Genomic DNA, 72,089 nt, shown 5'->3' on the forward strand with positions numbered 1-72,089 from the left:
CCACTGCATATGCTGGGAACAGTTTTACCACAGGGGCTGCTGGAATGTTAAGTATATTATCATCTCTCATCTGGACTACTGTAACCTCCTCCACTTTGGTAATCAACTAACCCGACTCACTCCTCTACAATCTATTATGAACGCTGCAGCCAGACTAATCTATCCTTCCCACCACTCCTCTTCTGCTGCTTCTCTTTGTAGTTCCCTTCATTTGCTTCCATTTCACCTTAGAATCAATTTTAAGCTCCTGTGCTTTGCTTTCAAATCCCTCCACAGTTCTTGTCCCACTTACCTCCCTGACCTGATAGAAAAATCCCCCCCTAGCTGCTCTCTTCGCTCCTCCAATGACCTACTAATGACTTCCTCACTCATAACCTCACCACACGCANGGCTCCAAGACTTCTCTAGAGCTGCCCCGACTCTCTGGAATTGTCTTCCTCATCCTATTTGGCTTTCTCCTACTTTATGCTAATTTTTCCAACATTTTTTCCATTTCAAACATGCCTACCTACCTTCTTCTGTCTTTTGAAACCCACACTACTTCCCACTACTACATATCCCCCCTCTTATTGTGTGTTAACTCCCCCACCTCCTAGATTGTAAGCTTTTCGGGGCAGGGTTCTCTCCTCTTCCTGTGTCACTGTCTGTATCTGTCTGTCATTTGTAACCCCTATTTAATGTACAGCGCTGCGTAATATGTTGGCGCTATATAAATCCTGTTTATTATTAATAATAATAAAATGATAATAAAAATACATAGTATCTTGTTTTACAGGCTACAGTAACTTTACTGTTCGGGGTCACTTTAAGATATCCAAAAAACAATAGAATAAAAAAAGAACCAAAAATGAGTTGGATATTACAACATAGGATATTAGAACATTTACACAATAGGTACAATAGTTAGTTCAGGGTCGCTAAAAAAAAATCTAATACAACAAACAATAGAAATAAACAAGCACATTTTGAAGAGTCTGACCCTATACCCACAAAAAATATTAATGCACAAGGTAATCCAAAACACGTAAGCAAAAGGCCTGGAACAGTAAACAAAAGAATACAATGAAGAGTAGGACTAGATACAGAACCGTAAGGTACTCAGACAACAATAACAAAATAAAATAGGTAGGATATATATATATATATATGTTTCTCAAATTTATAGTACATCACTACACAAAAAAAAAGTTTAAATACAACTTGTTATATATGCAAAAAAAGCCCCCTATGATTTATACAGTCCTGACATTCCCCATTAGTGAGGTGGTTAATTGGAACATTTTCCCTTACATTGCTGGCCATTGCCATCCTTACAGATAGCCAAAAATGTAATTGCTATCTGGTAAACTGACCTGTTAGCCTATACAAATATCACTTCAATTTTTTGTATCTGGTTCCAGCTAAGAACAGAAAACTCTGGTTTGAAAAGCTGTTGGTTGACCATCATGGTATTAAGCTTCTGAATTAAAGATGGTCATGGACATGATATGACAGTCAATTTTAAAGAGTTGGCTTAAAATGCTCCTCAACAACAGCTAAGAGTCAAAATGAATGACTGGAGAGCTTAGAGAGCCTTGTATCTGGTGAGCACCAATGCCCTCAAAATTGTATTAAATACAGGGTTGCAGGACAACTTCCTGATCTTCTGGTGGGTCCTTGACCTCCATTGCCTTACATAAATGTGCCACCAGGAAGGATATTCTCATAGGCTCTCCTTGGGTGGGCCCAGATCCCCGAATCATCCCTATCCCCAGATAAGTACTGTGTACCATCTCAGGGGAAATCTACAGATCTATGGAGAGGCTGGCATATCCAATGGGAACTCCAAATTACCAAGAATTGGTTTACTTTAAACAGAAGCAACAGAGAAGTAACTTGCAGCTTTAGCTCAAAAAGTGGCCTCCCAATGGAAACCCATATCAGTACATGTTTTAAATTATTGCTCTTTGTTAGTAACCATTGGAAGCTACATTAAGGCTAACCAGGAACTTACCACTGTATAGGTCAATGGTAGTCAAAGAACAGCATTTCCCATTATATATTGTGCCATGCAAATAATAAATGCACATGCATGGGAAAGCATTGCACTTCGGCTGTTGTCTCCATAGCATAGCGTCAGCTGGGGAGTGACTTACCTTCCTGGGCTTCGCTACTGCCTGTGCCAGTTCAAGGTGAGTTGGCACATCAGGCCACATGCAAGGGTGGCTACACAAGGGCCTCAGGGGACCTGTCAAGCCAACGTAGCCACCCTAAAAATAGAAGAAGTGGATATAGTAGATGTCAGGCTGAAAACAGAAAGTAAAACATGATATATAGCAATAAAGAAGTATAATAGAGTTTAAAAATACTCTACCCTTCTGAGAATCTAACAGCATTTCACTCATTGCGTGTCTAGCAAATGGTGTAAAACACAGTAAAAGAATATATTTCACAACCTGATAACTATTTTCTCTTTACTCCACTTTGTAGGAACATTAAACCTATTCAACATCAAACAGCTCCTGATTTGCAGGGCTTAAAATTTTTAAATGGAGCTAATTACTAACAGATAATAAAAAAGCAATATTATAAATATAAATAAATGAATTACAAAGGGCATTTTGGTGTTACCAAATCAATTAGAAATTACAATTAAAAAATGGTTTATTTTGTGTTGACATTCTTTTATCTTCCAATAATAATGCAAGCATTGTTCCATTCATCCAATGAAAAGTGATATAAGGAGTAATTATGTATATAAAAATAATATTTTGTGTATCATATAATTTTTTTTTACAAATAAAAAGTCTCTGTCTGTTCAGCCTTTGCTGCATCTCGGTGGTGAAGATTTCTTGCAGCCACCTCTTTTCTCGATGCACTACAAGTATATTGCATGGCATTTTTCAGGGCACGTTACTTATTAGTGATAACAATGCACTTGTTAGTTTAATATTCATCAAAATGGTTAATTGTAATTTCCTGCAACATAGGAGCACAAATGGAGTAATATTAGCCTGTAACAGGACCGGTAGCAGGTATGATATGAATAAAAGCTGCAGATGTACAAATATTAAAAATGACTTTTAAAAATAAAATAACTTGCTAAAAAATTACATAAAAATGTATAAGTATATATAAAGAAGAATGTATACAAAACATAAAACTCTACAACTGTTACTGAATAAAGTAATGGGGGATTGTCCTGGATGGCGCAAAAGTCCAATGCAGATATCTGCTACCTCCAAAAAGTTCTTACTTTATATACCCTATAATATAATAATCTGAAAATGTATGATTAATACTTCTAATTTAAAAAAAAAAAAGTTTAAAAGACATCCCCAATTTAAATAACCAATGTTATGTATTGAAAATATATTAAAAAAAACATTGAATTTGAGTAATAGTCATTTGCCTTGATCATGTCTGCATGAATAAAATAAACGCTAAGTCTATGGGAAAGGAAATGTTACATTCCTTTAGTAAATCAACTTCATTAAATCATCAAGTCGGTTTAAGCCGTCATTAGTTTTAAAGAGAAAAAACAGTTGTTTCTTGGAAAACTCTGTTCCCTGAGCCAACTCGATGGGGTGATTGGGTTTATTGTAATAATGCTTTCTGACCATTTAATAAATTATATAAATTAGACTACTAAATAAGTGTTTTTTTGGTTTTTTTTATATACTTACTGATATCAGGTAATTATTGGAGGGAATATTCTAAAATATTTGATTTGAGGATGCTTGAATGGTTTTAATAATTGGCGTCATACAGTAAATCCCAAGGGAGATGAGTTTGCCTTTTATTATTGGTAATGTTTCTGTAATTTTTATTTATTTAGGATAATTGTATAAATAAAAAAAATAAAAATAAATGGACCCTTATAAAAAAAATGCTATATTAGAATAATGATTATATAGAGTCCAATAGAATGTATGTCATTGATTTTGGAGAATGTAAAAAACCAATGGAAAACCTCTTTTTATTTTTGGACATTGAACCCTTCTCCTCCCTATTTCTGCTCCAAATATCTTTATTTGTAATATTTTGTATTTTTATTTGTTTTTGCTATTTTAGGATCATGGTTATCTATAGAGTTTGGATGGAAGATAAAAGTTTTATATATAATAATATTATTGATTTATTTGCTCACCAAATATGTATTGTGCACATTAAAAAAAGAAAGATGATAAAAATTTAAAAATATTTTTAATGTAATGCATGACTTATAATTTTGTTTTCAAAAAGTTTCCAAGAAAGTAGAGAAAGCTTTAACTCTGGGAAAATTAAAAGCTCAAGCATTGGTAGATAATGTCGGTGAAGAGTTAAGTGAATCAGCTTAAAGAGTTAAGTCCAACAAACAGCAATGAAGACATCTTGTACCTCTCCAGTGAGTCACAGTCCCGTCATTGAAGACATTTTATCTTTATGACGGTTATTAATAGTTTGAACATCGTACACGGGATAATGTAAAGAAGCTGAGGACCAGCTTGCTGCAAATGAAAGGGTTAACATATATAAAATATTAGGCACAATTGTCTTTTTGGCCAGTCTACAAATCAGAAAATTTATATTTGTATGTATCATGCAAAAAAACTATTTTTTATATCAATTTTTTAAAAAATAGGCTTTGGGTAATTATCTTTAACCCTTCTTTATAATTAATCCCCATCTAACCTGAATACCAACACTCAGTTAATTCATACATGGTTGGAAATGCTTGCAATGGCTGCAAAAATAAAATATTGGGATTTAGTTTTTCATCAGTTTCCTGCACAGAGAGGGTTAATTTCATGCAAGATTCACCCATATTCAAAATTTACACATTGGATTAAGTTAAAGTGATGTGTTCATATAAATTGAAATCCAATGTGAAAATTATGTGAATTTTTGGTTAAATGTTGTCTTAAATCTTGGGTGAAAAACCTATAATTAGACCTAATAGTAAATTTTAGGCACTAATGAAATGACAAGAAGTGCTCAGGCAGTTCATGGACAATTTAAGGAAGAATCACAAAAACCATGTAAACCAAAATGTAGGTCAATCAACACAACAATGCAAAAAGCAATAGAAATGTGCAAAGTATATAGAGATCCATGTGAAATCATTATTTTAAATTTACTGGGGTGCAAGCATGTAAGAACTGATTTCTGTTTCAACCTTTTCGGTCTGGTGGACCACTAAATTTCCCAGCTCCAGACCACGCATGCATGGGGAGCCGGTTGTCACTCAAAGGAGAAGGAACTTCCCCTTTAGTGAGGTCATAATGTCAGAATCCTCCCCACTCCCCCATCACAGATCTGAGCCTGTCCAGGGACACAACCTGCCCACTTCCCTGAGCCTGGGATTTGTACGGGGTACATGGTCCGTGGCTCTGGCTGGTGCATCTTTCTCCTAATCCCACTCAGGGCTGTACCGGCCAGAGCCGCGGACCCCCAAACTTTTCTCGGATGGCGACCGTTGATCTAAATGATGCTTTCTAGCTTTAGGAGAAGTGTTAAAATGATGGAACCTTTGTTTTGTTTTCTCTGATCAGCGGCTTGCAGCATCCCCTGTTTCCCTGTAGCCGTGCAGCCTGAGATTTGTCTTCTCAGCATCCCCAGCACATATTCTGGGGCTGTGCACAGCTTTCCTTTGCCCTTTGCCTGTGATCCCGACTCTACTTTTGTCTTTTTCCATTTAGATACCTCATCTGGTGGACTGATTACTTGTGTATGACCTCTAGTTCTGTATTCTGGACTTGCCTTTGTTGGAATCCCCTCTACTGCATTATCTGTGGGCTCCCAGTCCTCTTTCAGTCCTTCTACAGACGCCATCCTTTGCACACAGAAGTCCTGGAGTCAACCGTGTGCTGGGACGGCGCAACTACCCTCCTGAGGCTAAACAGAGGTTTGCTATAGGTAAAGCGCTCAGCATTAGATTGGGGGACTGGCATCTGGTGAGCCCTGGTATAGGGACTTATAAAATGATGTGATGTGCAGATTTCATGGAAAAGTCAATATGTTGGACAAACTATTTCTCCCCCACTTCCTATGTGGCCACATGGTCAAGAAGTGACACATGCAAAACAAACACCTGGCAGAGATTCTATTCTTCATTTAGGGCTAAAAAAAAGGTTCACTTGGAATTTACTATAATAAAGTTAGAAGAGCTCTGCCTGTTTAGTTCCAATGCTTTGTTTACACCCTTGAGTGTTCTATACCCACTCATTAGAAAGCAGTCGTGTACCTCGGGTAGACAGAGGGGGTTGTGGTCTGTGCTGGCTCACAGTGAGCAATGCCCAGCCTGACTCAGACCCTTCTCCTTGGTATTTTCTACAGATAGCTGATGTCAAGTGTGCTGCATTCATACAAAGCTGGTACAGACTGGCAGTTCCAACCACATTTCTTTCTAAAAGAAACAAAAAAGGAAAAATTGTTTAATTTAGAATCAGTACATTTCGCATCATTTAAAAAAAAAAATACACTTATCTTTTAGTATATTTTATTTCCTTTTATACTGAATTGTTAGGCTTGAGCACGGATAAGGGAAAGTCCTTTCCAATGCTTCCTATACACTATGCAGTTTTTAGTTGGTAAATGTTAAAGCGATTAAAAATCAGAAATCTGCTTTTCCATAGAACCCTTTGACAGATCAAAAACTGATTTTTATTACTCTATTTTCACTGTTTCTCTTTTGTAGACACAATTTGTATCAATCCCTGATGTAATGTAATCCAAATTTGTTTTTACTGTTTCAACCCCTAATAAAAAAGACCATAAAAATAAAAATATTTAAAAAAATAGTTTGGTTGACTTTATTATATGGTTTAATATATGGTAGTACAGACAAATTCAATCAAGTGGATGGTACATTAAATACACAGAGTTGCATGTTGATTGTTATAATAAAAATACCTTTGACAAAAATCATGCTGAACCACCAATCACAATATTGTAACAAGTTTGCAGAACTTTCCAAATTCACTTAGCAAACATGCCCTTTCCCATATGACTGTAACTAGCTGCAATTGCAATTGAGACCGACTATGCCTACAAATCCATCAGATGTCTGAATATTAGTAACATGTTCCCTTCCCCTTCTTTATAGACCTTGTGATCAAAGGTATAGCATTGGTCAGATAACCTGCAGAATTTAGAGCATTCACGGAAGACTTTTTTGAGTATTTGAATTGAATATTTGACTCTCTATCGCTCCATAATTCTTTTATCGCTATGCTGGCAATACAGATCTATTTTGAGAACTTGTCATAAAATAAATATTTCTCAAATATTGAATACTCTAATAGTATTATTATTGGTTGATCGCAAAAGCTAAGCGAGTTGATCCTGGAGCCCTGCCTTACCCATCCCTCCTGCTTTATCAGCAGCCCTGCTGTACATCTATATATATATATCTATATTTTTTGGCCCCCAAAGAAATGCTAAATATGAATTGCAACTTGCCCGCTACTGCATTGAAATAGCACCGCTACTACAATTCCCGGCATCTCGAGTCTATAGACCAGCGGCCTCTCTGCCTATGCGTGGCCCCGCATTGGACTGTTTTATAATTGCAAATAATGCCGGGAATTGTAGTAGCACCATCACTCGCATCTATAGACCAGCAGCGTCTCTGCCTATGCGTGGCCCCACATTGGACTGTTTTATAATTGCAAATAATGCCGGGAATTGTAGTAGCACCATCACTCGCATCTATAGACCAGCTTCCAGCCACTCATAACATTAAGCCCCACATTGGACTGTTTTCTTGACGCAGTGAGTTGTAGTAAAGGTGCTTTTTCAGTTTCAAGTTTGGCCCGCAACTTTGTCTAAGTTTTTAATTTTGGCCCACTGTGTATTTAAGTTTGACACCCCTGGTCTATAGGCATGCTGGGGATGTCTTTCATCAGACAACACCAGGAACTTTGCGTCCTTCACTCCAGGACACTTTCCTATTTAGAAGGCTCGGTGTAACAGTGGGGAGTGGAGAGGGAGGCAGAGGGAGGGGGGAGGGCAGTCTGAGGTGAGCAGTGCTGGGCAGCCAAGTCAATTCAGGCTCGGGGTCAAGGTTCAATTATCGAAATACCTTTGTACGGATTAGCAGTTATTTTTCTTGTGCAGAACATCATTCTCCTATGACAGGTGAACTGTAGCTGTCATGTCACGATAGTCTTGTAGTGCAATGTCTGCAATGTCCTGCCATGCAATGTCTTATCAGTTACAGTCACTTCTGTGTCATGCTTGGTATATATATAAATAAATATATGTTGAGCATTTTTATTGTCGGTAAATCATTTTGACTTGGTCATTTTAAAAGTAGCTTGCAAGCCAAAAAAATGTGGGCACCCCTGACATAATACATCATAAGTGATGATAAGTAAACGTGAAACAAAAATAAAAAATAGAATATATATCTATATCTATCTATCTATCTATCTTACTATCTATCTATCTATCTATCTATCTATCTATCTGTCTCTCTCTCCCTCTCTCTCTCTCTCTCTCTCTATATATATATATATATATATATATATTGAATAGAATATACATTAAAAGCTCCAATTGTGAAATTAATTGACCAAAAGTAACTGGAACCACCTCCATGTGAATTTCCAATGCAAGCAAACATGTGCCTCCAACAAAAACTGGGACACCACTCACCCTGGTCCCTGTTATATGACCCCTAGGTAAGTCCAACATTCCAAAATGCTGCTTTAATCCATTAGCCTTTCAAATAAGATGAGAGCATTTCATCAGTCCAACTTGGTCAACACAGCTCATATCTCCAAGTGAATACAGAATGGATGATTGCAGATATAGAGATACAAATGCTGCTATATTTCTAAACACTATTGGAGCTTAGAATTAAAAATGTGTGTTAGAGATGCTATAAAGCACTATAAATATCCCTAATAATAATAAATTTCAAACTTGTGTGTCTCCATACTGTCCCTCATGGCTTGGAGTGACACCTCTCAATGTGATGACATACTATTAAAACTCCCCCCTACGCATTTCACCACCTTCATTAGAAGAATGTTTTAATTGAAGACTGGTACCTCTCAATATAGTGGAAAACAATATTGCATATGCATTTCATGAATAAACATACTATGTCTCTGTTGCTTTCAATGTTATGAAATCACCAAATGAAACTCTTATCTACACATCCCATGAACAAGCGGACTTCATCAAGGAAATGCTCTTAATGTGATGACATCACCAATTCAAACCCCTTCCTATTCATTTTATCAATGAGTGGCCTTTATCAGAAACATGCCTGAGTTGAAGTGTAGTAACTCTCAATGTGATTACAGCAGCGAATCAAACACCTCCCTACGCGTTTCATCAAGGAATAGACTTCATCAGAAGCATGCTTCAGTTGTACCTCTCAATTTGATGACCTCACCAGATTTAACTAATCCCCCCATGCATTTCACTGACAAATAGACTTTATCAGGATCATGCTCCTAATAAAGAGTCGCAACCCTTAATGTGATTATATAATTTAATGTAACCTGTCCGATGTATTTTGTCCATAAGCAGGCTTTATCCGAAGCATACCTCTGATAAAAAAAAACTACATCTTTCAACATAACGACTTCATCATGTATAAAGGGGGTTATATGGCTACATCATCCCATTGGAGCATCACCAAGATAGAAAATATCGTAATATGGATTCCTCAATGGGGTTACAGGCAGCAATAAAACCAGATGGATATTTTTTTTTCAAAAAGTATTTGAATATACAAGATAAACTTTTCTTAGTTGCTGCATTTTGGTCTGATATAAATAATCTTGATAGTGCTTTTGATATCTGTTATAATGCAAAAAATAATAATAATACCCAGAAAGCCAATGATCTGATAACGGTGCTTACTGCATAGAGAAGAGGACAGGAAAGAAGAGAAGGGAAAAATAGAAGAGGAAAGAAGAGAAAACAGAAGAAAAATGAACAGGAGAAGAGAGAAGAGAATGAGTAGAAAAGAGAAGAAGAGAAGAGTAAAGAAGAGAGAAGAAAGAGAGACAAGAAAATAAAATAATAAGAAGAAAAGAGTAAAACTGATAAGTAGTGAATAAGAGAAAAGAGAAGTCAAAAGAAGAGAGGAAAGGGGAAAAGAAAAAGAGTAGAAAAGATAAGAAGAAAAGAAAAGAGATTAGAAGAAGCTGATCTGCTGTCCTGTCCCGGGCTGGATCAACAGGTGAAAATAAATGAAAAAAGAAAATGGAAACTAATGCAGCCACCACATCTAATGACTGGTGAGATGAACTATAATATAAAATAATATTTATAAACATATATATATATTTGTTCTTGGGTTTATATATGCTTAAATATTCCCCATGCTATCCTAGATGAAATACTTTACTGGGACCCTCTACCTTAGGGGCCATTAAAATCTATGCTGCATGTTACTGACCATGGGTCAATAGGTCATACACCGGACATTTAAGCAGAACTAAACCTAAAACAATAAACAAATTGGGAGCAGGCAGTTTCTTTAAAGCAAAAGGGACAGGCTATGTCTCTTCTGCAATAAAACAAACTTACCCACATGTATGCCCAGGAGTTAAATCAATCTGGACCGGTTAATCAATATGGCTGAAGATCCAAAAAACCCAAAGAAGGTAAATTTTGATAAATAACAGCTAACAGCTTGATAAGAATTTATTATCGCATTAGAATCATCGTCTCTCTTTTATAATAATAAGAAAGAATAATTTTTTTTGCATACTGATACTTTGTATTAAAAATTATCTGGACCCTGACAGTATTATATAATATTTGCTGTCGGAAACAGCCACCTTTCAATAATGCCCAATGGTTTTGGATTAGCTAGGTGGAATGTATGCAGACTAACAATGTTAATGATGTTTTAAAAAGTTTATACAACTACATTGAATGAAAAGCCAGAATGCAGTGAATGCCATGTTTAGCACAAACCAAATAGAGTTTTTTAAATACTGTCAAGGTTGAGTTCTTTCTCAGATTTCAATAAAAAAAGAGAACTTTGGCATTTTATTAATTAATATATGTTTGTTCTGACCAAGGATTTCAGGTACATGTACCCAATGGCAAAGCACTCCTGCCAAGGCAAACTGAATTACACTTATGTATTTATGTATTTTTATACAATGGCTTTTTACTTTGAGTAACTTTTACTTTAGCTTTTCCAAAGTTTTAGTTCATGTTTTATTTTATTAAAAGTTCCCAATGCCAAAGGCAATTCAGAGACCGAAAGTTTGATCTCTAGGTGAAAAAGAATAGTCTTCCTTGGGAGCTGGTCTTGATGGAAAGGGTAGACGGTTTATTTTGGTAATCCTGCCATGAAGATCCTTGCTCAGGAAAAGTTTCTGGTACAGGATGACAGCCCATTGTTGGTTGTCACCTTGACCCATGCTCTTCTGGTGGGGTGCTACGGGCAATACCAATGCACAGAGGTTGAAAAGAAGGTTGAAATGGTATTTTTGCTAGGGTTAACCTCTAAACTATTTAAAATATATCCAAAAAAATATAAACTTTTGTCAATTTAGTATAAAAAAGGAGTTTTGTACAGTTTGTATGCCAAATAAACAAATTATATGGCCAAATGGTTTTATAATTAACTTTAATCATTGTGTGGTCAGAAAAGCTATTTTTCTGCACATTGGGGAAAAGTTGACCCTATGGTTGGTTGATTTATAGAAACAATTTAAATATTTTAAATATAGAATATAATGAATATTCATTTGTGTATATTACCACTTGCTAGGGATATTTAATTTAGCTTACATAATGTGGAAAAAAAATCCTTTTGCGAAAAAAAACAAACAATCATGCCTAAGTCAGCAGAGCTTTGCCCCAATCACTAAGCTAAGTGAAGAATCCTTTGAAAGAGAAAAATTGACAGTGCTTTGGTTGGTAGTGCAGCTTCTTGTTATATGTTTCTGCTATCTATCTATCTATCTTACTATGAGGGAAAGACACTTTAGAATTTTGCATAGAGCCAATTTCATCTTAGCTATTGCAACTTAGAATGATCTTTCATAGACTAACTTCCACTTTGATCTGACATTTATAAACACATCCCAAACTTTCCTTACAGTGAGTCTGATTTATTAAAGCTCTCCAAGGCTGGAGAGGATACACTTTCCTCAGTGAAGCTGGGTGATCCAGCAAACCTGAAATGGATTTCTTCAAAGTACTTTGCTAGATGCTAGGAAATGTTTTGAATTCTGGACTAGATCCATTCCAGGTTTGTTGGATCACCCAGCTTCACTGATGAAAGTGTATCCTCTCCAGCCTTGGAGAGCTTTAATAAATCAGGCTAAGTGAATCTATTTATAGTGAACATATTTCAGCTTTTTGAAACCTTTACAACAAAAGTTCTGTTGAAGATCAGATACCACAACAACTTATATTGCCTTATAGATGTCTACCCCAATGTATCCAAGAGAAAGTTAAGAAAAAAAACATAAAATGGAAGATGTTTCTTGTTTTATTTCTTAACTTGAAGTAGTCATACTTTGTAACAATTAATATTTTGTTGCATCAGTTTTATCAGATTTTGTTTTGTTCTGTATCACCTAGCTGGTCATTTTAGTAGCAAATTGTTACATTGTATCATAATACAAATGGTACATTGTATCAATAGTGAAACAAGCTGTCCATCAAAAAGGAGAAATAAGCAAAACATTATTATGCCATTTAAAAATAAATGACTGAAAAGTATAAAAAGTCCAGGGTCCTAAAAAAAAACAAAAAAAGGAAATCAGACATTCCCTCATGGGAATCTTCCATGTGTTTTAAAATGACAGTAACTGATTCCCACCAGGGAATGTTTGAAGGAAAGTCAGATTCCCTGTTTTATTATTAATATTATGTATAAATTAAAATAATGAACGCCAAAGACAATAAAGTAGAATTAGTTAAAAGAGATTTTAGTTTTATTTATTTATCAAACTTTTTTTAATTTAATTATTATTATTATTATTTTATACTAATTTTTTATAAATATATATAATATAATACATTAAAATAATATAATATATTATAGTACATATACATAAATAGTTGGGTCAATATAAACAGATAACTATAGCAGTGGGTCTATAATGATAACAGGTCCATAGGTCTATATAGGTCTGTCATATACTCATATATGTCATATCTGATATATTTGTTATATATATATATATATATATATATATATATATATATATTAATTAATTAAAGCATCTGTTGGGTCCTCCCAATGACATAAAATGTTACATAATATCTTCTTCATATTCATTTATCAAATATAACCCTCCTGTTGGATCTAAATAATAAATGAATTAATTGAATATTATTAAATAGAATATTATTTATTATAGTTCATATTATTATTTTGAATAATATAATAAATAAATAAATCCAAATGGAATATATGAATAGTTGTCAATATAAAATAAGTGATATTGAGGGAGGAAAAAAAAATATTTGGGCCCCATGCTTACTTTTACTAAACAAGTGCCGTCAAAATTAAATGACTCAACGCTGGCTCATAAGTCTGTTCTATTTATATCATTCCTATTTTTAGATATATTAAATCCATGTAGCGTAAGTTATTTTTAAATAGGCCTCAAGCTTATATCACGGGTTACACATGGGAACAAATTAAAAATCATTTTTGCAAAGAATAACCCAATCACGTACAAGGCAGCTTAAAAAATGTATTTGTTTTATTTTTAGGGTTTAGGTCGGCACAGCTTTATCTTATTCACTAAGCCAGGTGAATTCTTATTTTGCAAAGTGAATATGGTCCACTCCTTTAGTGAATCAACAAAAAAAGTTTCCCTGATAACATAAACTTGTTTTTTTTTTTAATCTCTGTGTGGAATCACAATTAGGGTGAATCTATACATATCTATACATATATGTATATACATACGTTATCTATATTTATTATCTATACATATACACACATCATAATACATAGTTGTTGATGAATTCTAACAATCCACTAAACTTTAACCTTTTCATGACCAAAGCTTATTGAAAGCTTATTGACCCATATGATGGGTATGCATGGGTTACCTTGATGGTAACCCTATGGACCAATTATAAAAAGGAGATCCGTCAGATAGCCAGATGAGCCGTTAATTACTAAAATATCTGAATTATTATGTTTGCCCCTTTTATGAATGATGGCCAGTTTTTGCATAATTTTATTTTTAATAGTGCCGGTGTGTTTAAAGTTGACCCCCATTTTTTTAGGACCCATGGAGATTTCCAACTTGTAATCAAGGAATAGTAGTCAGAGGTGTTTTATTAAATGAGTTCCTCTTTTCCTGCATTTATCATCTAGTAACATACACAGCCAATACCAATAGTCAATTAGCCGAGCATACTGCTTCCATATATGTCGGTCAGTCACTTCATTCAAGTATATAGAGTTTCTGATCACACTTTAGCATATTTACGGTATGGTACTTTTAAGTCCTGATCACCAGGGACCAAAAACACGATTTTAAACACAATGGGCCTGATTTACTAAACCTCTCCAAGACTGGAGAAAATAAACAATCATGGGTGAACCTGAGTGATCCAGCTTCTGTAACTAGCAGCTTGTTTGTGCATGAAGATATAACACTTCTGTTGGGCGAATACATAACTACAAAAGATTAAAATCAATAATATGATCTCTCTGTAGAGGGGGGTTTGTATGAAATGATAAACATGAATATTTTACAATTTACGTATAAAATAGTATTGTGAAAAATCTAACTTTGGCTACACCTATCTTTACCTTTTGTACCGTATATATGGCAATGCATTGTATATGTTTATGGATGACAATGCATTTCTATAATCAGTTCCAGCTGCTTTCATCATTTTGTCATGAATACAGTTCTCTAATGTGTGCACCTCTATGGAGACGTCTTTTAGCCCCCAGGTAGACTTGTTTGCAACTTGCTGCACAGGTACAGTATGTTCTGGTTGTAATAATTTAAAGATCTTTTTGGTTTGTCCTCATGGCAGGCCAGCAAGGCTGAGTGCTGGGGATGTATCTGTCTATCTGAATGCAAGAAGTGATTTCTTTTTACAATGTGTAACTCATATAGTTACATGATATATTGCTGATAAATCTAAAATGTCAGGATTAATGACATACTGCTCTTATACCAATGTATCAATCCAAACCAATCTATTGATCTATCTGTTCATCCATCACATATACTCCCTATGCTTCTTTTCTGTACCTTTTTATCATCTATCTACATCTACATAAAGTATAAAATATATACAAATTAATAGATAGATAGATAGATAGATAGATAGACAGATATATATTCATGTAGGTATTTCATGTACTCTTATAATTGTATTTGTACATTTGTATTTGACAAAATAATGAATTAGAATCAGTTGTTGTTCCCCCATTGTATATCATTATTTATATGGCATAATGTATGAGATACAATGTATATATTGTATCTCTTGATCTAGTGTATCCTTCTACTGTGTCTATATATTCAATCTATCTATGTAAATGTAAGCATTGATTTCATTGACTCACTATAGGTATATAAAATATTGGGGTATATAGTATATACAGTATTTATAATTATGAATTATCTATCTATCTATCTATCTATCTATTTATCTATCTATCTATCTATTTATCTATCTATCTATCTATTATTTATCTATCTATCTATCTATCTATCTATCTATCTATCTATTTATCTATTCATCTATCTATTCCCTATATATGTACCTATATTTATATATATATATAAGTATATATATGTGCTTCCATTCATGTATTATCCATCTCTCTATCCTCTTAATGTCTATGTATCCTCTGTATTTCCATGCATTCTATTATATCCACCTACCTATCTATCTATATACATATAAACATTGCTTTCTTTGAATTGCTATACATACTTTGCTGAAAAATCCAAATGACAAGATGAACCTTATACTTCCCTTATACTATGTTGTTGCCTATTGAATTGAAAACAATGACATTAATTTACTAAAATAATACGACCTGATCACCAGGCCCCTTGCAGGGAATAATTCATTTATTATAGTTAAAGATGAAGTTTTGTTGACTATGTAATATTATACAACCAAACAAACCCATTTTACATTTCCTGCACATCAGTTTGGTATGGGTTACAATTTGCATTTTCATTGCATTTACCAACTTAAGTGAAATGTCTCTTTTAGGGGATAATGTACTTTGCCGAGTGAACAGCTTATATTTCTTTTGTAAATCACCACAATGTGTTGGTGTTATCTGAAGCTGTGACACAGGTTTCATATTTGTAACATGTTAAACACTGATGTGATGATATAGACAAACTACATCTTTTTTTGCAAATCTGCTTATGAAGGAATGCAGACGTGATCCATAAATTAAGAAATCATATTATGTGAATATATAAGATGGGGGTATATAGTATATGCAATATTTATAGTTATGAATTAATATTATTCAGGGGCCAATGTGTTCAGCATTTGTTTAATAATGGGTTTTTGCATTATGCCATGTGCTGGGGCTCCAACACTCATTTTGCTCTGTTAGGTACTGAGTTATCTACCAATTTATCTGTACTTATATCTATATTAATTTTATATATATATCTCTTTATCCATCCATCCATCCATCCATCCATCCGTCCATCTATCCATCCATGTATTACCTTTATATCTCTCATCAGTATTCATCCATCTATTCATCCATTCACGTCCACCCATCCTCCGGATATCTACCTATCTATCTATCTATCTATCTATCTATCTATCTATCTATGTATCCATCTATGTATCCATCTGAGTATTCTCTATAAATCTATTTGTCTATTTATCACATTCATATATTACATTTCTATCCTACCCATCCATCCATTTATTTATCTCATATCCTATTCATTATCTATCTGTTTATCCTCTATACGGATATTTCTTTCCTTTTTCATTTTTTCTTCTTTTTTTTATTGATCAGTTTGCTTTTATTTTATTTATTATTAAGCAGTTTGTATTCATTTATCTGCCTATCCATTTTTTCAATGTTCCAATAGATCTCCTTGTGAATATTGGTAACTCACTGATAGAAAATAACATGTTGGCTCAATGACCACCAAGTGACTGAATAATCTCCGATACAGGTTAGGAATACAATGGCGATGCCATGGGCCTGATTTATTAAACTCTTCAAAAGATAGATTAGCATGAGTGAATCTGGGTGATCCAGCAAACCTAGAATGGATTTCGTAAAATCATTTCTAATTTGGCAAATGTTTTTAATCCAGGCTAAGGTTCATTCCAGGTTTGCTGAATCACCCAGGATTTCTTATGATTGGATTTCTCCAATCTAGTCAGTATTTCTAATTTCCAGGTATGATTTACTATACATTGGCTTGGTCAGTGAAGAGAAGCCAGTATGGCTAACAAGGACTTTTGGTAGTTTGCCTATAAACCTGAGTATTGGTGATACAGTTCAGACAATCCAGGACAATTCTGCAGCATGAGGCCACATGGTTCAGTCTATTGAAGATTCCTCATTCTCTCTTTTTCAGGAGAGAACGCAAAGAAGTCATAGGGGGAGGTAGAAAAAGAACTGGGCTTATAATTGTGTCCATGCAACCCTGAAAGTTATCCAGCTCTAATACACAGCTCAGCTCTGTCTGCTAGGGCAAGAGACTGCTTTTTCTGTGTTGTATTTAAGGATCACTTACAGGTCTTGCCCCTCCCTCACCTGTGATTGGATAGTGAAAGGAGAAGCAGCTGACTGATGAGCTCCTATGACTCTCTCCTCGGTCAGGACATTTTGTTATTGCCATACAGAACTGAGTTTGGATATATACATAATATACACACTGTATATAGCACAAGTGCTGGGTATATATTATTCTCACTGCATAATACTGCACCAAGAAATTTATTACGCTCACTGCATACAGCAGGGTATATATTACATGACCTGCATAGAGCACTGGACCTAGTTATGTATTAACCACAATGCACATATTGCTGCCCCGGGATAAATTATACTAACTGTACATAACACCGAATCTGGGTATACAAGCTGCATATAGCCCTGGATCTGGGTATATATTAAAATAATTGCATATGATGCTGCATCTGGGTATTTAATATACTCATTGCATGAAGCACTGGATCCAGATATGTATTAAACCCATCACATAAAGCACTAGATCTGGGGATATATTACATTCACTGAATATGGCAATAGAATTAGACACGTATCAAACCCACTGCATATAATAATACACATGGGTATATATTTTACTTACTGTATATAGAGCTGGACCCAGAAATATATTTTACATAGAGCACTGGGCCAAAGTATATATTATAGAAACTTCAAATAGCACTGAACTTCAACAAATAATATTTACCGGATATGTAACTTTACCTGGGTATATAATATACTCAATACATACAGCACTGGACCTGGGTATATAATATTAAATTGCATACTCCATATAGCACTGGATCTGGGTATTTATTATAGTAATTACACAAGACAGGGTCCAGTAGTACTTTATAATTACTGTACAGAGGACAGGACCTGGGTGTATATTCTTATCCTTTTATTTAGAACAAAACTCTGATATATATTTAATTAACTGTACAGAGAACAAGGCTGGGGCATATAATCTGCTCACGGTACTCAGGAACTGACCTGGATATTTAATCCACTCCCTGTACACAGGACAAGACCCGGGTATATACTTTGCTCACTGTATACAAGAATGACCCGGGTATCTATTCTAATCACTGTATACAAGAATGACCTGGGTATCTATTCAATTCACTGTATACAGGAAAGGATCTGGCTATAAATTGTTTTCACTGTACACAGAATCCTGTTATATATTCTGCTCATTGTACACAGGACAGGACCCAGGTATATATTCCAATACTTCTGTACCTGGGTATATAATCTACTTGCTGTACACAGGATCCAGGTATACATTCTGCTCCTTGTATGCAGGAACTCGGGTATTTACTGTACTCCCTGTACACAGACAGGACCTGGATATATATTCCACTGGATGTATGTAGGCCAGAACCTGGTATATATTCTGCTTACTGTTCACAGGACAGGACTCAGGTATATATACTACTCACTGTATACAGGAATAAATCCTGGTATATAGTCTGCCAGCTGTATACATTGAAGGGTCCGGGTATTCATACTGCTCCTTGTATACCGGAAAGGACATGGCATATATTCTGCACCCTATAAAAAGGAAAAGCTAGATACATATTCTACTCTTTGTATACGCGAAACGTCCCTGGTATATATTCTGCTCCTTGTATACAGAAAAGGAACTGGGTATATATTTTGCTTCTTGTATATAGGAAAAATTCCAGGTATTCTGTCTGCTTACAGTATACAGGAACAGATCCTGGTATATATTCTGCTCCTTGTATACAGGGAGGATCCTGGATCTATTTTCTGCTCTCTCTATACAGAAATAGATATATATTCTGCTCTTTGTATACAGGAATGGACCCGGGTATAAATTCTCCATATTATATTACAAAACGTTACATAACCAACGCTGGTAAAAAAACACAGATGATTATCAAGTATTAACTTATTGCAGTTAAGACAACTGTTGTCCAAGGATAAACAAAACATAAACCCCAAAGCAATTGTTGTTAATTTTGGTTTACAAGAGGTAAAAAAAATCCTTCTTGATGTTCCAAGGATCAATTATTTTGTATGATAATTCTCTGTTAGCCTTTACCAATCATTATTGCTGAGATTGGTCATCTAATGCTCGAGAGCTCTTCATTTTGTGACTTGCAACCCTCATTATAAGTGTTGGTTACAGTGTCGGATTTAGACTTTGTGAGATCCAGAGTTATAAAGCTTGGAGGCCCCTCGGTAAAAGTTACCCCCAAAGGTGTGCACCAAACAAGACCTTGGGTCACCACAAAATGAAACACGTATAAAGGCTTTTTAACTATTTAAAAACAAAGTACCAACAATATTATTATAGTAAAATACTTTTTTTAAATGAATGTATTGATCAGTTGACTGGGTTTATCTCTCTTAAAGATAACAGTACCGAATACACTGGGAATAATACTTTTATAAATAACTTTAAAAATTGGAGATAAATTAAGATATATAAAATGAATAATTAGGATCACATGTTGTTCTTAGACAAAAAGAATTTCAAATGTAGATATAAAATAGTAATTGAATTAAATTCTGTGAAGATTGTGGGGATCTAAGCTATGGCTTGTTTTGGTGATACCTAAATCAGGCTCTGGTTGGCTTTGACAGTCTGTCGGAAGCTAAGAGAGATCCAATCCAAAGTATTTTATAAAATTTGTTTCCATACTCCAATCATACCCTGCTGCAATTCTCACAATGCTACAATGAGACGTCTCAATCATTCTAAAGACTTTCAATAAAGTCTATTCTGTTCACATATATGTTACATAGAGGAAAAATTTTATAGGATGCACCTATAGAATATTCATACCTTATATACATACTGTATATAAATGTATGTCTGTTTGTATATATATAATTATATATATACATACTAATAAGTCTGCTGTATACAGTCCATAGATCAGGAAAGAGTTTTGCATACTTCACATACTGTACCCTGAACATATCATATACTCATCATGTAGAGGAAAGTCTAAGGCCAGCCATAAATTTCCCTGATAAGCCCAAAGTTGCCTCTGACTGAAATATTGGGGTCTCATCAATATCTAGATATGTGTGGTATGCAGCAGATACTTCCTATGCTTACTATAGAGACATATATGTAATATACTTACAGTATATTAGATTTCAATTTAGTTCAAGTAATATTTACATATATAGTAATTACTTTATAATATATAATAATATACAATAAGGGAAATAATTATTTTGTCAAATAAATTGTACAAATACAATTAATAGGAGTACGTGAGATAGATCGCTAGATCAATATCTATCTATCTATCTATCTATCTATCTATCTATCTATCTATCTATCTATATCTATATATATATAGTTATCTATCATAGATACGCTAGTCTTATACCTTAGCATATGTACATATATATATATATATGTGTGTGCGTATATACAGTATATAACACATAATATATAGTGCATATAAATATTAGATAGATAGATAGATAGATAGATAGATAGATAGATAGATATTGATCAAGCTATCTATCTCATGTACTCCTATTAATTGTATTTGTACATAGTATTTGACAAAATAATTAATTAGAATCACTTTTTGTTTCCCTCATTGTATAATATTAAATTTTACATAATGTTACTATATATATATATATATATATATATATATATATATATACCTTGAACTAAATTCAAATATAATGTACTGTAAGTATATTATATATATATGTCTTTATGGTAAGCATAGGAAGTATCTGTTGCATACCAAATCTTTTACAGATTGCAAGCTCTTCTGGGCAGGGTCCTCTCCTCCTCCTGTGTCATAGTTTGTATTTCTCCTGATTTTGCATCCCCTATTTAATGTACAGCGCTGTATATTATGTTGGCACTATATAAATACAATATATATAATAATAAAATATGCACCATGTACTCTGTACTGTATATCTGTATAAATATAGTACTGTATATATAGTTTATGTATCTTTCATGTGTCTATGCCTTAGGTCTTGATATGTCAAAGGCCTAGGGTAGATATGATGCGTGTACATGTTTATTCTTATACCTATTAATAGGTCTTGATTGAGAACGTACGGTAGGCTCCACAACACCCCATCACATGGTGATAAAGATTTTGTTGATGTGTCGTAGTTACTATGATGGCTATTTCTTGCTGCATTATTGTACATTTGCTGTGCTTTGGAGGGATCTAGCCACCAACATGGTCAGGGTTCTAATATTAAACCCTTTACTCAATAAATGTAACACTTCATTGTCAACAATAACACCCTATAACTGGACTGAAATACATTATGTCTGTATCTAGAATATTCTCTGTATAGGAAATGGTATTAATGTCATAGGCTCCATTCACAAAGCTAACATACCTGTATAAGGATACTTAGGTTCAAAAAAGTGACAGTTAGTGCCCAATGAGATTTGAAAATTACAGTCACATGATTAAAAAAGATACTTATACTTGTGTAGAGTATTTGAGAACAGAGCTGTATGTATTCATATACCTAGGTGTCACAACATTCTGCATAGTACATTCGGGATGCATGGTGATCACTGTATATGAAGGGCTGGATACCAAGTATATCCAAATGTAATTTGTATACATACTGTATATATGTAAAAAAAAACCCTATTACATATGACTTTATATAAAATAGACCTACATGTATGTATTATTTCTGTGCAAAGTACATACATTGAGATTGAAACTGTAACTATGTATATACCTGGGTATAGGGGATCTTCACATAGGAAACTGACTGTTCACTGGGCTTATTATGGGCTCTCCAAAAATCTGTTTTCTAAACTGTACTCGCACATGATTGGGCATTCGATTTTTTTTTGTTTTACAGCTCACTGCACATTATATAGCTACCATAAGTGTGTTGTGTGTTTCTACTCATGTATATTGCATTGGGGTGCTATTCACAATGAAGGGCACTGCAATGCATCTCAGTAGGACACATTAATATTATTATTATTGATTAAGAGTATTTATATAGCGCCAACATATTATGCAGTTCTGTACAATAAATAGGACACATGCGTTGAAATGGGGCACAGTACATATAATATGCACTGCACATATCATTAGACCTAAGTATATAGAGAATGCAATAGGGACATGAGTATATATCTATAAATATATATTATATTAACCTTTATCTATATTTCCAATTAACAAAAAGTCTTGTGTATGGTGCAGGGCCTGTCCTGTGCTATCACTGTACAAGGAAACATTGCTGGGTACATAGAATATGCTCCCAGGAGAAAAAATACGGTGTGATAATTGAACTATCCAGCAATTCGGTATATGGTGCCTTTTAAAAGGCAGGTATTCATTTTACATACTTACCACAAGTCAGGAGTTGGTTTCATACTAAGCACATGCTGCATATGATATACACAAGCACTGTGAACTATATACCTCATGCTGCATGATACAAAGGATAAGCTTTATTATTTTATTACCTATACACAGGACAGGGTTAATACACATACTGCATACACTGTACATGAGACAGGGCCTTGTATGTATTATGAACCCTGTACAGTATATAGAATATGACCATGTATTTCTGAGAATGCACAAGGCAGAGGACCCAGTGTCCATTACAAACACTGTGCTTTGCAGAAAGCAGGATTACAGCATGTACTATGCATACTGTATAAATACAGGAACATAGATATACATATTCATTAATTGGCTATATACTATCGTTCTTGCATTATATATCCTGTATCTTTATCAATTCTTTACTTTATACATAGAATGCTCCGGGATTGATTAGGAAACTTGGAAAAAAGACGTTTGGATCATATCTACAACTCTTGCCCAAAGCAACAAATTGTGTCCTCTCTTAAGGAGTTTGACTGCCGTGGGCAATAAATCAGATTATGGCCTTGTTTCTATAAATCAATCAGTATATATCAGGCCCAGGGTGAGCATTGTATGGGTAGAACTTCAACATTTTGGATACTCAACATATGACTTTAATTTTACCGGTTGGGTTATAGGCCATAACATTTTAAGGTCCTCAATACGGAAAGAACCCTCAAAGTTCCAATTCAAAACAGAATATATACGTCCCACTATGTTCTGCAAAGAAAAATCTCCTGTATAAGGATATTGCCAAAAGTAAAACTTTTTGAATAAATTAATGGTTATACTCGTACCTAGCTCTTTTGAAGGAAGATTAGTTATTATGTAATTCATGATACGGCACCCTAAAATGTTTTTGATTTATGCCTAACCACTGGCAACATTGCTTGCTTGCAGTAAACCATGGGGAGGATTTCACTGCATCATAGGAGGTGATCTGCAACATGCCGAGTGTTGGCCACGTACAGGAGCTAAAGGGTTCAACCGACGGCCTCTCTGCGCGTCATTAAAGTGATATATATATATTACCACTAAGACTAGGATTCTAAAATGTACATATCATAAGAAGAACAAGAAGCCCATTCAAGTGTATAGGGGTATTGGGCGTTGTATAGAAAGCTACCATCATATCCTCACCTTATCATGGCAAAAGCATCGTCTGCTTCTCCCAGTTATGTCATGCATGAAGAATAGCCTGAACATCAAGAGAACCTGAGAAAAGAAAAAATAAAAGATCAATAAGACACCTATATATAGAGATATTTACAGGATGTACAGGATAAATTTTTAAAAAGATATACTTTTTAATTTACATATTTGATGACCCTACACATTGAAAAATCACAATATACAATACCCATATCCTATATGGTACAATACAATCTTATACAATGAGGATTTATCAACGTCATATACAATAAAAAATTACCTTGTATTTGGAGATTTTTTTTATAAACAGACTGTAAATGGCATGAATAACCCCATGAAATAAGAACGAATATATAAATATATATATATATATTAGGGTTAGGAATTTATTGTGAACATATTTGTATTATACAGATTGTTAGATTTGGTCAATATATTACAGGGTTTTAATCAGCCACACAACCTAATAATAATAATAGAGTAATTCATGTGCTTCAGTAATTTAGGAGACGGGTTGCCAAATCAGCTGACTGTATATAATAAGAAAGATGCTACGTAGCAAGAAAATACCAAAATAACAATTGGGATGACCTGGTACAGTAGGAACCCACCATATACATTAGGAATCACATAACAGGATAGAAATGTACTATATACCAATGGTTTGACCTTAGACAGAGAAAACCAACCAATTTTATATACAAGAAGGGCCCTAAATGATGAAAATTCACTTTTTACAATACAAGTAACTTTATAGGATTGGAAAATATAATATATATATATAGAGAGAGAGAGAGATAGAAAGTGAGAGAGGGAGAAAGAGAAAGGGAGAGAAGGAGAGAGAGAGAGAGAGAAAGAAAGACCAGGTAGATAGATAGATAGATAGATAGATAGATAGATAGATAGATAGATAGATAGTACCAGGCCAATGACTGTTGGAGCCCCAAAATAGAACACAACGCAGACGATCATTATTAAACAAAGGTTGAACACCTTGACCACTAAATATTATTAATTCATAATTATAAATACTGTATATACTATATACCCCAATATTTTATATACCTATAGTGAGTCAATGAAATCAATGCTTACATTTACATAGATAGAAATAATATATAGACACAGTAGAAGGATAACTAGATCAAGAGATACAATATACACTATATATATATATATATATATATATATAAATATAGTGTATATTGTATCTCTTGACCTAGTGTATCCTTCTACTGTGTCTATATATTAATTCTATCTATATCTATCTATATAGGGAATAGGGATAGGGAAACCTCAAGTGTATATCTATCATAGATACCCTAGTCTTATACCTAAGCATATGTACATATATATATATATATATATGTGTGCGTGTATACAGTATATAACACATAATATATAGTGCATATAAATATTAGATAGATAGACAGACAGACAGACAGACAGATAGATAGATAGATAGATAGATAGATAGATAGATAGATAGATAGATAGATAGGGGGTTAATATCTACAGCTCCCAGGCATAACTAATTACTGACTAGTTACTGTAGAACTACAAGATACATTGTATCTTTGCTCATAATTCAGAATGAGAAAACCTTTAATGTCTTGCACTTACAAAAGTTAACTATTTACCATAAAAATACCCTCTTAACATACCTAAGCCTACCTATAACAAGACCATGTCATTCTTATATTTTACCCCCATCTTTAGGTCCTTCAAACTGCTCTAAAATGGTCTGAAAATGATATACACATTCATATTACAACCAGAAGGCTGTGACATCATGAAGATACTTTTCTCCCCTTTTACTTTGGTCCTTGACTTGACTTCATCAACTTCTAGTCCTTAATGACATGCTAAGATAGTCAGTACCCCATACACAGGCATCATTGTGGTCCTAAGCCACAGTTTACAAGGGGAAACCCCATAATTTCTGCAACAAATGTTTAATATTCATTGCAAAACAGACTGGTCCTGAGAGGGGGAAATTTTAGACATAGATCGATTTGTAGTTAAATTTCATTGATGCATTGAGATCATACAGAAAAACTAAATGGGGAAGGCAGGGAAATATAACTATGTGGTCATACTTTTATATCACTGTCCTGTCTATAATATACATCTATATCTATTTTTCATATATATATATATATATATATATATATATATATATATATATTGCTAATAAATCTCCAATGTCTAAACATAGAACAGTGAGCCTCTCCCATAGTACGTGGTGTATGGATGTATCTCCCTCACAGCACTAAATCCTTAACTCCAACCATACCCATAAAACACAATCTACTCAGATCGTTAAATTTAGAGTTAAACTCTTCTGAAAAGCTCATCATTTGCTTTACATTTATTTACATTATTGTTTTTTTTTTTTTTAATTTTGCTAAATCTGCAAGGTAATAATTGCAGGCTTTACATTTTCCCAAATACTGCAAGGATAGGGAATCCCCTGAAATTTGAAGGCATGGATCTCCAAAAATCCCACCTGAACCCTTAGGTAATGCTAAGAAACGAGGGATTTTTTTAGCCTTCTGCCTGGCATTGTGTCAGGCCATGGATGAAGAAGGATTCTTAACTAGAACTCGTGGATAAACCTTTTTGGGCGAGGTTTCATGAAGACCATCAACAGAGGTGGATTGGGTGGGATAGGTTTGGCTATAGGACCAGAGATGGCCGTGATTCAATAGGATTCTACTCTATAATTAAAAACTACAATTCTGCATTCGGGTTTCTATTGCTTTAAAGCTTTAGCAAAGAAGAGGATCATAAACTATCCGAAAGTCAGCTAGTAGAAGCTACAGGGCTTGTAGAACCTCAACAATCGAAGAAAGAGCTCCAGATATTAGACTTTGCCCAATCACTCTCTATGACTTCAAATAAAACAAAAACTGTTCTGAAATGAAGAAGATCTCCTTATTACTATTAAAAATCAAATCAGATAGAGGACAAGGATGGAAGTTAGAAGATCTCTCGGATCTTCTGAACCTTTATTCAATGAAAGTCATTTACTGCTAAGCAATACTTGGCTCTAAAAAAAAAAAAAAAGTAGAGACGTGCTTTAGCTTTTGCTTATTATTTTACTGCACTTGATTATGTTCGTTTTATTCTGCATTTTGGTACTATTTACCCCCCAATGGCACTTTTGTGTTTGGAGAACCGTTAACTCTTTGACATTGTGCCTCTGCAGAATCATTGTGCTGGATTTTGCGAACTGGAAGCCAACAAGCTTTGTCAATGGGCTCCTCAGCCTTCCCATGCCTTGTGATTTACTGATCGGAACCCCAAATCAACCCAACTTGAGACTTTTTATCTGTTTGTCAAATGAAATGATACGATGCATGCCATTATGTCTCTTTCATGCATTTGCACAATTTGAGGTCTGGGTTTCTTTCTAAGGGGCGATGTTGGTATTGGTTTAGACATTTAAATTCTATCAAATACAAAAATTTGGAAGGGTTATAATTTAGGGAGGTAACATTTATCCTTAAACTAGGGCTTCATGTTTAAAAAAATGTATAGAATCTACAGAAGTGTCAATGATATGTATGTGCACGTCTAGCCTGGACAATAAAACTTTAATCCCAGGACTGATCACCCCTTGAAATATTAATCCTGTTGGTCAGGTTAGTCTATTGGTCCCCCAATAAATCGATTTATCTGACGTGTGTGTGTGTATAGCTCAGGGATTCCCGGGGCCCCTGGCTTTTATTCATGTCTAGTGGAGTCATTTTTGGCTTTGCAATTGCTGTTGGAGGATTTCCCCTAACTAGCTGTGTCCTGTCTGTGGCCCCCAGCTGCCCCATTGGTGATTTCCCCCGTGCCATGGCAGCAAATTGCAATAGAAGGCAGCCGCCTGCTCTCCATGCATTCTCCGTGCTCGCTGTGTGAATGAACATCGAGACTCGGAGCTTCCATCCGCCTTGTGCGAAGCTCGGAGAGGCAGAAAATAGCAGCAACTTTCTACTGAACTTTTATACGGTGTGCAGGGGGCGCGGCACACATGGGGGTCCTAGCCCCCACCCACCACTACTCAATGAACCCCCCCCCCAAAAAAAAAGTTATCAAAAGTCCTGCAAAGTTAGCCAAGGGTGCTGAAATAGTGGGGTGCTTTGAGACATTATTTGCTTCTTAGGGCACACTCGTGGGTGTATCTTTAGGGGTGTTGTATGCTGACGTTGTGTTCTCTGTAGACTTCTTTATTTTTAACACTATTAAGAAAAGTAAAAGTTGACCGGTGGGGAGTTTTGAGGGAGGGCGGACACATATACTGTGAACCTTGAGAGCACACATATACTGTAAGCCTTGAGAGATTTGGGGTGCTCCAAAAAAATTATGATGAAGAGGGTGATCCCATAAAGAAGAAGAGGGGTGATCTCTTAAAGAAGGAGAAGAAGGGGTGACCCCTTAAAGAGGAAGAAGGGGGTGATCCCTTAAAGAAGATGATGATGATGAAGAAGAGGGGTGATCCATTAAATAAGATGATGGAGAAGAGGGGTGTTCCTTTAAAGAAGATGATGGAGAAGAGGGGTGTTCCCTTAAAGAACAAAAAATAGGGGTAATCCCTTAAAGAAGATGAAGAAGGGGTGATTTCTTAAAGAAGATAATGAAGAAGAAGGAGTGATCCCTTGAAGAAGAAGGAGTGATCCCTTAAAGAAGATGATGAAGGGGATTGAGCACCCGGAGAGGCTTGTGAAGAAGGGGAGCGAGAAGCTGGAGAGGGAACACTTCTCTGGTCTCTTCGCTGCCGACGGCGAATGTGCCCTCCGCGAATGCTTTTTGGGGTAAGGGCTTCCCGGCTAGGTATTCACATACAGCAAGCCCAGACCGCAAAAAGATTCGAGAAGGACCTGATCCAGATTCCAGCAGCTCCGGAGCCTCGGTTAGCAGATTCTTGCTTTGCCCCCCGGTTGGCCGGGCACTTCAGCACCCCATTCCGCGGACAGCTCCCCGCTCTCCCCATTGCACGGAGCGCAGAGCGAGCAGAGCCGAGCGGAGGAGCTGCGTAAAGAGGAAACTCTCCCCCTGAGCACTAAATAAATACAAAGCAGCCGGGCTGCCCATTGGTCGCCACTAAAATCGTCATCCACCAATCAGGAGCCGCCTCACATCTCATTTTCTTTTCGAAAGGGGTAGAGAGAAACATTTCCATTTTCCAATTATTCATCAAATCCTCCACAACACAAGCTGGAGTGAAAGAGAGGGAGGGGACCCCCATCATTGTGAAAGACGACCCCTTTATAGACAGGGGTGTCCAAGCTATTTTTGCATGTCTTGTCTATAAATAGATCTCTGGTCATAGCTTAGGTGTCTTTTTTTTGCATTTGAAAAGGCGACCATTGTCACGATTTGAAGTGATTGCGGTGTCCTCACTTGAAGCCCTCTCTTATTGAATGGAATTACCTTGCCAAGTTCAACACGTGTGTATGTCAACTACATGGAATCCCCAGTGTAGGGAACGATTAGAAGTGAAAATCCCACCACCAGCCCCTCCTTTCATCCCCTCTATAGACTTTAACTCCTTCCCAGGATAGCTGGTGCTCAATGCAAAGGGCTTTGGGTTGTGCATGAACATCTGGCCATCCATGTAACCCAACATTGCCCTATAGAAATTTACATTTACCAATCCTAAAATGATCAGTGATGATATTTTAGGGATCATGCAACCTTTATTGTTAATGCAGCAAGCATGGTGTTCCTTTATGTGTGTGGACATCTTCATAGTTGGCTGACCATCCATGTAACCCAACATTGCCCCATGGAAAGTTACATCTACCCATCCTAAAATGATCAGTGATGATATTTTAAGGATTATGCACCCTTCACTGTTATTGCAGCAAGCATGATGTCCCTTTATGTGTGTGAACATCTCCATAGTTGGCTGACCATCCATGTAACCCAACATTGCCCCTCTGAAGTTCAGTCTATAATCATATTCAAGGAGCATGTCATCTAAGGATTCTGCACCACTCAACTCGTTTCCAGGATAGCTGGAGCTCGTTTTAATGCAGCAAGCATGGTGTCTCCATGTTCTTTGTGGTGTATGTGGGTATCTCCATAGTCTCCATGTAACCCAACATTGCCCTTCTAAAATTAGGTCTACACATCCCATAATCATAATCATGGAAGTATGTCATCTAAAGATCCTGCACCAACCAATTCATTTTTAGGATAGCTGGTGCTCATTTTTTTGGTGTCTCTATATTCTTTGCGGTGTATGTTGACATCTCCATAATCTCCAAATACCCCAATATTGACCTTCTAAAAATAGGTCTACCCATCACATAATCAAGAACTATGTCATCTAAGGTTAATAATGTTCTGACCTCCTTCAAAAAAAAAGTTGTCTGTCTATTCATCTAACTCTACACTGGACCTGTCTACCCATCCCATTATTATAGTCAGCAATGACATTATTAGCTTCTATATAATATGGAGCAAGTTTGAGATGGCACAGCAAACTTTTCATCTACTTATCACTATCTAGGTCTATGATAAACATTCACAAGACTTAAAGACAAGTGAAGCTCCTACTTACTTCTTAGGTCTCATGGGCTCCTCACATCTGGACATGTTCCTCTCCTTAGACGCCATAAAACAAAAATATTGTCAAATAAAAAAGAAAAGAATCCACATTTTCCCCATGTTCCAGGTATGTATATAAGTTACAGGGGGGTCATCTTCTACAATCCTTAACCCCCAACTTGTTGATGGTGATGGAACAAGAGAGTTGGTAGAATCTCTTCTTATTTGGGTGCCCCTGGATCTCCTTTCATTTGGGTTTTCTATTATATCCCGGTCCGGATTCCCCCCCTTTCCCTGGATCACATCTTATTGGGTCTTGAGTGGTACCTTGATCCAGGACCCCCCCAATACCACCCCACCCCAACACTTGCTGCTTCTCATTGGGTATCTAGCAAGTCACGATTCCAGCTCACTCTGGGTGAACTGTGACTGGAGCAGTGACGCAGGCGCCTCTCATTACTCACTTATACAGTCACGACTTGGAAATCCGTGCTGTTACCACCAAAATTACTGCTGCCACCGTTCAATTATTTAATAGGATCCCGGGCAGGCGAGCTCGTGTCTTTCTGTGTGTCTGGCACCTGCTGGCACTCTTGGCTGCCTTTTAACCCCTTTGCCTGCTGGATAAAGCGCTCAGATGAGTGCCACCACTTGCAGACCTTCTGCTGCCAAGGAAAAAAGGAAAGGGTGGTGGATGGGCTTTAAATCAACTTGCTGGGGTTATTAATGCAAAAAAAAAAGGAAACCTCCGCCTATTAATGTGTGTGTTCTGCAAGAGAGTACAGCCCCCCAATTCGCCTCCCCTGATTTTTTTTGCAGTATTTCAGTACACGTGTTGATGCTGTTTTTTAAAAGTGCTTGTAAATACGACCACGCAGCCTGGAATCTCAGCAATGACATCAGTGGGTGTTCAGCTTGCTAAAAATTCTCATCATCGACCATACGTTATGTGGCTGTCTGCTCTGCCTGTGCCCACTTCTGCCTGTGCCAGTTAGATGCCTGCACACTGCAAACCTGCCCTGCCTTCCAGCACCCCTTCAAGGTGATCTGATGATGATGATGAGATGCCATTAACCCTCTGGCAGCTCCATTGTTGAGCAGCACCCATTGCAATGCCATCTTGGGATTCTGCAGCTGAGGGTTAACCTCACCAGCTGCCTATTCATCTGAAGAGAAGTCCCAGGGAAATGCAGTCCAGGTTTGTACGATTCTATGTGTGTTTCTATCTAATCTATTGTAGATTCAGGGTCTGGCCATTCAAGCAAGCATTATTCGGTTCCTAGTTGCTGCTTGACCAATTTAATGAGCTTCTATATTCATCTGCCACCAACTCATCTGGAGAGGGGATGAGTAAGAAAAGCTACAAGGAAAACACACACACACCATCTTCAGGGAGCAGAGACTTAAATGGGGAAGAAAAGAGGTGGGAGGAGAAGCAGTCTAAATAAAGAAACCTACAGACTCACCAGCATCAGGCATAAGCCATTCAAATACAGGGCGGGAAGATGGAACTTGTGCAAGGGGGACACAGCAGTCTGCCAGCTTCTGTATGGCTTGGACATACCTGACTCCAGCCTAGTTTCCAGGCTTGTATTTTGGAAGGGAAACACAAACCCCCCCATAGCACCAGCAAGCTCCATAGTACCTGATGGATAGGGGGATTTCAGCAGCACAGATACTGGACAGCTCCCAAGCCAGCCAGCTCCAGGTTTGCGTTACTGTTTATTGAAGATTAGCTTGTATATTTGGGTATCCCTGATTGAGTAATGAAAGCAACTCAAAGCACCAGCAAGCTTCTAAGTTCATAATGGAAAGGGTGGATTCAGCATTACAGATACAGGACAGCTCCCAAGCCAGATTTGCGTAAAGCTATTTAAAAAATATTATTTTAGATAATTTTGTATAATTGGGCATCCCTAATCCCAGCCTAGTGCTTAGTCTTGAGTACTGTAAGCCCCAAAAGCACTAGCAAGCTTCATAGTTTCTAATGCAAAAGGTGGTTTCAGCATTACATATACAGGACAGCTCCCAAGCCAGCTCCAGGTTTGCGCAAAGCTTTTTTTTTTTTAAAAAAATACTGTTTACTGTATTTTAGATCATTTTGTATAATTGGGTTACCCTAATCCCAGCATAGTGCCTAGTCTTGGATTTAGAAGAGGACTGAAAGCCCCCAAAGCACCAGCAAGCTTCATAGTTCCTAATGCAAAGGATGGTTTCAGCATTACAGATACAGCACAGCTCCCAAGCCAGGTTTGCGTAAAGCTTTTTACAAAATACTGTTTACTGTATTTTAGAATATTTTGTATAATTAGGCTTCCCTTTATTTGGGTTTCCCCAATCCTAGCCTAGTACCTGGTCTTTGATTTAGAAGGAGATAGTAAACCCCCAAAGCACCAGCAAGCTTCATAGTTCCTAATGGAAAGCCTGGTTTCAGCACTGGACAGCTCCCATGCCAGCTCCAGGTTTGCTTTCCGCTGGGAAAAAAAAGTGAAGCTTTGTCAGGAAGAGCGTTATATTATATATGATTGACTCCTATGCTGGGCTTGTCCGATTCTAGTTTTGGATTTGGGAGGGAGATACATGAGCCTCAAAGCACCAAAAAGGCTCCGCATCTCATGATGGATAAGGGAGGGGGGTATTTCAGCACCACTAATGCCAGTCAGCCAGCTCCAGGTTTGCTTTCTGCTTAAAAAACTCAGATATGTAAAAAAAAAAAAATATATATATATATATATATATATATATATATATTTAAATATCTATTCTAAGTGTATCTGAGACTGGCTGTGCACTTGGCTGAGTTTGAAGCTGGAATGGGTTCAGCAGCTCCCAAGCATTCAGCTTGACAAAGTAAAGCTTCTCTACCAGAACCCCAACAAGATTCAGGAACTGGGATATAAGGAGACTCCACAGCGCTGGCAGGCAAAGAGAGAAAATGAGAGAGAAATAGGGAGAGCTGCAGCCTGTATTGATTCAGAGATTTAATGCTGGGAGATCCCCAGCTAGAATTCCCTCTTACACATGCATCCACAATCTAACCTTGTTGCCTTGCATAGCATAATAGGCATAGAAGAAAAAAAAATAATCCACAGCACCACCCAGCTAAAAATATCAAAATGCAGCAAAGAAAACAAAAGCATCGTTTACCCAGCAAAAGCCATTCCATTACTTACCGTGTCTGGAAAATCTGTGTATAGAGAGAAAGAAAGAGACAGAGAAAACAGAGAGAGAGGAAAAAAAAAAGAAAAAAAAGGTAAAAATGCAACCATTAATGTTATGATGAAGTATAAGATGAAATAAAGCCTGATGGCAAGGGCTCTCTCGTTCCTGTGCTGTCTTTTTATATACCAGTGAAAACCCAGTCTATTTCTGGCGTACAATCAAGACCGTGCTGCTATTTTTAGCCTGGAAAAAAAAATCCACACACACACAAACACACACACACACACACTGGGATACACAAAGGTAATTCAATGGAACGCTGCGTCCTAGCCACACAATTGGGGCTCCCTCCATGCACCATTTTTTTTTTTGCAGCTGAAATATTATCCCTAGAATGAAATAACATATACAGCCCAGTCCTACCTCTAAGTCTCTCCTTCTTCTGCCTGTTGCAGCCCAGAGGATTGTTGGGTGTAAAGTGTGTGTGTGTGTGTTTTTGTAATGTGTTTATTTATCAGGATTAACCCATCCTTGGATATGTAAGCGTTGGATAGATAGGAGCCTTGTCCTGACATTCCCTCTCTGCAACGTGCATGGAAAAAAAAGGGATTTTCTGCTATTTTTTTTTAACCTTCTCATTTTTTTTTTCTCTTCTCTATTATAAGCAGAGAGGATCTATAATTGGAGACTGGTTTCTGTGGGTGAGTTGAGGTATTTTGGGAGGGATGTCCCAGTAATCCACTATACAATGGATGAAGGGTGTGTGTGTATGTATGGGGCTGGGGGTGGTTAGAAGGGTGGGGGGGGTAACTAGATCACACTGCAGCCTGCTTGCATCCAACCTGCTTATCTCTGGCAGCTGCGTCAGTGCTGAGCTGCTAACGTCACACACAGAGAGTCCCCTCTTCAGAGGATCTGCTGCCAGGGAGAAGGCTGAGCACAAAATGGCTTTAAAAAAAAAATCTAGGCTTTAATGGAGAGCAAGAGCCCAGGGCTAGTGCAATGTGGCAAATGCTGATGCCCATTAAATAGCCTGCATGGCTTTTGTGCTTCAGATGTGCAAGGAAAACAAGTCTCCAGGGGTGACACAAATAACAGAATCTATAGCTTGTCTTCCTCATGTGCCCACGCACTCCATTCTGCCTCCCACTGAATCAGCCCAGATTCCCAGACACTGAACACAGCCCCTTCCCTAAACACAAATAAACAATCTCTGCTCCAAAATTAGACCCCTGCAGGGGGGAGCTGGCAAGGGGGCAATTGGTCACATGCATACTGCCAATTTTTTTTGCAAATTACCAATGAGTTCCTGCTCAAAATGAATCAGGATTAAGATCTCAATCTATATCATATGTAACCTAGAATGCACATGTGTCTTGATTTGCGCATGCTTCTTCCAAACCCCGATAACCATGGCAGACTTTAGGATTTGCACCTCTCAAAACAAGTCAGCAATGACAGCCTGCCAATATGGAACCCAGTGTAACTAAACCTGGATGCATTTTGCTATCCATTAATTTTGATTGCATGATCACAAGTATCTATCATATGTATAACCATGGCAGACTTTAGGATTTGCACCTCTAAAAACAAGTCAGCAATGTCAACCTGCATATATGGAACCCAGTGTAACTAAACCAGAATGCATTTTGCTATTCATTAATTTTGATTGCCTGATCACATGTATCACCAAATGCATTAAGACATTTTTTCCAAGAGGCTGCACCATTTTTTTACATGGGACATCCCTCCCAAAAATAGGACCCCTGCAGGGGAGAGCTGGCAAGGGGGCAAAGTGTCACATGCCTCCCCCCATTTTTTTGCAAATTAGCAATGAGTTCCTTCCCAAAATGAATGTACCAGCAGATCTAGGAGTTACTTGTTTTTCCTAAAGGAGCATCTATATCCTTTACAACCTAGAATGCACGTGTCTTGTCGTGATTTGCGCCTGCTTTTTCCACACCAGGATAACCATGGCAGACTTTAGGATTTGCACCTCTAAAAACAAGTCAGCAATCACAGCCTGCATATATGGAACCCAGTGTAACCAAACCTGAATGCATTTTGTTCTTCATTAATTTTGTTTGCATGGACACATGTATCACCAAATGCATTGGGACAGAGGCTGTACAATTTTTTAACAAGGCTTAAAACACTGCACCAATGGTTTGGATCGGTTGTGGTGCATAGGCTGGGAACATTGGAAATAAAAAATTAAAGGCATTGCAATGCTCTGCACCTTTTAACGTTAACATACATTCACCACAACACATATGTGTGTGAATTGTTATTTTCACACAGGAGAAACAGTGAGGTCAAGAGGATATAACAAATTAAGTTTTACTTATTATACATTCTTTATACTCTATAACCTTTTGTTGTTACACAATAAAGAACAATATATCAGTTTATTTTTATACAGCGGTGACACAGCTTATTTTTTGACTCATACGTATTGTGTCCACTGGAAACCAACTCCACCAAATGGGCAGTTTGACAATCAATCATTCTCACCATATAAAGACCAATAAAAATGCCCTGATAAAAAATTATCAACCAAATTTAATGACGTCATTGGTATTCTTTGTGGTGTTCAGCAGTTGCTTCTGATTGGAGGATCATTTGAACAGATCAAGACAATCATCAAGTAGTTTATCCTTTCATGAATTACCAGAATTAGGGTTTCTAGTGTTGAACATATTGTTCTTGAACTTCCAGGTTCTGCTGTGGCCATACCAAGGGGGTCTGATTGTCCCTCAGGTTTCCATGATGAGAAAATGAAATGAGAACTATGATGGAGCCATCCAACAAGCAACAGAATCCACCAAACCGAATCCACCAAATCAAGTAAACCTTGATCTGAAAGCAAGGATATAAGAAATATTTTCACTCCTCTATACTCACCTTGCCTCATTTGTACAATGGCTATCCTATGGTGCACCATTGATTTAATGAGAACTCCACCCAAACAAGAATAGTGAGGAAGCTTTGTGAATACGAAGGAGACCTGAGTTCCTATTCTCTATATATGCACGGCCCAACCAGTTCTCCTGTTCTTTAAATTCAGTTTAAAGTTATGCAAACCCTGATGGATGGAATTGTATGGATTACAGATTTCTATAATACTGACACCAGACCTGCCTTTCAATTTGGAATTGATATTGATCAGGATTGCTTTATTTACCTTATTAGAAAGAAAAAGACATATACAATAATAAGAAACAAAAGCAACTGTTATTCAAGGTTTTACATGCCACGTCTTCTTAATTTCCCTTAATGTGAGTTTCATACAAACCAGATCCCATTGGTTACATAATCCTGTGCAAGTTTCAATGTGTTTTGGTGATGGTGCAGCAAGTTTGGGGAAAAGTAATATGGAAACCAGTTAACACATCAGTCTATGATTTTACAGGCTCAGCTTCAAAAGGAGGAGGATATCAGCAAACATGGTTATCCAGCCTGAAAAGTCATGGCAAGGACATCCCAGTGAGAGGTGTCACGGCCTCTGACAGCTTTTTATTGCTGTGTCCCCACAGAGGAGTCTCTCCCTTTACTTCCCGCAATGTATCAAAAGAACAGGAAGTGAGGGGAAATCTGATTTGCAGCTGCTAAAGCCATCGGGTCATTATGACAGTGTGGTAATACAGAAGGGGTTAATAATATTGGTCCAAGTTTTTAATAAACCTAAATGATAACATATATTTGCAGTGTCAAAATTCTCGTTATCCTAGGTGGAGAATGTTGCAAACATTTGATCCCATTATAACACAATCCTAAACCATCATTTCATTATGTTTAAAACATTTTGAATATAAAGCATACTCCTATAAATGCAAAGTATTGGTAGACCTTTGAAATGCATGGCATCTTCCATACTCACAGTTTATCATATTTGCACAAAATGAGCCATGTTTGTATATTTATTCATAATATGTATCAGCATATGAATATGTATATGGACACCTCAATCATTCTATGTACTGGCAGAAGCAGGTTCACTTTAATTCTGCAAACATCTAATTCATTGATAACATTCATTTAAATCATTGCTGCCCCTTTACACGTCTCCACTGGGCAGTTCAGTTTTCTAGCTAGTTATAACCAATGATAATTTGTGGGATTTATAACCCATCACACCCATAATGCTCAGTTGACCCAATGCAAGTTGTCCACAATAATAGATGAGAAAAGTATCTATGATCTACACAGACTGGGTGCAAATACTGCTATACAATACAAATACAGGCTGTGATGGTATTGAGATGGTCCTGAATGGCCAGTAAGAAAAACAGAATACCTGAAATACAGATATGTGAGTTATTGTACCTCTGGGAAGAATGCAAGGTTGCTTAGTCAGCCATGTGATCCAGGCACCCCTACCACACTGTATGCATTGGTTGATGACTTGACATTTCTACATAGGCACCATTGCTTGGTCACCACCCAGCATCCAGCCTGCTGACTGGACAATGGCATCATTGTATGGATTAGTCCATCACTCTAGCCATCCTGTTGTCATATTTTGCCATTAAGCTCAATGAATAAAAGTCTACACACATAGAAGTATTTCCCCCTTCAAATCCATGCTATAAAGGAAGATGATATGAAGAATCCGCTATTATGTGCATTTTTCTCGGATCGGTGCAGTAAATTAGGACACAATTTTTGTAGGAACGTCCTGCAATACAGACCAGTCACCGCTGCTCTCTTTCCTTGTGCAGGGTGTCTGGTCTTGTCTCCGCCCCCTCATATAGTTCTCTGCAAGCAGCCTGTAGTGGGTGTGGTTTCTGGTCCCTCCCACAGCTCTCCTCTTTGTAGAGGCTATATACAGCACAGTGATGATGTCACTGCTAAAAAGTAACATTTGGCTCTACAAAGACCTACTGCACACCAAAGAGATTGGCATCCTTTGTGGCTATTGAGAAATATATTTAATAAAGGTTTTGGTACTTAGAGCCCAATTTTATTCATTTCTTACCTCCAAAGTCTTTGTTACGTCCTCATTTTGTTGTACTCATCATTAGGTGCATATAGGTGTCAGGGCATTTACATACAAACCACAGTGCAGACTTATAAAACCCATAAATACATCTGAATCTGAAAGTTCTGTAGACCTATACACATCTGCAGGCTCCAGAAATAAGTTATGGTAATGTCCCAAATTATAATATGCATTAAAAAGTAAAAAATAAAAAATCTTATTACTGAACAAGATCTACAATACACAGATATCATGATATGGTATATGGTATATGGTATATATATATATGTAATGTATCATGGGTGCATTTTGCATTATCAACATCTACAGGACAGTTAATAGTTCAATAATCCGCAGGAAAGAATGGTCAAGAGTATCTGTTGGAAATAAAGCTCAAGCAAAGCTGAAATATGAGGCTTCAGAGGTCTGGAACCTGGCTGGAGGACGTCCAGCTTTGGTCCTTTCCTCCCTAGCCTGACTGTCCCTGACTTGCCCATTTCCTTCATTAGATTTCTGTTCTATTATTCATCACATATGGGCATTACAACAACTTCATATATTCAGGAAGCTTTGTACAGCACCACACAGGCCTATCATTCAAAATCTGCCTGCAATGCAGCCATCTATTAATGAATTAACTTATAGATTGTAAGCTCTTCTGGGCAGAGTCCTCTTCACCTCCTGTGTCATATTTTGTATGTCTGTCATTTGCAACCCCTATTTAATGAGTAATATGTTGGCGCTATATAAATACAATTTGTTATTAATATAATAATATAATATTAATAATAAAACCAAGATCAAATATGTCATACAAAACAGGAAAAGTTTCATTAGCATGTTCATAAGGGGAGGTAGGAACCAAGGGGGGCAAAATATTACCAGATTAACTTCAACTTCAATTTTAATAACTAAAAATATTTTATACTCATATAAATAATAAAACAAAGTCTATATGATATTTGATACAATGAAGCCTGTGTGTCAATAATATGATTCACTGTTTTCTTTCCCAGGATTGCCTTGTAAACTTCCTGCAGTTTTTAATAAAATTCCCGGTTTCCGGATTTTGTTTGCAATGTTTTTTTTTCCAGTAAGCATTTCGATTATTAATTACATTTATCTAGGTGGCTATTTGTTCACAAAAACAGAGCAACAAAGTCTAATGAAAACACAGATAACACAACCTCACAACATTGGGTGTAAATGGGATTACAAGGTTCTATCTACTCGAATGTTATATTCACCTATTGCTGGAGTATGGGCAAGGGGTGCCACTCACTTTCTCCATATACCTTAGAGAAGTTCCAGCTGCTGGATCTACTATCCAAATATTCTAAATATTAGCAATGATGGAGCAAGAGGCCTTCAATTAATTAGATCTTTAGGGGTAATGTACAGCTTTGTGCAATATATTGGTGTTTTATGAATACAGTTAAATATTATTATTATTATTAATAATGAAAATATTAACAATAGGGTCTATTTACTATTCTTATTTTTTATTATTGTTATTCTTTTTTATTAATATTAAACTGTATTTATTAAACACCAACATATCAGTGCTGTGCTTTAAATTGGGGTTGCAAATGACAAACCCAAAAGAATGTATAAGTTTTCACCAACATCTTCACAAAATATTCAGATTTTTCAAATTGGATTCAATTAGAAAATGAGCAAACCAACTAATACTTATTTTATCACTTTTTATATTGAATTCTACGTGGCTAAAGAAAGGAGTTTGGTGAATACATTTTTCAATAGACCCCCTTAAATGATTTGCTACCATAGTGTCCCAAAACAAAAAAAAAATCATTTGAATTCTGGATCCCGAAACTGTTTACAGCAAACGTTAACATGGGAGAAGCCTTGAATTAAATTTCAGGTCTTCAGGGAACTCTTTCTATAATTATTATATGCACAGCTCACAGTATATTAGTGTGGTGGTCAGTGGGATAAATGCCTCTTACATTGCTGGCTAGTGGGAAGAATGTGACCCGTACAGATAGCCAAAAAGATCATTGGGGTCACTTACACTGACCTGAGATTTGTTATTTGTCCAAGGAACCTCTAGCAACCTTTGGAGATATACCTTCTAGAAACTCCAACCACATACATCCAAGCTTACCTGCCACCTACAGTTGCAGGTATGTTACCGTGATCTGTTTGATGGTTTTTGCTATCCCAAAACTGATTGAAATTGCTACAGAAATTGTATGACGAGCAATGCTGTGAAGGATATTGGCACTTTGTGAATATCCAGCATTGACTGTCAATCTAAGCAATATAACACAAGCAGAAACATGTTTTGATGAATGAATGGGAAATATGGTCTTGTTGTCACTGAAGAGGTAAACTAATGTATTTCCTGGTCTAAGCATACACAGAACATTAGGAGATCTGCATTAGCTGTTGATTCAGAAAGGACCAGGATCAATGAACCAATCCAGGGCTGCCCAACTCCAATCCTCGAGTGCTAAGATTTGTAGTATTTCTCCACCAGACAGAAGTCAGATTAGTATAGAGTGGTTTACAATGTTGTTATGAAAATAATGGCCTCTATGTGGACAGAAATTAGACATCTCCGACCTGTGTGTTGGTGCTAAAACAATAAGGAACTTCTTATGTTGTCAGAAGGACAATGGGACTTTCCTGGGTACTAGAATGATTTAAGAGTTATATGACACTGTAAGTACTAGAACCAAATAAATGATCTTGGGTGTTAACACTTATTAGGAGTTGTGTATGGTTCTAAAAAGGACTAAGACCATCACCATCCTAGGGGGTAACACAAATTAGGAGTGGTCTATGGCAATAGAGAAAGTAAGATCAAGGGCAAATTAGGAGCTGCCTATGTTTCTAGAAGATCAAGGACCATTGGCACCATTCTGGGGGATAATACAAAGTAGCAGACATCCATGTTTCCGGATCAACTAGGACTCACGGCAACATCCTAGGTGCTCTCACAGATTAGAAGCTGTTTCTAGAAGAACCAGGAGCAATGGCACCATCCTAACAAATTTGGAGTTGCCGTTGGTTCTGGGTCCTGGGATGATCCTGAGTAATAATGTAAATTAGAAGGTATTTATGTTTCTAAACAACTAGGACCAATTGCACCATTGTGATAACACTAATTAGGAACTGCCAAAGTGCTGGAAGAACAAAGACCAATAAAACCATCCTGGGTAATAAACCAACGTAGGAGCTATCTGGTCATGTCTCTAGAAGACAAAGACAAATTAAGAGCTGTCTATGGTCCCAGGAAGACTTGAACACAAGGCACCATGTTGGATAATAACACATATTAAGACCTGTCTATGGTCCTGGATGGACTGGTCCCAAAGGTACCATATTGGGTGCTAAAACAAACAAGGCTGTCCATGGTGCTGAAAAAACTAAGACCAATAAAACCATATTTAGTAATAAAACAAATGAGAAGCTATCTGCCATGTTTCTAGAAGAACCAGGACCCATGGCACCATCCTAGGTGCTAATTAGGAGTCTAGAAGGACTAGGACACAAGGAACCATCTTGGATGGAAACACAAATTAGGAACTGTCTATGGTTCTGAAACAATTAGACCCAAAAGTACTATTTTGGGAACAAATTAAGAGCTGTCCATAGTGCTGAAATAACTAATACCAACAAAACCATCCTGGGCAATAAAACAAGTTAGGAAATATTTATGGTGGTGGTGGTTGGGAGTGAGACCAATGGAACCATGTTTGCATTTAAACAAATTAAACTTAATTAATTAATCTTCCTATGGCTCTGAAATACTAGGTTTTCTTCTGAAATCACTATACACATTTAAAGAAATGCAAAACTCCTAGATTGTATGCTCTTCTGGGCAGGGTCCCCTCCTCCTGTGTCACTGTCTGTATCTGTCTGTCATTTTCAACCCCTTTTTAATGTACAGCGCTGCATAATATGTTGGCGCTATATAAATCCTGTTTATCATTATTAATAATAATATTAATAATAATAACTGACAACAATGTAAATCACATAACACTAACCTACAACAAGATAAAGACTCCCAGATTGGTCTTTGTTTTAATGAGGAACCACAGAAGTCTGTATTGATCATTGCTTTTATTGGCTAAAATACTTTTCACCACTTTTTATTGTTTTTTCTTTTTCCCTTTTTTATGAAGTGTTTTCGTGACAATGATTTGTTTTCCCATCTACAGCAGTAAAATTACTGGATTCTAATACAATTTGCACCAACACAGTGAAGCAGTAAAAAAAAAAAGCACTGTATGGGATATATTTATAAAACAGGGAATCTTACATTCCCTCAAACATTCCCTGATGGGAATCAGTTACTCCCAATAAAACACATGAATCTGGAAGATTCCCACCAAGAAATGTTTGTGGAAATGTCAGATTCCCTACTTTATAAATAGAGCTCTATATGTTTTTAAGATTACCAAACAAATATTAAAGAACAAAATCTATCTAAATATTAGTTACACGAAAATGCAAGAACCCCTAAATTGTTTCTTAATATTCCTAGGGGATCCTGTATTTTAGGCGTCCAGAGCACCTAAACCATTGAAAAAATCATTTTTATTCTTTACCCTAATAGCTTATATTGTTACTTTGTTATTTTGTATTTTTTATTATATTGTTGGTTGTATTTTTTCAATTAAGTTAATTAACGTTATATTTGTTTCCAGTCAATAGAAAGCATATCAAAGTTTTTTGACCAGCTTATGGCTACCTTATGATTGATTTGTTATATTATTATTATTATATATATAATGCTATTTCATGGCTTTGTAACAATGTTTTATTCTTTATTTTAAATGACAGGAAAACTATTATTGTTTGTAGATAGATTTTATACATTTTATTTATGTTTTTTTCCCTATATATAAATACTGTTTCTTTTTTTAAATAACAACTAAAAAGATTGTAAGGATTTCTAGGCAGGGTCCTCTTCCCCTCCTGTGTGAATGTTTGTATTTGTCTGTTACTTTATACCCCTATTTATTGTACAGTGATGCTTAATAAGTTGTTTTTTTTTAGAAATACATTTTATAAAAAATATTAAATATAAGGAGAATACAATGGAGCACAGCAGAAAATGTTTGTTTGCAGTGGTCTGTCTGCTGTTAGGAAGCTATATAGGCAGCGGGGCAGAAATCAAAAGAAAATCCCAGATTTACCTGCTGAACCTATACAGGATTTTCAGGAAAGCAGTCAGCATTAGCCAAGTGAGCAATAAAATATATGTGTAATTCTAGCTGCTTGATGAAAACATATAATATAATATAATAATATAATATACTATAATATAATATGATAGCAACCTGACTTTAAAAATTAAATTTTTGCTGCAAATCCTGATTTGTTATTTTTTATATATAAATTATTAAACTCTGAGATCATCTCCAACAAACTTATTATTAAATTACTTGAGTGTGTCCCCGCTATGTAGGCGCACCTCTCGAATTGACTGTCAGTGATGGAAGACACCATTGTTGTCACCGGAACAGGGGGTAAGATTCAATATTTCAATGGGGATACTTGTTCCTGGTGACAACTGTATAACACGGGAATTGTCTTCAATTTGTGGGATTTCCCTTCACTTCCTGTAGTGTCATCATGGCAGAAAGTGAAGGGTTAATCTCTGCATTCGGACATAAATGACAAAAAGCCTTTCCTAATCTATGCAATATAGTTTTATAATTAGCTTGGAACTAGAATGAAAAAATACAAGTAAGGCTTACAATATTATATAGCTAAAACTATATCACAATGTATATTAGAAGCTGCAACAAGTCACAAATAGCCGGCCTCTTTTTCTGATTGGAGGATATCTAGCATCATCCAACCCTCTGCCTCTTTTATTGATTGGATTTCACTTCTTCCAACCATGAAGGCTCAGAATCACATGTGGGTGTGACTTACGGTTTTCTGCATGCAAATGAGGCCTTCCTAGGAATGCCGCTCCACCACATTGACATCCACCAATCAAAGCATCATGCTATTTGCGTAACTCCTCCCAAGACCCAGCCCACTTCTAGCATCAGGCCTGAATGAAGTACTGAGGAATGCTGTGACATTTTCAGATATCTATTTACAACACCCTGCTGGCCCCTAAATGCATAAAATTCATTTGTTTTTGTGAATTATTATTATTTTGGGTTTTTTTTTGCTTATTTTATTCTTTGTCTGCTTTTTATTTTTTTATTTTTTTATTTTACCAAAATGTTTTGATTTGTTATGATTTTATCAGTCATGTTTTATCAGCCTGTGGCATATACCGTAATATATGTTTTATTTGTATGTTTCTATAAAAAAGAAAAAGAATCACATTACGCCATCATTTCCCAACTTACAAGTGCATAAAGTTCACAGGGTCACCCCCCTCCTTCCTGGCTCTTCTCTTTGCACCTTTTTGGCACAACAATAGATCCAATATAATTGAGAGGAGCTTCCTTTATTCTCAGAGACCATTGCTCCTAAAACAAAACTGTCAGTTTTGCTCATCACAATATGGAAATTGTAATTGCACATATGTATGTTCTCTATTCTATATGCAAGCTCAGCTTCCTGGTGACTAATACTACATTGCTTCTTCAATAGTACCCCAACCAATCCATTTAAAGCTGAACTCTGGGTAAATTATTGTGCAGATCTTCTATTAATGTTGTATTGGTACCTATGTACTGGAGCACAAGCAGCCACTAAAGTGAGCATGTACATATCAGTAAAAGTAATGTCATAATAAAAATATGGGACAGCAAGCATGTCGATATGTAAAGGCTGAAATATAATTACTTCCAGGATACTATCAAAATAGTTTGTGTAATCTTTAATTTAGGTTCTTTTTAAGGAATAATAAAGCAATTCATTACGTGAAAATTGAATAAATATCTTAGTTTGGAAGGCATTGTTTTTTATTCTTGTATTTGATATAAAAGTTTATTTATTCCCATTGCACAGGCAATAAATATCTAAAGCTAGATTTTTTAGAATAAGATAGCAGGGAATTGTGGATAAGTACAAAGTACTCTGGTCCTATAGAAATAGAATCCTAGGTTTGAGTCATTTCATCAGCTTATATTTACTTTATGCTTCCCCAATGCATAGAAAGTAGTAGAGGTCATGTGACTCTCACCTCTCCACCCCCTGTCCTTGTGTGCCCTCTCGTTGCCCCCCTGTGATATGTGTAGGGGCAATGGGAGAGTTCCCAGCTACCAGAGGGTTACACGGAGCATCTTCTTTTTTGATCTTGATGGATAAATAGAACTGTAGGGTGGGGGGAGAGGAGAATTTAAACTGCTGGTGGAGCCACCACGAAAATGAGCATATTGCTTTGTTCTGCATCAGCAAAGGACAGGTTCTCTTTAAAATAAGCCAGCGTTGGTTTGAGACAATGTCAGGACCCCCATTATAAACCAAGACCAGACTCGTACTATGACAGATAACGCCCACCCCATCCTATTCTGATGTCACTTCTGGAGTTCCCATGATGGTCCCCACTTCCTTATATGGGAAGTATGGGGACAACCCCTTCTGAACCCACCAATACAAACTGTGCTGCTTGAGCAACCTTCAACCAATCAAGAGCACTGTCACATGGGGACACATAAAACAGTAGACTTTGAATTGGCTTGAATATCATAGAGGGGGCTCCATGTGAGGAAAAGCCATGCACTATAGGCATAGGATGATGTTGGGGAAACAAAGGTGCCACACCAAAAGACTGAGAAGTCAACATGTTTGGGGGTCTTTAATGTTCCTGTTTTATCATGACTCCTAAATTTGTCTCTTTTGGACTTTTATGATCAAATAAACACCCCAGGTCTTCAAAATATTTGGTGGGGAACGCTGGTTCTCACCTTGACTTAGAAAGCCACCTAACCCAAGTCATTGAACTCAACAATGGTGACCAATTTTCATGCCGAGGAACCAATCAACTTTGGATCCAACTTTCCTAACCCTTAATTTTCCACCCATACCGGTATGACCTGACACTCGATGGTGGCTGATATCCAGGAGCCTAAGAGGGGCTTCTGTAGGGTTATGGTGTAGCTGAACCCAAACTCTAGGCTCTACCACTGATATGAATGAAGGGGTGCCATTATTACGTAGGTGATGGGCTGTCTCATTGTCCGGGTAGTTTCGTTGTTTAAGGACATGGGCCGGTTTTCTTCAGTCTTGGTAAACTTTACCCAATTTTACCCTCATCATGGAGGATCCTTTGAAATAATTTTAGGTCTTAGAGAACCCCACCTAAAAATATTGATGTCTACAGCTCCACTGTAGAATGTGTTGCTGGTCAATGGAGATTGGAGACCAATTCACCATTGCTGGCTGAGTCCCAAGGAGAAGGGCTGGGCAAACTGGTCAATGGCCCACTTCTTCTCCATGGCCCCCAATTGACAGAATAGATGGGGTGCAGGGAGCTAGAATGCTGAGCACCTGGAGCCCTCCCACTTCTTTTTTACCTGGGCCATTTTGTCTAAAATTATGCCCCACTTCGGAGGATCCCTGTTTGAGAAAGGTCGGATTGGATGATCTTGTCTAAGAATTTTTTTTAAAAAACATTCCTTCTTTGAACATCTATTGTATGTGAACTGATGCCCCGAACATTGCACTTCACAGGCTTCGATTTCAGCTTTCAAATGATATACAAATATTGTTTCTCTACCCGACAGCCTTTAGGATTAATGAGCCAAGAAAGTCACATCACTCAGCTTAGTGAATAAAGAGGACCTGTTCTATCCTTGAACACTCAATCATATGCATGAGAATAAAACAAACAAATTTAGGTAAAGCAGTATAGTCATGGAGTAATGTATATATGGCACAGCAAGTGTGTGAAGGTGTAGGCCACAACACAAGATTATAACAAAATGTACAGTAATATTCTAAGATATATGTTTAGTAAAAATAAAATATAAGTGAACTATAATCTGAGCATTATTATATTTATATTAGGATTAGTCTAAAATTCCTAACATTACAACTATCAGTATCAATGTTTGTAAGCAGCAGTATCTCTGCAGAGGAAGTGTGTTGGACCTCTGCAGAGAAACCTCTGCTTCTACAGACAGAACAAGGGGCATTGATCTCATTGTTGAGACATCTGAAAGAGATTGTGCATGTGTGGGCCGTTTTAGGCCAACAAATATCCTTTGTGATGGTGAATGGGTGAAAAATGCCCCATTGGCGCATGTTTGTGCCCGGGCACCAAACACACACGGTGAGCCTGTATCAGTGCCATTGGGATACTGTAGTGAATTGCTGAACCATTGCAGCTTGGAGTACCTAATAAAGCAAGATCTTCACATATATATAGGAGCTTTATTTAGGGTTTTAAAAACCTAAAAAACCTAAATGCATGCTGGATATTGAAGAGGTATTATGGACTTGATACCCAAAGATGTAAACCTACATACCGGTGATGTGAGGTAAGAAAAGAGGACCTGTCATTTATGTATGGGATCCCCTATGAGCAGTCACCGCAGCACTAAATGAAGATTGGATGTCAGTACCTTCCCATCCCACCAAGGGTTAACTTGCTGTGCCTGTGATGTGTACAAGTGCGCCACCTACTGACCCTTCTGCAGAACAGCACTGAGGGAAATCCTGGCAGTTTTAATTGAAACGAATATGGTTCAATCCCCCAAAAGGCCTCCGGAGTGACTCCATCTTACCTGGATGGGGCTCGCAACAGACTAAGCTAGACACCTACAGAGAAAGAGAAGAGAAAGCAGAATATTGATTGGCGGCTCCGCTTGCCAAGGGTTTGCTGGATAATTATATATGTATGGCACATACAACTGTCCACCTATGTGGGAAGCCTCTGATTGCAGCAGCACTGGAGCCAACAGACCAGCAGCAATAGTGGTACTCCCATACTAGGCCTGTCCGTGTTACCCATAACAGCCAATCAGATTCTTTTAGCATTTTCAGCAAAGCTTAGAATATAAAATTCTGATTGGTCGCAAATGGACAAAACGAATGCCCAAAATTCTCACTGCAAAGCACACAAATTTTTAAGATATCTGTTCTTTTACAGAAGGGCAAGGGAGGCAACATGATTGCCACCATTGGCTATTTTTTAAGGGGCTATCATCTTCATCCAATTGAGTTGCTGAGTGGAAAAAAAGCATAAAACGGGTCAGTCCCACTTTACTGGCTGCATGCTTGTTCCAGGTCACTGGCTTATAAGAGAGAAGCAAGGATGGGGATGACAGCCCTGTAACATACACCATCAAAAATAAGTTGGCAACTGCAGCTTTTGTGCTTCTACTCCTCTGTATTACCGGCCCCCTGGTGCCAGATCTTTATCCATTCAGCTGTCAGTGTGCCATTATTCTGAGACCCCCAACATCAGTTTTAAATTGTGACCCAAAAGTGTCATTGATCTGGGGCCACAGATGTCTTTGAGAGATTTTTTTAAGTTGTCGTGGCATTACTTTGGAACCCACATGTGCCAAAATGGCATTGCACTGGGACCCCAATTGGCATTGTTCTTGAACACCAAGTGTTCCATTGGACCCCAAAAGTCATTGTGACATATTCTGGGGGCCACATTTTCTGTAATATTAAATTGGGACCCACATGTGGCATTGTTTTTTAGCCCATGTGTCACTGTCCTGGGTCCCCAAGTGTCTAAGTAAAATTGTTTTGGGGCCACAAGTCTGATTGTGACATTGATCCTAGACCCCAAGTGTAATTGTGACATTTTTCTGGGGCTCCAAGTGTCCTTGTGTTTTTGGTTTTGGACCCCAAGTGTGTTTGTGACTCCCCCTAGTGTTATAATGAAGTTGTCCTGAGGCCCCAAGTGTCATTGTGTTTTTATTCTGGAGGCCCAGATATCATTGTGACATTTTTCTGGGGCTCCAAGTGCCATTGTGTTATTGTTCTTAAACTCTAAATGTCTTTGTAATATTGACCCAGACCCCTACTGTAATGATGTTGTCCCCAGGTGTCATTGTGGTTTTATTCTGGGATCCCAAGTGTCATTGTGACATTGTTCTGGGACCCAAATTGTTGTAATAATTGTGTTGTCCCGAAACCCTTCCTTATAATTATGGGGACCCAGGGTGTCATTTTCTGGAGCTCTAAGTACCATTGTGTCATTTTGTTTGGACCCCAAGTGCCTTTGCATTATTGCATCACAATGGTCCTTTTGTCATTGTTCTAGGGGCCCAGGTGTCATTGTGATGTTTTTCTGGGACCCCAAGTATTATTGTGACATTGTCCCAGTACCCATAGTAATATACTGAGGCTGTCCTGGGACCCTAAGTGTCCTTGTGTTATTGTACTGGGGTCCCAAGTGTCACTGTGACATTTTTCCGGGACCCCAGGTATTATTGTGACATTGTTTCGGGATTCATAGTGTTATAATAATGTTGTCCTGGGACCCTAAGTGTCATTCTGATGTTGTCCTGGGACTCTATATGTCCCTGTGTAACCCCTAAGGACATTTTTCTGAGACCCACAATGTCATTGTACCATTATATTAGGACCCCATATTGCCATGCTACATTGCACTTTAGCCCATATCTCATTGTTTTGGGGTCCCAGCTTCATTGTTGTGGTCCCCTGGGCATCATTGTATCATGGTTCTTACCCCTCCAGCTGCCCCATTATCCTGGGATCCCCCCAATGTAAATTAAAAGTTAGGGAATCCCGAATGTCAGCAAGATATTCCTATAAATGTAACAAAATGCTGACACCCCAAATGTCTCCTTTTTTTGTACTGGTGAATATCATAATTGGGGGACCCCACCTGTGGCCATGGTCAAGCCCCCATGGCCATTCCTTGCTTGACCCGTATGCGGTCCATTGAAATTGCTTCCTGACCTCTCCCCTGTGTCCCCAAACTGATCAATGTCACAAACTTTCCCCAAAATTATCTGCAAGCTAACAAATGTCTCCTTTCCCTTGTATTGGTGAATAATATAATTGGGGGACCCCCACCTGTGGATATACTCAAGCCCCCATAGCCATTCCTTGCATGACCCCTATACAGCTCATTGAAATCCCTTCCTGACCTCTCCCCTTTTCCCTGTGTCCCCAGACTGATCAATGACACAAACTTTTCCCAAATATATCTGCAAGGTAACAAAGTCATGCCACAAGTCCTCCCTCCAATCCCCAGCACTTCTATGGAGATCAGAGAAGAGAAGCAGAGCGCCCTCTGGTGCCCCCAGCCTGCAATGACACCTCCACAGATTTCGCAGCCCTTTTTTTTCCTCTTCCTTGTCTAGCTCGTGCCCCTTAAAGGGGAAGTACACCGAACACCTGTTGATAAATCACTCCATGACTTAGGTTTAGAGAGAAAACTAAAACGCCTCATTGGGCTCCCACTTTACTAACTGCATTGAAAAGAATGAGCTCCCCATGGCAATCAGTGACATTTATGAATGGGGGTTCCCTGCAGAGATCCATCTTTACCAATCCCCTTCTTTTTTTAGGAGACCCCCAAAAAATTGGTGCAAGTGTGCAATGAATGAGATGGAATATTAGGGGCATTTCAGGTAATGCAGGGGAGTGTGGAAAGGGTTGGTGGTAATAAAGGGGGTAAGATGGTGCAATACCCAGCTGGCAGCAGTGGCATGGGGGTATGAAAGTGGCAGCTTGGCATTGCACCCCCACACCAGGTATAGGGGGGTATGACAGGGGTATAGGGAACAAACACTTGATGCAATGAGTACAAGTTTGCAGCAGGACAGCACAAGACACAGAAGAGGATTCCTACCTTGCTGCACTTTGTCAGTCCATCCTTGTCGCTTCTCCTGAAATTTGTGCTGGCAGGGTGGGCTGGAGAGGGGCTTTAAGAGAGAGAGAGGCGGGGCCAGGGGGGGGCATCTGACTGATAGGGGGCTGAGGACCACTCAGGAGTGCCGCCAGTGCAGGTTTGGAGAGGAAGGTAAAGGTTGCAATGAACCTTCTTGTAATAGGAGCAATGCCTGGTGTCTGCTAAGGCTGGGAAGGGGAGAAATAAAGAAAGGGAGGCTGTGTGCACTGGGATGGGGGTACATAGAGGGGAGGAGGGTAAAGGAGGGGGCATCATAGGAGAGCTCAGGGGGAGGGGGTATCAGGAGGAGAAATAATGAACTACAGAACAGAGGACAGATACTCCAGGCACCTCGTGAGCTCCCAAGTCACAAAAGTCAGCCACAGCGCCCCCTATCGAGTCTATTCCTGCTGATCTATAAATAGACCTGGAGCACTTCATGTCACCCACGTAATGTGAGTTGTACCCAGTGCTCAGGCAAAAGTCTGACACATATATATATATATATATTACTGGGTGCTTTCTATATATATCAACTGCCAGCTGCTGGGGAACTACAAGTCTCTGCATGCACAATGCTACTTCTTTCAGCCAGGGTATTAAGAAGGGCGCCCCTGCAGACTGATGTGGGTATTGCAGTCTAATTCTAGAACTCATATACCCCTGGTCCACTATTAACCTATTAGATCCTGGGCAGTTTGATGTCTGCCTGGTCTGTCTCTTTTATCTCAGGGTGGCTGTCTCTGTATATTTTCTTGGCCAGTTCCCATCTTTAATGTGTTGCCATGCTATCAGTTATGTCTCAGGATGTCTTTGGTGTCCCAGGACTGTCTCTTTCATTTTATTTCTGCCCCTTAGACTGTCTATTATTATGTAGTGTATGGAATCCCCTGCTCTGGCAATGGCCACTGTCTCCCATTATATATGTCTCATAATTACACCACCTGATGTTTTACTGTCTGATCCCAGGCTGTCTCTTTACCTGTGCCTCTCTAAGTGTAATGTCTCCTTTCTTTTACCCCCTTATACCCCCTTTCCTTTCTCTATGCCCATCCCCAGGTTTCCTTGTTTCAGGCAGTCTCTCTCATCTCCTACAGTCTCTCCCTGTTGTCTGTACCCAGTCTGTTGCAGTCTTACTCCTTTTTTTTTGCAGTCTCTCCCTGTCTCCCCTGTTGCAAGCTGTCTGTGTCCAGTCTCTCCTATGTTGCACTCTCTCTTCTGCTGCAGTCTCTCCCTGTTGCAGGCTGTCTCTTGCAGTTTCTCCCCTGGCTCAGGCTGTCTGTGCCCTGACTCTTGCAGTCTCTCCCTGTTGCAAGCTGTCTCTTGCAGTCTCCCCCCTGGCTCAGGCTGTCTATGCCCTGACTCTTGCAGTCTCTCCCCTGGCTCAGGCTGTCTCAGGCTGTCTCTTGCAGTCTCTCCCCTGGCTCAGGCTGTCTCTTGCAGTCTCTCCCCTGGCTCGGGCTGTCTCTCCCTCCACCAGTGTGCTATTGACCCGCATTGACGTCATTGCGTCATTAGGTCTCCCTTAGAAACACTGACTTACAAAAATAGTATCAAATTAATTCAGCAGTCAGAGGGAGACTGTGGGCTGGATCAGGTGCAGGACTGGATTCAGCATCTCCCTGCCAGCTGATCAGACTGGCACTGCACACTGCATAACTGGCACACTGACACAGGCAGTATAGTAAGATGCCAGCCCATAGTGCCCCATGCCCCCCTATAGAGTCCCTGTACCCCTGTACCCCTCTTCTCCCTCCCCACCTCTCTGCCTTCCCTCCCCCCCTCTCCCCACCCTCCATGCTGCTCTATAAATAGCTTGTACTTTAGTTGAGAGAAGATCTTTTGTGTTTTTTTTTCTTTTTTATTTGGTGGGGGGATTTTATGATACATTGTAACAGGTTCAGTAAGATAATGATGAATGGCCAGCTGAGGGGTAACTTTGCACTATCTGCAATAGCAAATAGCACCCATGTATTGCAGCAAGCTGGCTGAGTTCATCTAAGGTAAATCCATAATACAAGCAGCCACCCTCATCCATTTTCCCCCCCTTTAACCCCTGCAGAGGTTTGCAGCTGCAGAGCATCGCTGACGCCCCTTGACGCGAGCACCCCGCTATCGCTCATTATGGAAGTTGGCATCAGCACGTCACTAAGAGTTTATCAACTTCTTGATTCATGTGTAAACCCCCAAACAGCCCAAATACCCCGCCCCCCGAGCCTCCCACCCCGCTCCATTGACAGAAACACAAAGCAAATGCCATTAATAATTTGCACAAGGCTGCATTCATAAACACAGATGTGCAGGGAGGGGGGCAGATGACTGCATTGGGCTCCAGGGCTGCGAATGATACAGAATTGATGTGACTTTCACCCAACATTCACTGGTGGTGAATCGATCACTGTCACTAGGTAGATTCACCTGCGGTGAATGTGTGCTGAGTGTGGGATTCATAAATATACCCCTTAGTGTAGTAGGGAGGAAGGCTCATATCTATATATAGAAAGCCCCCCACCCACTCTTACGCATCTAGTGAAAGCAGACGCACAGGATGAAATAAGGGCTCATTCACTGTATTGTACTATGGGAATGTACGGGGTAACGGGCGCATTTTATGGGTTTCTGTCCAATGCAGCTTACCCCAACTCAATGTAATGCAAGGTAACCAATACCATGCATCGGGGCGCATGGTGTGTCCGAATTATTGTTTGCTATAGTGCAATAGGCAACCCATTGAAATGAATAGGTGGCCCTAATGCAGTGCATTTCTGTTAATGGGCCCTAGGAGTCTATGACTGGTGTGCATTAACACCCCCATCACCTCTGGGTTTTTTTTAGCCATCTACAGCATTAATCATTAATAATAATGACCCATATTTTATGGAAGCCACCCGAAGGTCGGTAGATGGTCAGCTGACCCAAAAATTGACATTCTATGTGAAGCCAGGAGCTCCAATGCCTTCTATAAATTAGATGTTTTCAGAGATCAGCCTGACATAATCCCTGACTGCTTATGTTCATCTTGATTGGAATCTTGTTTCTCCTAGCAGTCTGTATCTTACTACAATCTCTCAACTTCAACCTCAAATGACTGCAACTGAGAGAAAATCCAAGCCGCAAAAGCCCAATCCCAGCTTGGGCAAAATACAGAAAATGGATTCTCCAGCTGCTAAGCTCACCCAATTGCTAGGGCTGTCCTCAGAACCACCGATATCACAATGCAGTATTGCTCCTGTAGATTTACATCTGGCTTCATTTATTCCACCGTCAGTGAGTGTAGGACATCAAGATTCTGCCCCTACCCCGGACTTACTGGAGAATCAGATCACTGCTATCAAACAAAACATAGCAGACCAGGTCTCCAAAAGTCCAAAATGCCCCCCTGCACACTGCTCCAAGCAACTATACTTGCTGTTGGATAGAGCTGGTGATTCCACCCCAATCCACCAGTTGTGTGATTTTCAGGAGAAGGTCGGGTTATTTAGGGCCACCCAAAGGGCAGATAATGAGAAATATTCCAGCCAAATGGAAAATCTCTCCATGTGTGGACTGATTCCTCACCACCGCCACCATATTGCAGGATGCACTGTAGGGCCGAACACAGCACAAGGAACCTCTAAAGGGATCCAAGATTGCCCTGGCTGAGAATGGCTGCTATAGGCAAACCAGAAGAACGACCGCCATATACAGAATCCCTTGTGAGTTCAAATCGCCGGCAGTCCCCCATGTCTCATCCAAAGCAAACTAAAAGATCTTGTAGCTGGTTGTACCAAGCAAGACCATCTTTTTCCAAATCCCTTTCCCATTGCTGGGACAGCTTGTGGGCTGCCGAGGCCACTTCATTGTAATTGGTAATAACATCTAATCAGGGGTTCACGATTTATCTGTGCTCTAATGTACAGAACATACACAACCAGGTTGACCTCTTTGGGAATTCCCAATAAAAATTGGTCTTGGCTCTCTTTAGGGGTGAGTTAGATAAAGATGGAGCTGGTGATGATGGTAGCTGGTTCTGTTTTGAAGATGAGACCTGACCGGTCACAATGTTTTGCTTCTCTTTAGACATCAATCCCAATTATTGAAAGAGGAACTAAAACCAAAATTGGGACCTATGATCATTTTTTTTTAACCTTTATCAATTCAAAGTGTTATCTGGGGGCCATTGGTGATGTCACTCAAAGCCAGGAAGCCGAAACGTGAATAGTTCCTATATTTTATAAAATTGAAGCTTATGGGGGTGAAGAAGGGGAATCGGACACCCAGAATGGGATCCACTCAACATGTATTAGGTGAGCACTCTTTTTTTACGGTCAGATACTCTTCATCAGTCAACAAGTTTATTTATGACACCTTCAATCAATATTCTAGGCCAAGTTGAGGGGATCCCAGTAGAGGGGTGCTGCTTTAGGCACCAATGCCTGCCCGCTACTATAAAATACATCATGGGAAGTTTGGAATAGTTAGGAGGAAATCTTCTGCCAGCAGGGAGATTCCTGAAGCTGTCCAGGGTCCTGATTTGGAAAAGGTGATTTCAGCACCTTGGAGAGGGACATGGAACCATGTGCACAGACTTGTGTTATATTCTGCTCAGTGCAGTCTTTATTTATCCATGAAAAGGTGAAATCTGATGGAGATGTGATAACTTAACTATATAGAAACACCTTGCATATACAAAAAAAGACAGCTGAATGATATTCAATTTTGTTACACTGTGGGCAGAATTAGACAGTTGGGTTTTAGAAGTGCTCCAGGGAGATCACTTTTGGGCCACACTGATGATCCGTCTGCCCATTTGGCCATCTTGAACACTGTTTAGCCATGCTGAGGTTTACAAGGTCAGGGGATTAATTGCAAAAAACAGGTAACCCAGCTATTTATGCATTTAATTACTGACCCGAGTAATGTTGGGGGTAAATGGTGCTAACTTCCACTCAAAGAAGATTACTTTTGGGTGACAGTGGTGATCCATCTGCCCATTTGATCATCTTAAAGTTCATGCAAAAAAAAGACGGGTCAGTAATAGTGCCTCAGGCCTTCTCACTGTAGTGTTTCTGAAAATGCAACATGTTGCCATTTTTCCTTGGTTTGTGCCATACTATGGCAGACCATTGTTTCAAATGGGCTGCCCAATGCAGAGAAAAATCATGCATTCCAGAATGTTGTGTATTGCAGTGCACTGGTAAGGTGTATTTGGGGTGCCATTGAGCATGAATGGCAATGCAGTGCACAAAAAGCATGTAATGCATGCATGATCATAACGTGCTGATGGGAGCAAACTTTTAGAGCAGTCGTTCAACTTTTTTAACATGGGGGAACCCTTGAAATAACTTTCAGGTCTCCAAGGACCCCTTCTATAAATACAATATTCATAGCTCACAGTATATTAGAATGGTGGGCAGAATGTCTCTTACATTGCTGGCCATTGGGAACAATGTCAGATAGCTAAAAAGATCATTGGTGTTACCAAATCTACTTATTGCTCACAGAACCTCTAGCAACCTCTGAGGGAACCTTGCACAGAACCCTGGTTGAGAAATACTTGTTTAAATTGACTGGACCCACTGAGTTTCTAATGGCATTATATGTGAAATATTAATACAATGTGTCTTTGTTACCACATTAAACACATTGCATTGACCAGCCTCACACCCAAACAATCCATGACCCCGAAAACCCTTGCGGCAAAGGTTTACATCTGTACAGCAGACTTCAGGTTATTTTTAAGAATGCTACAGAAGGTTGGGTCACGTGCGGCTATATATAGTTCAGTAACTTGGTTCTCATTGTCACCATTAGGACGAGCCTGTGGAAAAACAAACATAGGAAAACTCCATCGGAAACACCCACTCCAACCGTCTCATTACTTCTGCTAAACAAGAGCGCAATTTCCGAGGAGATGAAAGCAAAAAAAAAATAAAAAAAAAAAATAGGTGTGTACCTGTTGACGATACGGCGGTGTCTAGGTCAATATCCTCAGGATCCAAACAAAACCGTGAGCACCAACTTGTGTGTCAATATTATGGTTTTCCTGCCTTCCCTAAACACACACATTGAATGATCTGAAGAGATAGGGGTGTGTTTCCCGCACTTGGAGGCTCCTATTAATAACAGCGTTGTATTACAAATCATCCAATGTTGATGTTTTTGTTAATGGCGCCCTTCCTCACCTGTACGATAAGAGATGGGATTTTTAAAACAAATATTTTCAAAAGAAAACAAAAAAAACGTGATTAACCTCGGATTGTCAGTGCTATCTTTACGTAGTGTGTTTTGATTATTTTGGCGTTTTATCTTTGGATTTCCAAGGTGAAGTGTTCTTCACCGGGTGGCAAAATATTTGACGAGTTGGAAAGTGCTAAGGAAACAAATGTATCCGCCGTTGTTTGTAAGTTTGTTGACTGAAGTCAGCGAGTTGAGGTCAGGCGGGTAGATTAAGCGTATTCTAACAGCTTCGTTTAACGGCAAACTCCGGGGTGATGGCTGTTTGCACAGAGGAATACGTAGAGATGAGCACCTGTCAAGGGATTTTGTCATTTTGTTCTTCTGGTCTTGTGATTCGGGCACCATATTTCCAGGCCAACGTTCCTACCATTGTTAAGGATGATCTCGGCTAATCCTTACTACCCTCCAATATGCCACTCACACCCCATGCTAACTGACCAACATAAACTGAACTGACATGACAAAATTTATACCAATGCCCAATTTGATTCACCTCAAGCCATGGTCACATGACAGTCGGAGCAGGGGTGCACCTTTGGATGTCAAGGCGGGTGATGAGGACGCTATTGGCTGTCCAGTATCCAGAAGAGGCATTACATCATCTTTAGGCATTGGCCAGCATGAGTATATTGTGCTCCCTGTGCCGAGAAATGTTGGCATTGGCAACAGACCTGGATGCAGGATTTAGGTAGGTATATCTTCTTTCACATGGTATGAAAATAAAAACTCTGTTGGAGGAGTAAAAGTGTGAAGGGTAGGGTTGGGAATTTTTTTTGTTTGCCTGGAAAGAGGCTTTAAATTCTTCAGCTTGGTCAGCAATTCCCACTTGTCCCCCAAACAATGAAGAAGCACCAAAGTGATGGATGAGATCAAGGTCTTCCATGGAAGCTTAGAAGTGATATTTAGTTCCTTATTATAGAATAGAAAACAGTCAGACTGCATGGGTAAGTGAAGAGTAATTATCAAAAACATTACACTCAAGAGTTCAACTTTCAAATCTAGGCAGGTTAGAAGAAGAATGCATTGATGCTGTTTAGGAGCATCAGGAATATTTACCTGAAAAATAATCTGTTGCTTTGCCTATTTAGGGTGTAGTAACGGGTACTCAGCAAGCCCCCAGTGCAAAATTCACCTGACCCTTTCAAAGGGGGCAGGCATACACAACCCCATGTGTTTCCCCAGTCCCATTATCAGGAGTTGGCACATATAACCTTAAGTGCACAATCACCTGACCCACCTGCTTGGCACAGACAATGTCAGGTTTGAGACAATAACCTAATCCCTGCTCCAGTAGGGGGTATTGGGGTACACAAGTGCAATATTTCACTATCTAATAAAAAAAAAGTGTTCTCCATTAGTATTTCCAAGCATGAACTTCTATTTTAACTCAAACATACCTTACTACATAAATGACTTGCTTATAGGGTGAATTCTCCAAAACTTCATGTCGATCTGGGCTTTAGTGCCCAGTAAGTTACTATCAAGGTGGGACAAGTGTGCTTGAGTATGTAGACTTCTCTGGCAGCATGATTGTTCCTTGCATTACAATATATATGCCATAAATAATGGAGCCTGCAAAATTTATCTTTGGTATATCTGCCTGGAGTAGCTATAAAGTGACTTTTTTCCCCATGCAGGCCAAAAGAAAATGGATATTCCAGGTCCCCGTTTCTAGCTGGTTGAAAAAAAAAGCCCTAAGCTGGAAATGGACTTGATGGAGCTTGCACGGGTCTATGGATGCTTTCTGGACTGCCATGTGATGGAGCTGGGACTATGATGGGACACAGGTGCTGCCATGTGGGAGATGACTATGGAAGAGTCATAGGTTACCCTATTTTTGGAAAATCTCCTGACTCCCTGGGGTTCTGGAAGGAAAGAAAGGCAAGTATGTTCTGCTAAGAATAGGTAGTGGAGGGGACATGGCGGCGGGTGGGGAGAGTGTGTGTCGTGACCGCTAATTTGGGCAAAGAAAGGGTCACCCCAAACCATACAATTCTAACACTGAAAGCATAAGCCAATGCAACCCCGTGCTCTAATAGAAAAGCAAAATCCTGCAAAAATATATATATATACACAATACACCCAAGCCTGTGCCAAAAAATAAGGATCCCAATGCAGTATACAGACGTGTGCTTTAAATGAAAAGACCTCAGGTAAAAGGCATTGTTGCTGGTCACTTCTCATCAGCGTACACTTAACTAGTCCGCTCACCTCACACAATGTGAAATCTATTTTTATCCACAGAAAATGCAAACACTGAGAGGGTATCCCACCAGAGGGAATAATACAGAACAAGGACTTTACCAAGGGCCGGCCTGCCCTCTGCAGGAGAAAAACTGCAGAAATTGCAGCTTCTACTCTGCTGCAGACAAACCGAAGAAAATAAACACAAACCAAAATCAATGGGGGGAATCTGCTACCTGTGACAGCCAATCGGCTGCTGACGCCATTTACCCAGACATCAGGAATAATAATAATAAAAAATAGACCTTTTTCTTTCTAATATTAATATTCTGCCATAGCTGTATTTTGATTTTGTGGACAGGTTTGCTGTGGGTTAGACTGGCAAAGGCCAGGAATCCCTATATAAAAGCAGCACTACATTCAGTAAAACCGTTTTTTCCATCTTTGCAAAGTTTATAGTGCTTTACACATTGCTATACAACACAATGGTGATGTAAAATAGAACCCCTCTTTTTTTCATACTGGGTTGAATGATAGCCACAGTCACAAAGCCTCTTCTAGTGAACCAAGGCTGTCATAGACTCGCCCCCTTGGGATGCACCATCACCCGGAATGCCCTTTACAGCAATGCAGTATTGAATGATGCTTATTAGTCGTTAGGGGGGAGTTTTAGGACAATTGGAGCAGCCATCTATATCCAAATTTACTAATCACTATGCAGGAGTGAGTTTTCTTTCCCTTAAATTCTGGCAACAGCCAGTAGAGGTTAGTAACTTGTTGCCATATGAAACAATGTATTGGAGTCATAGGGTAAGGGAAAATTAAGGTGTTTTTAGCATAGTGCAAAAGATTCAAAATTGTTCCTGATGGGGTACAAAACCTTCTTTTTGCAATTACGGTCATGTTCTTGTGTTGAAAATGGACCCTTATGCTGTCCAGACAGAAAAGCTTTTGCTCATGGCTGATTGAAAACCTATGGTCTGACACAGACTTGCATTGCTTCTGGACCGAGAGCAAAGGTCCTGTAAAGAATGGTGAAGGGCAGGATTTTTTTTCTAATGTGACAATAAAAGTGCAGAACTTTGTACACTTTATTTTGATTAATCTAGAATGTATTTGGCTGGTTTAAATCAAGTCTAATCATGCCTAGATAGGCTTTAAACTCATTACACCCATTACTATGTAAACGAGAGAGCACTATTCAGTGTAGTAGTACTCTACTATATTTATTTACCACCCAGGAGTCTGAGCTCAGAGAAAGGTGTTACTCAACCTGACACACTGGATGAATGGGTACAAATATCAACACACCCCCTCCAAAATTTTCTAGAAAGCCTTTAGTACAGTGAATACTGTAAAAGCCGCAAGAAAGGGGGGCCAATGCCATATTAATGGTCATGATTTTGGCAAAGAATACCCAACTCTTAGATTGTAAGCTTTTGGGCAGGGTCCTCTCCTCCTCCTCCTATGTCACTGTCATTTGCAACCCCTATTTAATGTACAGTGCTGCATAATATGTTGGCACTATATACTGTATAACAACAAGCAGCTCACATAGGTGTGATGGTCAGGTATCCATCATTTAACAAACCCACACAAAGCGAGATCATGTTGAACAGTTTTATTGAAATAAGCATGTGCCCTGTACAGATCTGACTTTCCAAGATTCTATGAACCCGGTAAATTATTGCAAGGCTGTTTCACAGCAAGGGAACGATGGGATAGGATACAGCACATATGAACTGAGCACTTGTAATGATTGGAAAAATGGATTTGAAAACCGCATTTAAAAAATAAATCATTTTGTTTTAATAAAACAAGTGAAAAATCTCATTGCCAAAAAGAAAAGAAATCACAGGTTCTCTTATTTACCAGTGCAAACAGAACATGACCCACCAGGCTTGTATACGAAGAGGTTCTAAAGAAGAAGCTAAACTGTTTCCACTTGTGAATTCGGCAGTTTATTCTCTGATTATTAAAGTAAATGTAAACTTTGCTATCTGCATAACAATAAGTTTGCTTGGATATTGTGTATCACAAAGAACTGCCATTAAAGGAATGGTTATCCTCCATCATCCTTTGATGCATTTTTGCAGTCACTTCCTGCCAACATGGCTCCGTATTGCTGATGGTGACAATGGTGGACCATGGCTGCATAATATGAAATGGCTACAAAAAAAGCCTGGTGCCAATGCAAGACTACAAATGGAAGACCGGGATAGGATCACCAGGGATTATTTTAATGACAGCTGTATAATTAAAAAAAAGTAGCATCCATGAGTGCAGCAGTGCAACAAAGGATGAAAAAAAGGTGAAAATGTATTTTATTTGCTTTAGTTTGCATTAAGCAAATTAAAGATCATTAAGTTAGGGCATACATCCACTTAGAGCTGACACCACACTTCCATTTATATGTTAGGATTAAAAAAAACAACTTTATTTAAAATTGAAAATCACATTTAATAATCAATCCTTGTAATATCTATAGTATGGGATCAGAAGTCACACAGCACTGGGACTTATCTTCCCATGCACCAGAAAAGGTAAGTGTAGGCAGAAAAGGTTTAGCTTCTTCCTGTGGAACCTCATTTAAACTTATCTTTCTTTATTAAAAATGATGAAATCTCTTTTCTTGAGTTAAAAAGGCATAAAAAACAAAACAAACACAGAATGCACAAGTACAAATCTCCATCTAAAACTTCAAGTAATCTTTGGCGGTAGGTACTGGATCAGGACTTTGTTAAATTATAATTTCATTTTTACGATTTTAACCTAAATTAAAACTAAAACATAAAAAATTCTCTAAAGAAAATTGGGAAAAAAGTTTCCACTGCAGCCAGTAACCCCATTTCCAGATTCCAACGGGGTGTCCAATGGGATCACTGAATGCAGTAAAAACCTTAATAGGGATCCTATCCATACTACACGTTCCAACCAATAATTGTCTGGAATTTGACCTCACAAATCAAGGCTAAGGACAGACCAACATTCTGAAACAACTTCAGTAGGTTAAACAATCCTTTATCCTCAAATCAAATTTTTACTTTCACAATGCAGTGCAAAGTAACAGGTTTGCTTCAACCTTTCATCTCTAGTATATTAGATTTCTTCCTGGCTGCTCTGTTTAGGTCCAGGAGCCGAAGCAAATAAACAGTACAACCGGGTATGGAGGAGAATAGGACACGCTTGTTGTGATGGGGTTTGACCAAAACTACAGAGTCCTTACCTTTGGTTATTGGTATTTAAATGGATCGTCCAAAAAGCCAAGGTAAGAATATTGTGCTGGAGGCAGAAGGCCTTTGCTTGGCCCTATTAGGCACAGGTTCACATGAAAGCCTAACTCCAGGGAAATTAGGAATCTACTCTTGCAGTGGAGGTCCCCAAATGCTGCAATAAAAAACACTTCGTTACTTAATCACTTCTGCAGGTTTCCTCCTTTCCTGTGACTGGTTTCCTAAGATCTCTTATTTGCTACACCATCAATGAGTCTCCATGCAGTGTCTGCAGCCATACTTTTTCTTTTATCTAGGGTAATGTAAACAGGACTTTACCTACCTCATCTCTTTCCCCGATGTACTTCCCCATCCATATGACCGCTATGGACTGTAGGATGAGCACTTGGCTCCTTACCCTTACAATGCAGAGTGTTACTGGCCCTGCATTGTAAGGGATGGCATTCAGTGCCTGTGACTACACATCATTGGGGCATTTGGAAAAGGCTGCAAGGGATAAGGTAAGTAAAAGTGCTCTCCCTAGACATAAATAAGTATCATCTCTTGCAGTACAGCAATATTCTCATTGTAAGGGAAGATTTCTGAAGAAACTAGGACTGGGCTACTTCAAAAATGGTGTCCATTGCAAGGGTAGTCTTTTGTTTTAACTGCCCTAAGGTTAGTTTTAAAGTAAAGTGGTGACAGATCTGGGTAAAATCACTAACTTTTTGTACCCCATTTCAGCCTCCACAGGCTCTTGTTGGTCCTTTTTATTGATGGATAGCCTAATTGGATAAAAAAGGAGCTCAAAGGGTACAAGTGGTTGGTGAAACTTTTACAGAAGAAATTGAAATTATTTTATATATTTGGCTCCTGCATTTATTGTTCAATCGTATTTGAAGGCTTTCACACCATTTAAATAATTTTATGGAAAGAATAGGATTAATTACCCGACACTTGTCTTTATATCTAACAAATCTTCCCTACTCTATACACTAAAAACGGCTTTAGATACATTGGTATTTCTTTTAAACTGTATAGCTCAACCGTGCAGATATAAAACAATTTACAAACGGCAACTTGCTACCAGGAAACAATACAAATATATTCTTAGAGGATAATCTATTTCTTCTCAAGTATGGTAAATGGCTGCACAGCCAAGGCTTTTAGTTGAGGATCAGTTAAGTTGTATGGTACCAGAAGAAATGGTTCAATTACCTGCAATAGCCAATAAAAAACTGGGGATTTGATTGGTTGCTGTAGGTTATGCCACATCACTCTTTGCTTGGACAAACCCAGGGTACAGGTTCCGTCTTGTCACAGAAAGTGATAATGCCCGAGTTTGACAATAGCACTTAACATATGGAAGCCAAGGAGCAGGCATTACCACAGAACCTCAAATATTTCTTATGAATTTACCAATTAGCAACCCAAAATATAAGAAAAATACTAAACTGTCTATTGGAACCTTGCAAGTCTGCATTGTTACACCAAACAAAAGCTAAGCAATCTGCAACCAATAGACAAAAGTCAAACTGTCAATGTAATAAAATTACCTATTTTTCAAGGATATGCCTAAAATATTATATTATATTTTTTTTTAATTGGGACTTGCCTTTTAAATTCTTCACAGATTGCAGTCCAGTTACTTGTTTCCTGGATTAAGGAAGTGAATTTGGTTTGGTACCAAAAGTAAAAGTGAATCTAAATCCCTCAATGCCAAGGAGTTTCTGGTATTCAGATGAGGCGTCTGCATTATTTATATGCTTGAATTTCACCAAGTGATCCAGCAAAAAACACAACTCCTGTCCTTTGTGGCTACATTCATTCCTCTCCTTTACTACAGGAGGAACAATGGTTGTTAGCAAGAAGAACTATAAACATGGCTGCCTTTGTTCATCTCCTTTACATATGGAATGAAGAGATAAATAGTTTACAGAATTATCAGATTAGCTCACATCAACTGAAAAGATATTGATCAAAAAAATGTTCTTGGGATAAATATAGAAAGCTTAATACTGGTAAGCTACAATATATTTTATTTCTGTTCTTGTGTTTATCCTATTAAAACAAGCTTCCAGTTTAAAGTATGGGGAAGGGTGACAGATCCTCTGCAAAGTTTTAATCATGTGTCCCCTGTGTGGGCTCTCCAAGGGTTATCTTGCACATCCTATAAATTAACCAATACGATCCGCAACTGCACTCTGCATATGATTTTCACAAATCTTTACTGTTCCACAACACTACATATAAAATAAGATGAATGAGGAGCTGTGTTGTGAAACAAAGATTTCTAAATAACATATTCCACAGTGCCATGGTTTTGGACCCAATGCCTGCTTGCTTTGGGTTTGCATGGGGACCCAACATCTTAAATACAAAAATCCCATTTTGGCATTGCATTCTAAACCCATATCAACACACACTGCCAAAAAACCGCCTGCCTTTGAGCAGAAAATTGTGCAATGTTTAAATAATAAGCTGACATTTTCAGACACACGTTTTTAGTAAAGGAGGGAAGGGAATGGTTTGATTGACCCAATGATGATCAAAACCAGTCAATGGATCAAGGACTAAAAAGCTGTAGTTCTTTCACAAAAAATAAAGGAAACTGGTCTTTAAAAAACTTTCATTATAAGACTTTCATCACACAAAGTTTCAGTTTGTAACCATTAAATGCAGTTCTAGAGTTTGTCTTTTGTACTTGTGCATCCAACATTCTCTCTTGGATTAAAATAAATTTTTAGCTTTATTTAGTAGTAATAGTAGAAATAAAATATGTATCGGTACAGCCTGCACCATGTTTTAAAAAATGATTATAAGTCAAGCTGAATTTATGGAATCAGGTTCTTTTGCACGTGGAGTAATACCATTTTTTTTTTAAATTTCAATGGGCATTAAGGAAAATGATACAAGTGATAGCTGGGGGTACGATGGAAACTTGATGACGGAAACAAAAAGGAGAAACTATTGGACAATCGCTCTTGTTCTCTATCAAGTCCACTTCCAGAAACCCCTGAGGACTAATGAGCTTATTTTTGATCAGAAATCCATGTGTTTTCTGTGTCAGATACAAGCAGCAACCTTAACCTTTTCCCCCCCCCCAAGGTAGACAGCCCACGCTGAAAAGTAAAACTCGTAAAATACCATTAAAAAAAAAATTGTTGTGGGTATATACGAGGGGAAGATAGGTTAGGGAGTACGTCTTCCCTTCTTCATTAGCAGGTGACACTGAATGGCACGAATTCTGTCCTTCGCTGGGGCAAACTCTGGTTGCAGTTGCAAGGTAGACTCATACCACTGCATCGCCTTCTCAAACTCCTCCTAGGGGTGGAAAAAAAGAAAGCACTTATATAATAAATATAATATAATTAATATAATAAAATTGTTAAATGTACACACAGCATCTTCCAAATCTTTTTTTTTTTGCAATTCACAAGTCCTTCAACAACTGAAAAGATTTCTATTTGCAAAATATTATCTTCTCACTAAATATACACCTCTTATTTAAGTAAATAATTAAAATAAAGGAGAAAGCTGGGGTTTTAAACTGCAAAGTGGGATTGTATTTAGAATTCAGCAAACGTACAATCATCAGTGTGAACCACATAATCACAAATTAACGAGGGTCAGAACAAAACAACCCCATGAAAACCGTCATGGGGATGATGCCTGTCAACTATACAATAAACACCTAGGTAAATTCCATATACAGAATACGTGTCAACCCCAATGCGTTTCGCCCATAGGGATTGGGTAATAGAATGTTTTTCTAATATTTTATTACAATCCCAATGTATCCCCTATCAGAGAAACATGTCCGGACTGAGACGTATTCTGTATATGGAATTTACATAGGTGACATAGGGACCTTACATAAAGCTCCTAGATGTGGAGTTTTATGTTTCTCATGTGGAAGTACGCTCTTCGGGGCAGGATCCTCTCCTCGTCCTGTGTCACTGTATCGGTCTGTCATTTGAAACACCTACTTAATGTACGGCACTGTGTAATATGTTGGCGCTACACAAATACGGTTTATTATAATAATAATAATAATAATATTAATATGGCCAAAGCTGTGTCCCTGATTAGACCCAATAATCCCAAATGCGGAGTCTACTCCAACAATGATTTCTGAAGAGTAAGGATCTATTTGAATCGCTGTAACACAAGAACAGTAAAGGTCTTGTATAACAAAGTCTGTGAAACCTTTCCCTCAACATGAAGTTGTCAAGGTATTCTACAAGAGGGATATCACAAGAACACAGCAGGGTTAGTGCTAAGCAGGACCACACTAACAATTGCTGATAACTTGGAAAGCTAGGGACAGCTTTGATGTCCACAGAAGGCATAAAGTCTTACTGGTGATAAAAAGGCAATGACTAACATGATAGATCCCATGTGGAATTTTTTGAACTCCAATGACACTTAAATCCTGGAAAATCTAAGTGGGGCAAGGACTCCCTATGGGTAATGGTGAACAGTATGGTGTGAAATTGTTCTGTAACAGGAACCAGGCCAATAACACATTGAAGGTCAAAGAAAATTTGATGGAGATTGCAAATGATATGGGGCATTAAATTATTTTGTAGCCCTACGATACCACTTCGCACCCCAAATGTCTGGGATAAAAGCTGTCCAAGCTGTCTCAAAACTTTAACTAATTACAAATATACTAAAACTTTAAAATGAAAGTTTGCATTTTCATGCAGTCTTGTCTAAGGACTTGGCATACTTTGAGTGCCATGAATTGCTGGTGGACAGGGACCAAAACTCGATGGGGACCTCTAAATGGAAGTTGGGCGAGTGGAGAAACAATAGGGTTTTTTTCAGTCCGTAGCTTAGGCTCTTGCCAGCAGTGGAATCCGGAAAAAAATATTGCAAAGAGCTTGTTTAAAGAGATTCTGTCCTCAAGGGATCCAAATGAAGGATCAGCAGCAGTCACATCTTTTAATAGATTTTGACTATTCAGACACTGTTGATACAGGGGTAAAGCTGCAGCCACAATCCAGTGAAGGGCAGGGCTAGACAACAAAAATATCTAGAAATTTCTTCCAACTTATTGTGTGGAACGCTAAATAAATGAGGCAACTTTTATTGTTTGGCCAGACTGGCCTATTAAGTAATTATTAAGGCGAGGCGAGCATTGAATCAACTAACAGAGTCTGGAAAGTGCACTACATGGAGTCTGGCACCTGAGAGTCTCCTTTAAGTTAACTTTGCAATTTCCTGCCCAGTAGGGTTAGGAAATGGTACTACAAACATCAGGATCTTGCCAGAAAGATAAAAGACAAAGACTCAATGTTGCAACAGTAATGTAGAGAAATGTGCAAGGTGCTAAAAAAGAATAAGTTAGTCTTTACACAACAGAGCTGTAGAGAAGACGTCCATCCTTCTAGGACACTGGCATAAAAAAAAAAAACCTATTCATGCTGCTAGTTGTAGGAGCTATTCTGGGATACCCTACAGTTTTTGTTAACAAGTGTCTAATCCTTCTGTAGGTACCAGTATAACCTGAATAATGGGCAGGCGGGGGTCTGGTTTTGCCAAGGGGCCTTTACTCAATTCAAGTTTTTTTTTTTTTTTTTTATGGAAACTTCCCTCCTTATCACGATCCTATTGAGAAACAATTTCTGGATGCTGTACTCCGCAATTTCTGCACTTACCATTGCTACATATACGTTGGCCAGTGTGAAGTGATTCACCACAAAATGGGGGGCGATTTCCACCGCCATAGTGGCAACAATGATGGCATCATTCCACAGTTTGGCATTGTGAAAGATGTTTGCTAGGCTGATGAGGGGCACATCCTGAAAAAGACAAGTATGTGAGATTTGAAAAGGATAGAGCAGCCATTATGAACCAGTAGCTTCTGCAGTACACTGTCCAATTAACAAAGAAAGACAAAGACTTGAGAATTTTTAATTTTAATGTACACTGAATCAAAAGAGGTAAATTGAAGGACTGAAAATATGTGCAAGCTCCAAATGATTCCTGCTCGTTCGTTGAAATAACGAAATAAAACATTATCTCCATTTGTTTTAAGTTTCAGAAGAAAAACTTAACCCAGACAACCACTGACCTTCATATGATGAGGGGCGTAGTGCAAAGCTTGACGTAAGCAGTCTATGGCTTTTTTTCCTTGACCTCTGACTCTCCAGTACAAAGCAGCCATGCTGGATAAAACCCACGATGTCTGATTCTATAGAATTTGAAAACAAAAGGGAAGATGTTAATGAAATAAAAAGGAAACAAATCTAAGTTTGTTAAATTCATCAATTTTGCTTCCAAGCCTTGCTGTAGACATTAGATTTTGTAACCTGTACTTTGCATTTCAGAGAATTATCAGCTGCCCTCCTCTCCTTTGACATCTAGTTAAGGTGCTGGCATGGAAAGGGGAAGCCTTTTGTGGTCTGCAAAGACTGTCAGTTCTGATTGAAAAAGGAATTCTCTGCCACTGTCAGGACCTTGACAAACATCAGGGTTGGGTAGGGGGAATAGCTACGTCTCCCTGGAACCCAAAGCCCCTGACACCCCCAGGGAATAATGACAGAATAAACAAGAACAGCTCTGCTCACCTTCTCCAGCATCTTCATAATTCTTGCCCCCACTTGCTCTAAAGCCTCTGGAGGGTATTTGTCCTTTCCAAGGTTCTGCAATACCTAGAAAGCAAAACAGAATGGCATCAACATCCCATCAAGGAGATTTGTATTTAAACGGCATAAATAAGACATCATTTTAACAATTCTAACCTTAGGACCTTAATGCGGGCTCTTTTTTTTTACAAGCTGACTGCGCCCTTATGAGCAAATCCAGTTCAAAAAAGACATAGTATGATGAGTTTGGTGTAGAGGAATTGTGGAAAGTGTACCCCAACCCTATTTAACATTTGGAGAAGAACTGGAACACTTGATTAGGAGCCAGATCTTAGGTCTTATGAAGTGCAAATTCCCACAGACACAATACAAAATATTGTGAAAAGCATTAGGAGGGGAAACAATTTAATATTAAAAAGTTTTGGAAGAGCTGGTATTGTTCCAGGAGATTCAAATCTGGAAGCAGATCACCCCAAGCTTTAATTGCACTTCAAGCCACTATGTTGACCTTTTGTACAACATGCATGGCTTATAAACCACAATACTTTCAGCCAGATAACATTGCTCCCCTGACACCTTATGTTTCATTAAACAGGAATGTTTCACATTTGTACATTTATAACACATAAATCTAATCCCCAGATAACAGCTGAATGTGATGGAGCTTTGCCTAATCAGAACAGCAAAGCATTCAGGTGTAGCAGGAGCACCAAGAGCTCCTGCGGGTAAATAACTTTGTTTATAAATAGAAAATTGGTAGCCATATAAAGTCACTTTAGGAATTAAAATATTAAGTCTAAGCTCAATACACATAGGGGCCATTTTGTGATCTAGCCCTTTAGAATACGTCTCCATCACTATGTATGGAAGTGCCAAAAACAAATGGATGTGGCAGAATATGACATTTACCTCCTTCAGCTGGCTCTCTCCAGTGTAGTGTATGGCAGCTCGATTGGCAACACCATACAAGTGATCCAGTGTGTGCATGCTGGCCGCCAAGTTGGCGTTACAAAGAGGCTCGACCCCTGGCTCTTGAAGCGGAGTGGCAAAGTCCACATGTTCTGTAATACTAAAAACAGAGCAGAGTGAAATATGAGTCTTATAAAGCCAATGGATAATTAAATAACTATAAGGGACCCTGTCACATTTTTATTTCTGAACAAGAGCACCTGTATCCTGTACATTTTAGATGCAATCAAGCTTGGGATAATATTGGGGATTGAATCAAATCAAATAATTCTTTTAATAAGTATTGTTACAAAAAAAAAACAAAAAAACAACAACTTTGGTCAATCCACCTAATCCTTTTCCCCTTCCATGGTCCTACAGGGGTAAATGAGAATTAGCGGTTTACTGTTTCTACAAACACTGATCCCATTTTATTAAATAAACTAGCAGATCACAAAATTCTACGCTATAGCAAACATCTTATCAAAACGCTGAGGCTTTCCAACAAATTGTTAGACCTAGAAAAGTGACCGCCATAGCTACAGATGTACTTACTCTATGTTTTTAGCCGATACGGCCAGCCACGTACTGGCCACTGTGGACAATTCAACACGGCGTAATTTCAGGCACTCATCTGGACTTGGCCATCCAAGACTGCGGTAATCAGGTCGTCGGCCTGTGTAAAATAAGCACAATAATAAACAATATATAAGGGTGCAGAACGCTTTCGCAGGGAAATCAGTTGTTGAAGATTTTTAGAGCAACAAAAACTTCTGTAAGTGATCTGTTCCTCTTTCACTTTTTCTTAACTTGTTGAAGGTGATGCACCCTCACCTTCTGTTTATGGGTGCTTGGAGGTATCCATAGACAGAAGATAATATACCAACTTTCCACATGCAAATCTTTTAATTTAGGAACCAAGAAGACCAAAAAAAATCTTTATCTTAAAATGGTTGGCCTGGGGAATAACTTTACAGGTTGTAAAGTTCTGTAAAGGATTGTTAATGTTTGAATTTGTTGCCATTAGAATTGTACATATGGGCAGCTTTACTCAATGGATAACAGGTTGCATTAAAGTTCTGTATACCCGGAGGACCTGGAGCTGGTATTTTTGGCCCACTGATTTCCAGTGCAGCTTGCAAGTCATCATTTCCTCCATCAATGGTATCATCATCGACCCCTTCTGGGAGATCCACCATATTAGAGCCGTCTGATTTTGGTTTCTTAAGACGTTTCACTTGGAAAGTAATCTGTAAAATAAAGAAAAGGATGTGTTATATCTT

At 38.3% G+C, this 72,089-nt stretch overlaps 1 protein-coding gene and 1 long non-coding RNA gene across 2 annotated transcripts in view; both read right to left on the reverse strand.

Moving 5' to 3' along the window:
- Positions 1 to 4,968: 4,968 nt before the first annotated feature.
- LOC140338666 (uncharacterized) lies at positions 4,969 to 30,893 on the reverse strand. The gene is made up of 3 exons (XR_011922296.1): positions 30,746 to 30,893; positions 24,175 to 24,249; positions 4,969 to 6,367 (listed from the first exon to the last, which is right to left on the reverse strand). It is a non-coding gene; the product is annotated as an uncharacterized lncRNA (long non-coding RNA).
- Positions 30,894 to 61,656: 30,763 nt separating this feature from the next.
- TTC17 (tetratricopeptide repeat domain 17) overlaps positions 61,657 to 72,089 on the reverse strand; it is a 50,567-nt gene continuing 40,134 nt past the window's right edge. The window contains exons 19-25 of the mRNA XM_072422222.1: positions 71,894 to 72,056; positions 71,362 to 71,482; positions 70,768 to 70,927; positions 69,841 to 69,924; positions 69,345 to 69,464; positions 68,929 to 69,072; positions 61,657 to 66,586 (exon numbers count right to left, since the gene is read on the reverse strand). Of these exons, the coding sequence (XP_072278323.1) occupies positions 66,455 to 66,586; positions 68,929 to 69,072; positions 69,345 to 69,464; positions 69,841 to 69,924; positions 70,768 to 70,927; positions 71,362 to 71,482; positions 71,894 to 72,056 (924 nt within the window). The 3' untranslated portion in view covers positions 61,657 to 66,454. The remainder of the gene's footprint in view (positions 66,587 to 68,928; positions 69,073 to 69,344; positions 69,465 to 69,840; positions 69,925 to 70,767; positions 70,928 to 71,361; positions 71,483 to 71,893; positions 72,057 to 72,089) is intronic.

Source organism: Pyxicephalus adspersus, chromosome 9 (assembly GCF_032062135.1).
Source record: "Pyxicephalus adspersus chromosome 9, UCB_Pads_2.0, whole genome shotgun sequence".
NCBI classification, from domain to species: Eukaryota; Metazoa; Chordata; class Amphibia; order Anura; family Pyxicephalidae; genus Pyxicephalus; species Pyxicephalus adspersus.